General features: G+C 32.7%; 2 protein-coding genes and 2 long non-coding RNA genes across 5 annotated transcripts; 2 read left to right on the forward strand and 2 right to left on the reverse strand.

Annotated features, from left to right (window-relative positions):
* Nucleotides 1–7,909: 7,909 nt before the first annotated feature.
* Nucleotides 7,910–9,654, reverse strand: LOC130629072 (uncharacterized). Its single transcript, XM_057442171.1, has 2 exons — nt 9,541–9,654; nt 7,910–8,755 (listed from the first exon to the last, which is right to left on the reverse strand). Exon 2 carries the CDS (start codon nt 8,735–8,737, stop codon nt 8,366–8,368), a length of 372 nt encoding a protein of 123 aa, XP_057298154.1. The 5' UTR covers nt 8,738–8,755; nt 9,541–9,654; the 3' UTR covers nt 7,910–8,365.
* A 12,165-nt stretch (nt 9,655–21,819) lies between these two features.
* Nucleotides 21,820–44,337, forward strand: LOC130629071 (protein FAM13A-like). The gene is made up of 30 exons (XM_057442169.1): nt 21,820–22,011; nt 22,173–22,329; nt 22,559–22,723; nt 25,716–26,122; nt 26,934–26,968; nt 27,458–27,533; nt 28,259–28,425; nt 31,644–31,712; nt 31,946–32,042; nt 32,181–32,202; nt 32,701–32,810; nt 32,948–32,992; nt 33,081–33,143; nt 33,215–33,499; nt 33,908–33,946; nt 34,304–34,352; nt 35,012–35,141; nt 36,082–36,140; nt 36,272–36,330; nt 37,043–37,115; nt 37,375–37,464; nt 37,894–37,997; nt 38,231–38,314; nt 38,914–38,994; nt 39,207–39,244; nt 39,909–39,970; nt 41,065–41,272; nt 41,647–41,748; nt 42,392–42,446; nt 43,014–44,337. The coding sequence occupies exons 1-30, from the start codon at nt 21,982–21,984 to the stop codon at nt 43,080–43,082; spliced, it is 3,030 nt and encodes a 1,009-aa protein (XP_057298152.1). The 5' UTR covers nt 21,820–21,981; the 3' UTR covers nt 43,083–44,337.
* A 1,379-nt stretch (nt 44,338–45,716) lies between these two features.
* Nucleotides 45,717–57,497, reverse strand: LOC130629073 (uncharacterized). 2 transcript variants are annotated; one of them, XR_008981900.1, is made up of 5 exons: nt 57,360–57,450; nt 52,999–53,070; nt 47,133–47,197; nt 46,758–46,858; nt 45,764–46,683 (listed from the first exon to the last, which is right to left on the reverse strand). It is a non-coding gene; the product is annotated as an uncharacterized LOC130629073 (long non-coding RNA). The 2 variants fall into 2 exon arrangements; XR_008981899.1 differs by having other exon boundaries at nt 45,717–46,683; nt 47,133–53,070; nt 57,360–57,497.
* Nucleotides 54,616–59,656, forward strand: LOC130629074 (uncharacterized). Its single transcript, XR_008981901.1, has 2 exons — nt 54,616–56,009; nt 56,783–59,656. It is a non-coding gene; the product is annotated as an uncharacterized LOC130629074 (long non-coding RNA).
* The last annotated feature ends 12,433 nt before the right edge of the window (nt 59,657–72,089 follow it).

Here is a 72,089-nt window from a genome sequence, read left to right on the forward strand (position 1 = left end):
GCTAAAGGAGAACAAGAGGGAAGAGTTGAGATTGTAAAAAAAACTTCAATCTGTACAATAAACGCTACCTAGAGTCTCCACCTGAGTAGAAGCCTTAATTTTTATATATTTTATAAGCCATGTAGGGCCTATGAAATATATGGTTTTTTAATCCTCATTTAGCAACTATTTTTTTTTGAAGTCCTTATATCGACATTCCATAACATGTACTTGAGGGTAGTAGTTTTCACCTTGCATATACACAGATGAAATAGCTAGGATGCCACTGGCTTGGCAGGGTTCGTCGTAGGGTACTGGCATACTGTGGAATTTAGTCGTGATCGCGTCCTTGTAGTATTTGAGTTTGGCGTTCACATAACGGTCCCTTTTCACAGGCTCCGTCGTCAATTGCTCAGAAATCAACTCTTCGATCTTGGACCAGATTTGTCGATATTTCGCAACCCAGTCGGGGTACTCTTCGAAATCAATACTCATTGCTGGTACAGCACTGGCGTTGTACCGGCTGACCCCATGCGGGGACCAGATTGGTGTTTTTACCCTGAGGGCTACCACAAGATCTCGTGTATGGTAGCCTACAATGTACCGTTGATTCTTACCTCCGTTAGCAGGAATGGCATCTGACACTGTTATATAGTCCACATTGATATCATTGATGTTCGTAAAGGTAGCCGCAGATGAGTAGAATAATTTAGGGTTGACAAGCTCATTCTCAAATTGTAGTCGTCAGAGGATTTCATCTCGTTGTACACACACGCGACTACTTCCGTTATACGTGATATATTCCTGGTAGCAGTACCAACACAACATTTTACCATCTACCACAAACCTCCGCACACAGGTACATCCGTCGTACACATCGAGTACCCTTTCACAGTCCTTACATTGTTCCGAAGGATTAAGGCATCAAGACGATCGTCTAGGTCCTTAATCCTTCGTTCATTCTCCTTCTCCTTCTCTGATTTTTGTACTAATGCCAAGGCCATAAGGGGCAGGGAGAGACCAATACCGGCTATGAAGGTCATGACTACTGCACTTCCAAAAATATCGAATGTTCTTTGACAGCTGATACACATTTATTAGTAGTATTTTTTTATCTGTTCACATCTTTACTGAGCTTGCGTTGATTTTTTGATGATTATTAGCACTATGTAGGGGAATTCCCCTCTAGGTGTGCTAGATTTTTACTCATTTGCAGTATGATAGGGAATTTACCTCGTTATGCATGACTTAACACTGTATACTAGGAACTTACCCTTGAACACCATGGATAGGCACCGCATGATATTGGATGATATCGATTTGTTGTGGTTGACCGTGGCGTGTGCGAGATGTGCGTGCGCGACTGTGCCAGAAGGAACATTTCTCTATTCCTACACTGACTGCGACCTTGTATAATCCATTATTACAAAAGCAGGTGCCAATAGCGATAATGGAGTGTGTTAGTGAAGATACTGAGAACATCCATGCCTTTTAGAAAGATTTCAATTGTGCTGTTAAGGTAGTTAACAATTGCGAAGCGAAATTTAATCCAACTGGCTAGGTGGTAGACATGGCTATAGTAAATTTTGCGGGTCTGGAGAGAATATAATGCGAAGATGCTTTAGAAAAGATTAAAGGTTGTGAATTTCATTTTTTGAGCTCAGTAGATGAACAACTAAGGAAATTAGTAGCATGGGGAGATGAATTCGAAATTCATGCCAAACAGTTACTTTACGCAGCAACAGCGGAAGCATACAACTCCCCATATGTATCCACAGTATCTATTAATCCGGAGTATTAGACCTGTCAACCCTTTTGCACAGAAACCTTATTCGTTGGCGTTTAAATTCAAGCCGGGGCAGATTGATTTTACATTGCTTTTACACACTTAATCTTTTCCCATTTTTTTGATGCACTTAACTACCCCTTAACGTTTCACCCGTTGTATTTTTTAAATCCTTGCAGAAGAATGCAAGGGTCAACACATTCTTATCGTAGCTGCTAGTCACATAGCTCTATAAGATTATGATAAATATATTATCACGTTCTCTACCCATGTATAATATTTAAACAAACCAATTTTAAGATTTTAGCTAGGAACGTAGATTTCAAGGTATATAAGCTATACCTAGCTGTATTTATTTCCATTCTTATAAGGTTGTTATTCAGATTGGTTTAATTTTATGTTGGGGTTGTGGCAATCTAGCTAGCTCTTGAGCTACCTCTGGCTAAAAAGTCAAAGTAGCCAAATGCAGCTAGGTACAACAAATTTCTTATTCAATAATTTTTACGATGCTAAATGTAGTTAGGTAACTACACATTTTATTACTGTCATGAAAAATTATTCCACAAATTATTTTTTTTTCTAGCTGGACAGGGTAACGATTGGCTGTTTCCTGTGTTTTTATTTAAACCGCTGTGGTAAAGTTTTTCTTTAAAAATGGTATTACGCCTATTACTCATGTGTCACAGTTTAGCTGAAGTAAACGTTCAACCTCGTGTTAACAACGCCTTGTTTGTGTGTTTTTTATTAACATTAAAGTTGTGATAACTTTTTTTTAGAAAAGGCTATTACACCTATACGCATGTGTAACACAGTTTACCTGTACTAAGTGTTCAGTCCACTTTCACGATTAATTTATTAACGTTTACTTAAACTTACTTTGCAAAATAAAATAATATTGACTAATTGTTTTTTGCTATGACTGGGTAACACAGGGTTGTCAACTGTGTTGAAGGGTATTAAGCATAAAAGCATGTGTAACACTGTTTACCTGTACTAAGCGCTCAGTCCAGTGTTATTCCTCTTCTCCCGCTGTTGAAGAATGACGTGGAAGATAGAAAGTTGAGGTGCCGGAAAAATATTTGAATTAAAAAAATGGTGGGATAAAGTTGAGCATTATGGTCAATTATTCGGCTATTATCCTAAAGCATCAAAATCATGGTTAATAGTAAAGGATGAACATAAATTAGTAGCTGATGATGTCTTCAGTGACACGGAGATGAGAAAGAAAAGTGCATCATTTGGTTGGTAAATGAATGGATTGTTTAGATAAAGAGGTTAGCTAAAATTGCACTTTTTCTACCACACGCTGCCTATGCTGCTTACATAAGTGGATTTTAACACAAATTTAACTATTTTATCCGGACACTTAGGGATATGAGCAAGTATATCAAAGTACTGGACGATGTTATCGACAATACATTGATCCTAGCATTGACAGAGGGACATAAATGTACCGAAAACAAGAGAATATTACGGAGTTTACCAATTCGCTATGGTGGTATGGGAATTGTGATATTAGTCGAATCATCAGAGAGATGAAAAGTCTGTTGAAATGAAAAACAACTAGCAGAAAGAATTAAACTACAGCAAACGTCTGATAAATTTGACAAACAGTTATACAATAATATCTAAAACAAAATCCTTAAACAGAAACAAATGTTGCATTACGAAAAACTAAAAGAAATTCGCCAACGCATGACGAATGAGCAATTACGAGCAAATGATTTGGCGACAATGAAAGGTGCTTCAAGTTGGTTGTCAGCACTCCCAATAAAATCTGAGAATTATGCACTCAACAAAAGAGAGTTTTATGATGCCATACGAATGAGGTATCGGTGGGATTTGAAGTTCCTACCAAAAGATTGTGTCTGTGGAAAACGCTTCACGATTGACCATGCTATGTCATGTGTCAAGGGTGGCTATATTCATCAACGTCACGACGAATTAAAAGATACTCTGGCAAAGATATCTGAATGATGTAGAAACAGAACCGCATTTACAACAGCTGACTGGAGAAAAATTAAGCAATTCTGCAAACTCCACAGATGAAGCTAGACTCGACATTAGCGTTAGAGGATTCTGGCAACGAGCATTTTTTTGACGTGAGGGTATTTAACCCATTCGCTTTGACATACCTCAATCAGAAACTGCCTAATGCATTTAATTCAAATAAAAACATCAAGAAACGTGCATATGGACAAAGAGTGCTAAAAGTAGAACACGGATCATTTACACCGCTGATTTTCACACCATATGGGGGATCCAGTCGAGAGACAGCACATTTCATCTCCACTCTGTCGCAAGCGGAAAAAAGAAATCTAGAACAAAGTACCGTTACAAACTGGCTTCGGACGAGAATTATCATTTTGTTTACTGCATTCAGCAATACTCTGTATTCGAGGATCAAGAAATACAAAACGAAGGTTGATAAAAGTAGATGTTGATTGTCTCGAGATATCAGATGCAACGAGCCGACTTGTCTACTGAGAGATTTTCTAAAAATGTTATGTTTCAATATATTGAAACTCGATTATACTACGCACAATCGCCTGTACTATATCAGTCTGAGAAACGGAGAACTTTGTTTTGCTGTTTAGCTAGCTAATTTGTTGTCACTTGTAAAGTTTATAATTATTTAATTATTATTATATTATTATATTTTATTTTTTACCGCGAGGGTAACTAGGGACAAACTTGGACCAAATTGAGCAAATATTCCAAACCAAGGTGTTTGAATGCGTTTCGGAATAACGGATTGATGACGTCACCAAAAAATTTAAACCACAATATTTCCGTAACCGTTTGGCAAAAGTATATGATTCTATAAACAAATTTTTTAATAACAGTTTTTCGTAACCGTTAATCTATTTAACCCTTTCTTTAAACCACACGATACATTATTTTGATTAGCATTTTAGATACAATACAGGCAACAAGTAACTTTTTGAATATTGTTTTAATCATTGCTGACGTCATCAAAATTTAAGTAAAGGATCTTTTGCCATTGTTCCTCTGCCTAAGTGGATTTTTCCACGGGCTTAAACGACTAGTTATATAAATAACGTACTGTTTAAATAGCTGATAAACAAATCAGACTTATTTATTCCGATTTGCGCATTTAAGGAGGAAAAAAACATTCCCTTTGGAAAAGCGACTTTTGGCATGGTTCGGTATTTTTAGTCACAGACAAACTTTCTGTATTAATGTAAGAGAAGTCGATAAACCCTCAGACATATCCACTAAGGCAGAGGAGAATAATGGCAAAATATAGATTGTTTTAGGAGTTTTAATGACGTCAGCAGTGCAAGATTATTTTCAACAACAGTCGCTGCGAAGCTTCCTTGTGGACATTTTTATGAAATTAAAAAAATGCTGTGTCTGAATGACTGGCATCATCTTCACCATTAGCTTATCAAGTTGCGTCGGTTGCGAATGAAGGAGGAATGCGACTTCTTGATGAAAGACTTGACGTTATGCAGAATAGACGTTTGGAAAGTCCGTAGTTATGCAGAATAGACGTTTGGAAGGTTCGTAGTTATTGTGAACACAGTTATAATGATTTTAAGCATGTATGAAAAAAATTTTATTCATTTTTCTATGTCAAATTTTTTCACCCATAAAAGTGCAGAAGACACATTACAACATATCTTGTATGGTTTTTCATATAATAGATACTAATGTTTCTAAACATAATCAAGTTACAAAAATTGGCGAAAATGTATAATATCGTCAATCACAATTCTAATTTTTTTGCTGTAAAATTTCAACTACCGTCTTCGTCTTGGTCAAATAAATCTAAAAATTTGCTTTTTATGCGAGTCTTCTTTCACCTCTGTCGTTGTTTGTTGTTTTAACATCGTGTGCAGAATGAATGAAATCTTGCGAGTCAAGATAATCAGTATTCGCAGGTATAAATCATTACCCGTAACTCGTCCGGGGAAACTCCCCTGATAACATTGTGTGTTAATTACAAGAACAGGCTAAAGCTACCTAAAAAATTGTTACGACAACAATTGGACGTACTCTTTGTCGGAAGACGTGTCAAAATCGTATATCTAACTTGTGAAGATTATCTACCTACTTATCCACTTCCATCGCGAAACACATTGCTTGCATTAAAGAAACGCTAAAACATCTTTCAGACCTTTAAGAAAGGCTTTCATTCTTCAGTACAACGACAGTAAAGATACAGGAATCAATATTTCCTTGTTTCCGCTTTGGTTTTTTTAATGCCATTTCAATCTTTTGTGTATTTTCATCGTCATTTTTATCACACGCGTATAAATTGTCAATTAGGAGTTTTACTAGATAGCGATAAAATGACAGGTCACAAATCATCTTGAAAATCATCATGGCGCATCACGCTATATTTCTTTTATCACGTTTAAAGTGTGCATTGGTGCAAAAAGTCATCCTCACTTAGATTCTGTCAGCTGCATGTGAGAACCGGTCAAGATGTCATTATAGGAAGGTGGTTTTTCTTGTGTTTTAAAATTCTCTGTGCTTACTCGAACTTCAGCATACGAAGGGGGTTGGTTACTAATACCCGATAAATTCGTCGCTGCTAAAAATTTCTGGCTCTCCACTGGTTCGTTGTTATCCCGGTTGCTTCTACTTGAAATGGATCTGCTCACCTGACGTAAAACGGCGGATGGTTGATATGAAGGACTTGCCAACTTTTTAAACAAACAAAATAAGAACAACAAAAGAAACGCAACGAGTGAAATAATGACGATTATAACAAGATTCATTTTTTTATTTATTCTAAAACTATAAGAAAAATAAGAAATATAACCAAATGTAAGTATTAGCTACTTTTGCATCTTTAGTCTAAAATTTACCAAAATATTATCCGTAACCGCGACACCATGGTATTACCAGCACAAGAAATTGCTGAAACAGCATTGATAAACCATACTATCAGGACTAAACGTTTTAGCCTAATTTTTTTAAAAAAAATTTAACGATTTCAAAAATAATTTGAGGTTAGATGGATAACAAACACATGCATAGCTACGAGACTTTACAGCAACTTTTTAGGTTCTACGATTTTGCGAAATCATACTGCATATATAGCTTTTTCGCAAATTTAAGTGGCCCACGACAAGTACACGATTTTTTTTGAACAACTCGTCTATAAACAACAGAACTTAAATATGAACAATTATCAAGCAACTTCGTGGTTTTTTAAAAAGTATTTTGAACTTGATTGTAGATATTAGCTGAAAAACAAGCAACTTGAATTGTGACCAAAATTTTAAGTTGCTTATAAAAAAAATCGTGTAGATTACTATCACTTTGATATATTTGTTCATTCAAGAAATATTCATAAAAATACAATATTATCTGAAAGAGACTTTCTAAATTTTTCTCTTAAAAAAAACCAAACATAAAGAATTATCTCGAAATGCATGTTTTAAGTCTAAATACTACAGTATCTTTCATATGTTTGCGTCTACGTTTTTTAATATAATAATAATTTCAATAAATTTTAATATTAGCGCGATTGCATCGGCTGCGAGTAAATAATTAAGAAAACTAAGGAAGTCCAATTGTTGAATGTCCAACTGGTTTTTTTATTGTAAACAAGACTTTTATTGTGTACAGCAATCAGAATTAACTACAATACGCATCTGTCAATTCGAACAACTGTTATATTTAGAACAAATTTCTTGGCTCTTGCTTTGAGAAATATTTTCTGTTTACTGCCTAATTCGAACTTTGTTTATTTGAACATAACAATTCCTTAAGGTGTTCGAATTTGCTGATACTACAATGTGTACCGTGATACGAAATAAAATACTTAGCAAAAATGTACCATATTAGAAAAATAATATTTGTTCGATGAAAAAAATAGCTAATGATTATCATGTAGTTTAGTAAATTATTTTTATTAAATAGAAAGTATAAAAAATATAAGATAATTTTTTTTGCTTTATATTAATAGATCATTCAAAATTTCGAATATACAGTATAAAAATGAAACGTATCAACTAAATAGCTTTTTAGTAGAGCGCAGTGGCAATCGTTTGAAGAAGTTCTAAGAATAGCACAAAAGCCTCTTCATATTGTGGATTTACAATCAAAATTTTGTGAAAAAGTATTATCGTGTGTTGCCGGATTAATGTAAAAAAAGAAAGAATATATTACAAAAGTATGTATAAATATATAAAACAGAGTACATATAAAAAAAATTAAGAAATTTTTGAATAGCCTTTCAAGAAATGAATTAATTAAAAAAGACCTTACATAATTTTTTTCTACAATAAAAAAATTATCATGCTAAATAGATATAGCTAGCTACATATTTGTATATAAAACCTTTTTTTTAAATAATCATTCACTAAAGTAATCTAAATTTTTTGGAATGAGTTAATTTCCTTCGACCCGCACTCCATTTACTCTTTTATCCCACTTTTTTAAGTTACCGTTAGGCAAACTTGACCATAGATTTAGGTCGATACTAAACCTTAGTACTGGGCACTGGGACCTAATCGTTAAAATTTCCTTTACGAGGTAATGTAATTGATTTTTTTAGTTCCATTTAAATGATCAAAAGGTTGGGGTAACATACAAAAATAATTTCAAAACCTTTATTGCTCAACCAACTTGAGGGGCATTAGCTTGAAGGTGTGAATCAGTAATATACTCATCATAAGATGGTGGGTCCTCCAACACTTCTTCAAAATTGCTTGTGCTGTTCCGGACATCCAGATATGATGGTGGTCGATCACTTAATTTAGAAACAGTAGTTGCACCAAGGAACACTTGTCCTTCTCCTTGTGGTTCATAAGTAATTTCAATGGTATCATCAGGGTTATGGCTAGCATTTCGAGAAAGTGATCTACTGAATCTTCTGATTAAGGCCGGAGGTTGGTATTCTTCGTTGCGTTTACAGATGTATATGCAAATCCCAAAGAAAAACAGGAAGATACATATGCCAACAATAACCAATACAATAACACCTATCATACTTCATCTTTTATTCATCTAAAATTATATAATGTTGTACTGAGATACTACCAGAAGAAACTGAGCTGACAAAGAATTACATGTTTCAAAGCAATTTTTTATACCAGATATGTAAATAAGATATGTAGGACCTCTTTGCAGCAACGTTATTCAAAAAAGTAAACGCAGCAAGTGAATTAAAAACGAACTGCTATCGATACACAGGTCGTTTCAACTGCTTGTAATTGAATACCTGTTATCAAGAGATTTACGGTTACGAAATATTCTGAGTTTCATTCCGAATGCTGCATTTAGGATGTGCAAATTTTACTAAATTATACTAAATATAACTTTCTGCCAAATACCAAAATATTAAGCAACGACTTTAAAGATAACAAGGAGCGAATTAAAAAGAAATATATTTGATAATATAAGATTCACTCCACCCTTCACATAACTATACAGAGCATTGTAACTATACACCATAAATAATAGAATGTTTGAACCACTCCAATGTGTAAATACCAGATACACAAATGTTAAACTCATTTTCAGCCTTTCTAAATCTTGTCGGCATTTGTGATGCCAGCCGAGGTGTGAGCAAAGGGAAGCAAATAAAATATCACGTCATATGTTTTTACTGACGCGAACAAATTCGAATTAGAAAGGATGATTTTTAACTTTGTTTTTTACAAAAAAAAGAAACCCAGCATGAAGTATACAAACAAGAATGTATAAACATTTTTACATGTGTGGAGGATTGTGATAAATTCAGAAATTATGCATATTAACCGATTGTTACACAAAATAACAAAAGTACTGACCCTGACCCATGTACACAATACCCAGGGGAAATGCATAACTCCAAATTGACCATAAACTTCTCATAACATACTACTAACAGAAAACGATTGAAGAATTAATACAAACTACCATGTAGATAATTTAACAGCAAAATTACAAGATTATAAATAAATAATAAAGACATAATATAAAATTAAAATTTTTAACACGAGCGCTCTAACAAAGAGTCTCCATTTAGAGTCATTATCGTTTGTTTTTAGTTGTTCGTGACCAATAGCTTGAGATTATTTTGACCCTGTAATTGGGAAATAAAAAATTTAATGCATGCACCAGAAAATTCTATAGTTGGCAAGTTTCCAGATTCTATAATCAAGTCGAATTGACTTTGAGAAGAATACAATGGAGGCAGGATAAAGTGATATACTACATAACAATTTATATTTGCTTCAGTTTATTTTTTATTGCAGGTTGAACTAATGTCTATTTGATGTTTAACAAATAATTTGCACTAAAAATCAAGTCATATATAAAAATAATAAAATTCACTTTTCTATAATTAAAATAAATAATACAGAAAACATATAAAAGATAAACAAGCTTACATCTTAATGGTCAATCGTGAACATCAAATATGCGCATAAACAATGAAACAATGACATTTTTGGACAACCTAAAAACCTTTTTTATGGTTAATTTGGGGTCGTTAAGGGCTGTAGCCTAGCAGCATAATTTTTCTCAAAAACAAAAAATCAACTAAAATTTGTAAATAATCATCTGTTCTCGGATTTAGTTCATCCATAAAAAAAGAAACCAATGAGTTTTAAAAAAAATGTGAAAACCATATTTGTACCCAATATTAAAACCAGATTTTTGCAATTTATGAATAATGATCTGTTCTTGCATATTATTCCAAGTTTAATATTTCAAGAAAACTCGAGAAAACCTATTTTTGGCCAAAATTTAGTACTAAATACCACCATTTTTAAAAATTTAAGTGTCACTTTTTTAGTATTTATTGTTAAGTGACTTTGTCCAAAAATTAAAATCAAACAATGAATTTCTGTTTTCCTAAAAATTTTTTAAAAATACTATTTTTTATTTATATAAAAGTAATAAAAGTAATATAAAATACTTTTAAATTAATACTTATAAAATATATAATATATAAAATGAAATTTCAAATAGTTACATAAATACTAAAACAAGTTAACATTGAAATTGCAGTGGAATCAAAATTGATTTTGAATGTATATAATGCCTGAGAATCATAAGGACGTCTTAAAATGGTATATTGTCTTTTTTCTCGCTGAAAATAATTATAATACTTTAGACTATTTCTTTACACCGTTTATACATGAAAAAAGAAAAATACCGACACAGGCTACCTTAAGGATGCAAAAGAAAAGATTGCAGAACAAAATAATTATATGGAAATAATGTTTGCAAATTCCTATAGTATTCACAAACGTAATTCAGAACAAAAAATGGCAGACATTCACAATTCTTTATTTTACCTTTACATTTTACATCCAGCTCATTTGCACTTTTCCATTAAATTTAATGTTATATTTACTTAGGCGAAACAAGGCTATATGAGGTTAATATTTTGCAATCTTTAATTATGCAATTCCAATAAAAATGTGTGCATTCGTTATTTTGCATTTTGCATTTCCCAAAATTTAAGAGGTCTTTCACCAGATTTTCCTAATCATAGAAATTAAACTCTACCAGTATAATAAAGATCTTTATTTCATATAACACCATTTTTAATTCCAATGCCAAAAATCAAGAAGAGCGTTACATATACTGCCATTTTCTAGTTGCCAGAAGAAAACTTTTACAAGTATTATCATACAAAATCAGTTAAGTTACAGCACTGGTGATGCCTCTATTCATACCAACATCTGTATTTTGAACAATCACAAAAAGGGAATCAGAATGATTGATTGATGAAATGGCTTCCTCGTAAGACGGTGGCGAAGCTTCATTAAAGCTACCTGTATTCTGTGTGACTTCTGTATATGAAGGCAGACGATTAGGTTGATTGACAGGAGATTGATTTGATGGACCAGATGCTTGCGATGAAGATTCAGATGGTTGATTCAGTTCTGCTTTCCTTCGATTTACACGTCTTCTCCAAAAATAACAAAGCCAAATAAGAAATATAATGCTAATTGCAATACCAACCAAAGCTGAAATAAACTTCACCATTGTCTTTTGTGAGATTTATATACATACTTGATTCATTCTTCCTAAACTATACAACAATAAAGTTATATAAGTGAATCATTGTTAATGCCAGCAGAATAAGACATAAAGATTTATAGCTGGTCACTGGTTCTGCTTTCTCTCTTTACACACACAGGCTTTTACACAGACAGCCAGAATTGGAGTTTGCAAAACACCTTTTCTATTATTTGAAACTAGTAGTCGATATGTCTGTGGAAAATATATTTAATTTTAATGACGTCAGCAATGACCAGTTCATGCAATTTTTTTTTTACAAATTTGTTTTTACATTACTTCTATTGTGAACAAAACAAGAATATGGATAGAATCATGTGCTTCTCATGATTGCTTAAAGAGATATTGGGGTTTAACGGTTTTCTAATGACGACATCAACCTGTGGATTGACCAAACTTTAGTCCCAACTTGGTCAAATCCCTAGTAATCCACACAATTAAGGTCTTGATATTAATTTAATAATCTGATGTCATTAAACTGATTTTTACTGATGTGGTTTAATTTATTTATTAAGGTAAAACTTTTAAAAAACGTAATTTTTTTTACATATATAATTAGTTACAAAAGGCTATTTTCAGACTATATGTCAATTTTTTTATGTTATAACACACTTGTCACGATTTTATAGCTAAAATAATATTATCTTTCACCAAAAATATTCAACAATTCCTCTCTAAAATAAATTTCATGAATAATTAATTAGTTCTGCCGAATATAGTTTAAGTCTATGCGCTTTGGAAATTGGACAGAAGAAATTTTTTCTTCATTATGCTACACGTACAAATTAAAAGCTTTAAGTCAAAATCTATACTAACTGATTTGGACACACCTTAAAACAAAATGGCTGACACACAAAAGCAAAAGAAAAGAAACAAAACCTACCAAGTGGTCTGAGTGAAACCACGATGCAGTACACAAAATGTGATGAATGAGCAATAAAAGTTACAAAACTTAAGTTCTGAGCTAAGTTGATGTTTGCTCTTTGACATTCAAATCATGGCTGACTTCAATCAAAAAATGTGTGTCCTAATTATGATTAAAAATATAGTTTGCAGAAAAATAGTCTGCACTGAATAAAAGCTAATGATAATTCTCTAAAGTAATTGAAAGTAATAAATGATGATAAGTGAACAGAAAACTATTAAGTGAATTCCCTAAGGATAAAATAAAAGATAAATTAAACAAAGGAAATGATAACAATTATAATGAACTAAATATTAATGTTTTTTCTTTACAAGCAACAGTGGTTGCATTACAACACTGCACAAACTTTAACTTTCAAATTTTCAGACATGCTTGGTGAACCATGCAGCCAAGATACAGTGTGTGGAGATCTTTTTATGCAAAATCTTTTTCTTTTAACAGTGTTCAATGCAGCGAGGATGATAACAAAGAATCTTTCGAAAAAAACAAAAGGCTGTTGTTAAAAAAATATGAAGGAACAAAAAAATTCCACACACAGTTTTAACAGGGTTAACCCAAGGTTCCTTTAAAAACAGAAGCTGATGAAAAATAACAAGATTGTAAAAGGTTGGAGCTCGTAGAAGCTGAATTTTTTCTTGTTTATAATACATATTCAAATAGAAATTTCTGCTGAGTCAACAATTTTGGTCTCAAATTAAAATCATTTTATTATGTATATATTAAGGCCTATATTTTTAGGAAAAGGGTTACTGCCATCTATTATGAACACATCCATTATGCACACTACTGATGGAAGTATCCTATTATATATATTATAGTCGTTAGCCCACAGAAAAATCCATGGGTTCACCTGTCCTTCTTATACAGCATTGCATACACTTCGCTACTTGCGCAGCTAAGCTACCATTTTGCCTGACGGACAGACGTATACAGGTATTATAATATAGATTACAATAGAATAGTCAATAAAGCCTGAAAAAAAAACTAGGCAGGAGAACAATGGAAAAGAGAACCCTCACTTGAATTTTGATGCTTTAGCAAAGACCTGTCAATACACAAACTCTTTTGGAAGTTTGTTTACCCGTTGACTCTTGCTTAGTTTTGAAACACTGATCAAAATAATAGCATTATATTTGCTTAATTAAGCACCTACGGCAATGTAAGGGTTTACCCTTCATTTTGTTATGATTTTGGTCTCATTTATCATGTTTAAAAAATGTTATTATTTTGTTTAGACAAATTAAAATGCTTTAAATGGCTGTTGATTCTCGCAGACGCATTGTCATGCAATATTGTTCTACGGTCACATTCAAATGGGGTAAAACATAGACTTTTTAGTCAAACCTTCACAGTCATCATGGTGACCACAGAGAATTAAAATGTACACTCTAGGACATTGCAGAACAATATTCTTTAATATTTAAGGACAATTTCGGAACAAATTGTTAACATTAAAAATCTCTAGCCCAAAAAACCTTTGGTGATACAAGCAATTCTTTGCAACACAATTAAGAAGGATTTGTGTGACCACTAGAAGTTAAATATGTTGCAGCATTTTACAACGCTCGTTTTTTATTAACATGTTTACCCTTGTGACCAGCAGAGAGGGTCACAAGGGTAAACGTGAGGGTCCCTGATGTGCAAGCCTTCAAGTTTGCTTAAAAATATTTCAGAAGCAGGTAACTTTTTTTCCCGTTTATAATTGATTTTATGCTAGAATATAGTGATAAAATTAACTTTGGACAGAATCCAAAGTGATCTGGAGTGGTAATACAAAGAAGAAACTTCATTAATCTTCATTAATTACTCCTGTTTTCAGAGGTGGAATGAAAACAGTAGCATTAAAACACTGTCCTATAGCTTTGACCTGTTATGTGATAAAAATATTTGAGAAAGTTCTTCACAATAATCTTGTAACCTTTTTTAGGAGTAACGATCTTTTCTAACCCAAACCAACATGGATTTTGGGCTGGTCATTCTTGTATGAGCCAATTGCTTAACCACTTTAAATCAGTCAATATTGGAATCTGATAAAAATGCAGATGAAATTTATCTGTTCTTTGCCAAAGCTTTTGACAAAGTTGATTTTGACATTGTGCTTTGTAAAATAAAAAGCTTTGGTATCTCTGGTAAACTGTTCCAGTGTTTGAAAAGCTTCTTGATCACTCAATCGGTAGCAGTGGATGGCGAGCAATCAGTACCAGTTGATGTTCTCTTTGGTGTACCACGAAGAAGTGTCTGGGATGACTGATATTTCTGATTCTTATTAGTGATATCAATAAAGATATCAAACACAGTAAAACTTAAAATGATTTTCTGATGACACAGGCCATTTCTTGAATAAAACTATGCTAGAACTTTTGTAAAACGTATTAACCACAAGTGCGATGGTGTTTTGGCAGATTTGCTATATGTTTTTGGCATTAGATATATTTCTAAACATTTTTGATTTCTCCTTCCCATTTTAAAAAGATTTTTTAAACTTTATTTAACATGTTTTTTCTTTGGTATTACACCACGAAAACATTCATGTGAAAGCCGTATTAAGGTACAGGACACCTAACCTCTCCCATGTTCTGGTTATATTTAACTTCAGGCCTTGCCATGAGTCGCAAGCAATTTCTTGCGCCCGCGTAGTGCTCGAGTAAATGCTCGTTACCCGATCATTCCATTGCTTGCGTAAATATTAAAATTTTGAGATAAGTGTAAACGTTTTTCTCAAGAATTGATTGGTCTTTTAAGTGAAATTCCTGCACGAACGCTCAACGTGAAACTGAAAAGATATTTGGTGTGATTATTTTCCATCCATTGTGCAAAAGTTCATTCGGCATTTTGTAAAACGTGTGCAATACAGGCATTAAGGTTAATCTTTGCTGCTCATCCATTTTGCAGTAGAAAAGTGGGGGATGTTTTAAGTCGTGAACCCCAAACACAATGATCGAGCGTCTGGTATAGCGACTCTCAATCTTAACTTCCTTTTCTACATGTCCGAAATAGTATGCATAAATATGCTGTTGTTTTCATAAATTTATTGTTTATTTTTCAGCAAATAGAAAAAAATATGCTTCGTTTTCAAAAAATCTTTATCTGCATGTCAGGTACATAAAATTTATACAGAAAAAAAAAATTATACAACACATGGGTTTCGTTTTCAAAATTGTTTGAATAACAGTTGCGGCATAAAGAAAATAATCCATTAAATTTGGACCTGCTATGGTTTCCAATTGTTTCGTCAAATGAAGAAATTATCTACAATTAAATCCATGATAAATTGTCTGTTCCGCCTGTAAGTGCAGTTTTGCAGACTTGCATCGGCGTTCACCTCCGCATTAGTTAAGAACCGCATGGCTGGATTTCTTGTGTAAGACCTGGTTACCAACGATGAAGGAGCCAGGCAAGAGAGATTTATGTTTACGTAGTTTTTTAACTAAGTCAGGAGTCTGTGAATTAGCTAGGATGGTCAGGTTAGCTATGAATAGGCTTGCTTGTGGATTTCAAGGACCAGGACTATTCAATAATTCTGAGATCTAAAAGTGTCCGACCAAGACGGAAATCTATCGGACGTTTTAACCAACGAAAGTTCTAAACGAGCCACGGACATGTCCGACCAAACTGGAAATGTGGCAGGCATTTTAATCACACGCCTGAAACGATTTAGGTGTGTGCCAAGGCGCACGCCTCTCCTGAAAAAGATGCCCTGAGAAACTAAATGTAAAGTTTTTTTAACGAAAAATATGGCGAGCAAAATTGCTCGCGTGGACACTCTGACGCGAGCAATTAATTGATCGGTAGGTTATTTGCTCATAGCAAGCCCTGTAACTTGCATGGGTGCACACTCTTCTCGCAGTATTCTCTGTGATGATGAAGGTCGGACTGACTTGTAGAATAGTTCCCAATGGTCTTCCGTCTTTCGTTCCAGTCTCAGTGTTATGCCAAGCATCGCACTCATCTCAAGGAATGATGACAGTAACGTCAACCGTGCTGTTGCAGATGTCTGGGATGCCTCGAAACTGCAGAGACCTCAGCAAAATAATAAATGGGCTGAATACTTCAACGTGAAATTTAATGAGAAGAAATTCATAGTTCTCAGGTATGGTAACTTTTTTAGCTCATTTTTTTACGGAAACATTTTTGAGGCTTAAATTATTCTCGAGTGTAGATGTATAACTGCTGATTGAAATAAATTCATATATAAAAGTGGTAATAACATCTTTTGTTTGTTAAAGCTAAAATGGCTTAGATGTGCATATTTTACATGGCTAGCCTCATTAATATTGTTCAGCCCAGATTGCGAAAACGGCCTGTTTACAACCGGGACAGCCAGGTGTATGTACGCATGGTCTGATTATGCTCTTTTTGCACTGGTTATGTCGTGGTGACCGGATTATGAACGCTGACTGGACAGGCAGGCTGTGATAGGCATTTTCTTCGAACTTTTGTAAATTAAACATTCCCTGGAAGATAAAACACCCCTAAAAACTAGGCATGGCGAAAGAAAAAAGTCTCAACGTAATTCTTCTTAGTATAAAGTACTCTTGCAGTAAATACATTTCAACATAATATACTTTGAAGTAACTAAATTTCACGGAACCTAAATTATAAGTTTGTTGAGAAGTTATTAAACTTGTGAATCCCAAAATTTAGTATTTGTCACAAAATTTCGTTTCATTTGTGAACAACAACAACTTTGCCACCAGTGATGACGAATGATATAAAAGCGGTTAGCCCCGATTATGTTCCCTGTATAAGTGCCAAATAATATTTTTTGAGTGCCGGCCTGTCCTGGTTAAGTTGCCCGATTATGTATTTTCTGCCATTTTCTTAACCGGGGCAAGCTGCTGTACTTAATCAGGACAGCGTTTATTATCCGGGCAGAACAATATCGAGGGATATACCCTGTCTATTAATTCCAGGAGGTGCCATGGCTTAGATGGAGAGTCCTAGAGTATTTATTGATCATTTTGAGCTACACAGACCTAACTAGGGCCCGCACTCTACTACACAATTCCTGGCAACATCCAATGGCACACACATGGAGCCATCTCCCCAATTTCCCTCACATGGCTTTGGGTTAACCCGGGGCTATGGTAACATTCACTCGTCCGTGTTGAATCGCTGTCAAGAGGAATCGAACCCTGTTCTAGATAGATGTGCATATTTTACATGGCTAGCCTCACAAATATCGAGGGATATACCCTGTCTATTATTTCCAGGAGGGGCCATGGCTTAGATGGAAAGTCCTAGAGTATTTAATGCTCATTTTGAGCGACGCAGACCCAATTAGGGCCAGCGCTCTACTAGACAACTCCCGGCAACATCCAACACGGCCCACACAGTGTGCCATCTTCCCAATTTCCCTCACATGGCTTGGGTTAACCCGGGGCTATGGTAACATTCACTCGCCCATGTTGAATCGCCGTCAAGAGGAATCGAACCCCGGTCTCCCGCACAGAGTACGAGAGCTATAACCACTAATCTACGGCGCCACATTACCATTACCGCTACCTAACCTACCGCTTTCTAACAAAAGGATCCCATGTGTGAATAGAAAAAATTAATATGAATACTGTGTTTTCCCTAATACTATTTGCAGGGTTGCATTAAGTTATTAAAGTTAATAAAGTATAAGCTATAGCTAGCTAGCTGGTTTTACATGCCTGGGGATGGGGGGGAGGGGTGATGCCAAAAAACTTATAGCATAGGTAGCTAAAGCTAACCATTTGCAACTCAAAAATTCAAAAATATCTAAATTTATCTGTACAGAAGTAGATTTATGGCGAAGACAAAAACTTCCCAAAACAAGTAAGATACCTGGATGTACTAGAAAAAAGTATCAAAAGAGAGTGAAAACAGCCAACAAGTGAAAAAAGTGGTTTCCATTTCGATTTTTAGCGAGTGTTCTCGAGTTTCCAAATACACAAGCGATTTAAACTCGATGTTTAAATCCTCCTTGTTTTCTCACGTGATCAAATCCTATCCCGTTGATTGGTTTTATTAAAAACTTTGATCTAAAAATGGTAGACGAGAAAAAAATAGAAAACAATTTTAAACATTGCAGGGAGTTGCGTAAACAAAAAATTGTTGTAAGGTTTAGAATTTAACGTGCCTTGCAACTTCCGGCGTATAATAAAAATATTTAACAAGATTTTATGGTATCTAGCTATATACTATTGCTGGTTTATGTCATATATGCAAATTCTAAAGATGCCAAGTAGTGCATCTAGTGCTATAAACCTTTTCCAGTCAGAGAGTTTCTGCGTGCCAAATAGCTGCTAAGCTGACCCTAATTTTATCTAGCTATCATGCTCATCGACAATGATCTTCATTTTCCTTATTAATGTAAGGGTATATGGTTTCTACAGAGCAAGAGGAAACCAGATAAAATTTGAAATATGTGTGGTGTATATAAGGTGTGTGTGTGTTGTCAGAGGGTAATCTGGTGGGAGGGGGAGTTGCTCATTTTTTATCAGTCAGTGCAAATATTAGGAAATTTGTTAATGAAGTTTCATGCAGCATAATAAGTTAGCCTTCTTACTTTATATATGCCTTGTTCTTCAAGAGCCTTTAATTTTAGAGTAATGTTTAGTTTTATTCCTAAATTATGAGTTTTCCACTCCCCAACAGAGCGGGAAATATTTAAATTTGATTCATTATCCAAAAAGACCCAAAATGACTCATTTGTCTTCTTAATGAAACAGTTTACTTACCTCCAACATCTTCTCTTCCATTCTAAACACTTTTCTTCCAAAGTGTAAAATACTTCTCTTTCATGAAAGCCCAACTCTTGTCCGTAATATATTTTTGAGCTGAATTTTGGTAACTTGCGTTTTTGAATAAATGACATAACGGCTATGATGAAAGATTTTTGTTCCTTGTAATTAGTAACTCTCCAATAAAAGAAGCACGTAGTTTATATTTAGTAGAGACTATCATGATTTTAAGGGCTCTGGCAGCTAGCTATTTTTTCACTTTTTGTGTCTATTGATAAATGACTAAAATTGGCTACTCAGGTACTGTGCTCAATCTATTTGTAATAATTGTTTTATTCATGCCTCATGCCTATTATGATATGTTACAATGAAAAGGTTTGGTAAAAATGAAAAGTAAAAAAATCAGATGCAAAATTATGGACCAGATTTTTTAATTTAGTTGTGAAGAGAAAGTTTCAGGTGGAGAAGTGTTAAGTGCAGAAGATGCTATCGAGAAGTGTCAAAATACAGAAGAAAGCAGTTTGAGTTATTAAAAAGAATTGTTTTTAAATTGGAAGAAAAGTGAGCCATAGGAGCCATTGTAGCTATTTGCTATTTTTTTTTTTTATATATATATATTTTCTACGCCTTATTTTCATGTGGCAAAGTTACCATTTTGAAATTACGTAATCACATCAACTCTTTAGACTGACATCAATTATACTTTCAAAATTAGCAAAATCATTGCATTGCACTTTTTAATGTAAGGCTAAATAATTTAGAAATGGTGTGCAGACATCAGTTATTTTTTTTACCACATGGGTAACTAGGATCTCCCGGAAACAAAATTTAATCAATATAATTAGGCCGGTACTGGTGACTTAATAACATCATAAAAAATCCTTTGCAGCTGACATCTCCAGCTGTGGTTTAGAAGTAGACCACCTGTCATTGATCCTGTTGAACATTAAATATGGCACCTACAGTAATCGTTAATGATGACAACTATCAGGTCATTCCTTGAGACGAGTGCAATCGCACGCCTACTCGCCCGCACACTCTTAAAAAGATTTACAAGTGCTTTTCATCGCACTCGTGAATTTCTATTTTTCTAAAATATTATTGTTTTAAAAGTATAGAGAACATTAAAGTTGACCCCTTTCCTTCATGCTGACACTCTTATGCTCGGTTGTTGCATTACACTGAGACTCGAACGAAAGACGGAAGACCATTTGGAACCATGTCACAAGTCAGTCCAACCTTCATTGTCACAGAGAATACTGCGAGAAGAGTGCGCACCCATGCAAGTTAAGTATAACCAGAACATGGGAGAGGTTAGGTGTCCTGTACCTTAATACAGCTTTCGGAGGAATGTTTTCGTGATGTAATACCAAAGAAAAAACATGTTGAATAAAGTTTAAAAAATCTTTTTAAAAGGGAAAAGAGAAATCAAAAATGTCTAGAAATATATTTAATGCCAAAAACATATAGCGAATCTGCCAACACATCATCGCGTTCAACGTTGTTTCAACCTTGTACTTGTGGTTAATACGTTTTACAAAATTCATTTCTATGCAGCTTAAATAACATATAACGTTGAGGTAAACAAAAAATAGTTAATTGTGAATCACACTTCGAAATATTCACATCAATTTTTCCCACACCATAGCACTCGTAATTTTTTAACAGGTGCCAAGAAAGGGGTTGGTTACATAAGAAGCGCAGTAGTATTAGTGGAAGGTTAAGAGCTGACATTCAGTTTGTATGCAAGCGTTGCAAAGGTGAGATTATAGAGAATGAAGTATTTCCAGCTTTAATGATGTACAACAGTGACTCGTTAGAGATAGTTGAGAACTTGTGTTACTTAGGTGATATGTTGGGCAATGAAGCAGGTGTTGGAAGTTGTGTTACTTGCAGAATAGGTTCTGCTTGGAAAAAGTTCAAAGAGTTACTTCCTTTGTTGACTACCAGAGTCTTGTCAATTGAGGTAAAAGGTAGGTTGGATGAGTCCTGTGTAGTGAGACATGGGCAGTAAAGCAGGAAGATCTTGACCGTTTAGAAAGGAATGATATGTTAGGTAGATGTTTAACACCAGTTTGAGAGACAGAAAGAGTTCAGATGAGTTAAGAAGCAGGCTAAGTATCCGTAGAATTAAAGATGTTATCCAGATAAGAAGATTGAATTGGCTGGGGCACTTGGAAAGAATGGAGGAGGATAATTGGGTAAGAAAGTGTAGAGACTTGATAGTTCTTCGGTCAAAGCCTAGAGGTACATACAGGTACATTACACATATTTTATTTTTTATAGTGCGTCCCCTGAAACATCAAATTTCCAATTTGAATCCAACAGCCACTGTTTCAATTTCCTAGACTACACCATGTTTGCCTAAAGGCAAGACAATAAAAACGGAGTTGATGTAAAGTATTTTAACTAAAAATTATAACTGTATATTTAGATGAATTATCACAATGAATAAGCCATTATGGTATATATAAATCAGACAAATAATTAGCAACACTTATCATGGAAGTTGGCTAGCAAAAAAAAAAAACTATTTTAACAAAAATTAAATATTATGTTTGACATTTTTACTTTTCAATTGGATGTATTCAGACACTATGCAAGACACATCGGTAAACTTTTCATCTTTTTTTTTAAACCTTTTAAGATTTATATGTCTGGTTTTAGGCTTAAATGTGGCCTCTATTATCCATAATGATGAAAATATAGACGTTTTATCAATGCATGAATTATAGTTTTTTTAATTCTGGAATTTACATAACTTTCTTTTCAGCCTTCAAAGCATCTTCAAGTTGCAATTCCTGATTATGCTGGTATTATAACATCACCTCGATCAGATAGTACATCATTATCATCTAAAATGAAAAAAATATTATCATCACCAAAAGTAAAAAGAGGACAGTCACAGGCTTCACCTAATAAAACATTTGGTATGTAAATTGCACAGGTATTCATTACGTCAAACCACAAGAGAATTTAACTTAATATATAAAAAAGGATACAATTTATTTAATTTTTCTGCATTAACCACGCTGTACAAAGTAGAGTTTTCTGGTTGTCTAATGCATTTTGACTATAATATCTTTCTAACGATTTGATAATATCTCTTTAAGCAATGCTCCGCCTTTTTTTTATTAATATTTCCTTTTTTGTAACTAGGTGTTCCATTGGAATTTTTGCACGATCGAGACAAAACAAATGTACCCATTATTGTAACACGTATTTGTGAATATTTAAAAAACAATGGACTGCAACTGGAAGGACTCTTCCGTGTCAATGGTAATATGAAAGTTGTTGACAGACTGAAAACAGCCTTTGACAAATGTAAGTATTTATTTCTACTACATTGCTGCATAAAACTTCATATAAGTAATTATTATATTACATACAGAATTGTCATTACTATGACAAACCTAAATTTGTTACTTTGAACGTTTGTGAATAAAACAAATGGAAATAAACAATGCTTATATTTAAGCCCTGTAAAATCTTATTTTAAGAGTTTGAAAATAAAAGCTGGCAAATGCATGGCAAGATTGTATATTTTAGTTTTTTTAAAAAACAAAAAAGAGTGGGTCTATTTGTGATGTTTATAATAGAATTTAATTTTACAGCCCTCTAAAATGAAAAAATGCTGGCAAAATTTTGCTACCGTCAAGGTTAGCTTCGACAGCAAAACAAAAATCACAATGGGAAAATTAATCATTGATCATTAAGTATTGATCATACATGGGTTGAAATTCCCAGCTATGAAAATAACTGTGACTTATACTAATATTGTTTCCAACACCAAAACAGCAACCTCTGCCCTGTTTTTCTCGGTGTACAGGGGCCAAAGAATTTTGTTACTTAACTTTCTTGAATTTTTTCTTAATTCTATATTTTCAGGTCACTCATGCTTTTAGAATTGTTGAAACTTAGATCGCACAATTTATTGCACAGGCTCTTTATTTCTTGTTTAATAGACCTGGTGTAGTATGGTTTTTTAATTTAATCTAGTTTTTTAAGAAGTTAGCTAGCAACTAGTCGTATACGGGTATTATTATATAGATACATCAGAAGTTGGTAAACCACTACAGCAAAATCTAGCTATTGTCAGGGTCTGCCTCAAGGGCATTCACAAGCTGAATGCTCTTGTGGATTCAGAGGGTTTTATGCAACCACTTGAATTTTTCAAATGTGGGAAAGAAAATGATAAATAAGTGATCAATTTCACCAGTGTGGGCCTATTTCTCACTGCACCCTCCAGGGTCGGACCCAGGATTTTTATGAAACTAACTTTCTTTTGAGATTACCGCCTAGAATTAAAAAATATACGCCAATTTTAAAGATACTGCCTGCATCACATTTAATTTACTTCTGTCAGGAATTGAACCTGAACCTTTTACGAAATTGTATAAATAAATATCATACCATTTGATCACAGGAGTTAAGACATTTAGTAAAAAAACCAAAAAAAACCAAACAAATGTGCATATTACATGAAAAACTCAACATACCTCTATAGCATGATAAAACACACATAAACAATGACCAAATGAAGGATTTTAAACATGTTTTTCTTCCTCAATTATGGCCAGTTCTCTTGTTTTGTATACACATCACAACCAATATCCGATAAACATTGCAAATATTAGAAAATTGATGGAGCATTGGATGTTCAGCATAATATGTTGCATTTTGTTACATTTTCAAAGAGGTCAAGATTCTCAAAATTGAAGCTAGGGTTTCATCACCAATCAGCAACACAGAAATAGATCCGTAAAGACAGTTACCATCTCCACTGACACTGATGGGCATAACAAGAAAAAGTACATCAGATAGGAAGGTAGTTGTGAAATAAATAATATCAGTAGATTGTACCATTTAACAAAACTTTAATGATAGGCTTATGAAAAAGGCATGTACTATTATAGGTATGCCTGACTGGCCTTAATCTTGAAAATGAAGCAGCACTTTTTCTAACCATATTGTTATATATAACATATGCCAAGTCGTCTTCGTGGATAGCACCATGATGACTTGGTTTGAAAATTGTTGGATACGTTTTCCATCCTTCATACAACTTTCGTTTCCATTCATCATGCTGGCTCAATATTTTCATTTTTGAGTGTAGCTACATGCTGTACCTCAACTTTTCTTTTGATGTATTTATGTGTGTGGTGGGGAGGTTTGAGTATAAAAATAACACAAGACAAAGCAGTAGCCACACAAACTCATTTTTTCAAAAAAATATAGCACCAGAAATTTCTTGCAGATCAGAACCAGTAAAAAATCTTAGTGCACACACATTCTCAACTAGTGAATAATGTAAATAAGTTATTTCATTTACTAGAGAAATTTTTATAGAGAGAAACCTAGCTAGCTACCCTAGAATAATCTTCCCAAGCCAAAAAATAAACTACATACTACTACACCGTACTTGAAATTCATAAGAAATAGTGAAAAGACATCCAGAAACCTCAAAGTATCACAGTAACTCTAACGTCCATCTTTGGTTTGTTGGTTATAAACACAAACACAATGGACTTAGTTTGCATTCATCTTGTTACAGTTGATACATTCTGTCTACTATTCTTTGCTTATTTGCTTATACGCGATAACAAAGTAGTTTTTCATCTCCACATTCTCTCCTTGCAAAAAAGACAACTTTGATTTCAGAGATGTATCTGACTACTTTGTTTAGGAAGCTGAAAATAAGCAAAAAACCAACTTCCTTACCAGACTTCCTAAATAATACTTTTTAATAATGCTTTTTCTCTATGTTTTTGAAAGTAAGCGTGTGCTTATCTTGCTTATACCTACATCCGACCCTGCCCTTGTCTTAATTAAGTCACTGAGTTGAAAGAATCATGAGAAGATTGCATTTGAATTTTTTCTAAAATACAAAGATGGTTAGGTTTGGTTTGTGATGTTTATAATAGAACAATTAATCAATGATAATAACAATATAGAATCTTTTCTTTACAAATTTTGTATATATTATTTGCAGCTTTCTTGCCAATGCATTGCCATATGTTATATCTTTTGGTATTTACTCAATAAAAAAGCTTCTATGTCATAGTTAGTAATAACTGTTAACAAAAAAAGAAGTTGATAATGTATATAATCTTAAGATCATTAATTAAGTACAAATACCAGACCAATACCCTAAGTAACCAATATAATGTCTTGTAGTTATAAACAATCTCCTTAAACCGTTACGTCATTACCTGACTGAAGATAGTGACAATACATTGGCATGATAAGAAAATGGTCAATTTTTTTGCACATTTTTGTGTTTTTAACTTTTACTGTTTTTACTTATATAAACTAGGTGGTGATGCAGATCTTGAAGAAATAGGAGATGTCGCAGCTGCTGCTAGCTTACTTAAAATGTTTTTAAGAGAACTTTCTGAGCCTGTAATCCCTGAAGACTTGCAACCATTGTTCATTAGCGTACAGGACAAATATTGCAAAGATAAACTCAAAGCTGTTCCTCTTTTCAAAGAATTAATCAACCGTATGCCTATGTTGAATTCCTGTCTGCTCAAATACCTATGTGAATTCATGTTATGTATTGCTAGTGTGTCAGATGTAAACAAAATGACACCACTAGCACTGGCAATTGTCTTTGGACCAAATTTGTTTCGTTGTGGTGATGGCTTGAATGGATTAAGAGATCAAGCTTATGTGAATGCAGTACTGTTGCTAATGCTGCAAGAATTTTATGAATTATTCCTGGTATGTATTATGGATTAAAATATTGTATCCACAACTATTTATTTTATTCTTGCCATTACTTATTATGTTTCATGTGTCTTTTTATTGATTTATTGATTTATTTTTTTACACTTGTTGTTACACATGTTTTGTTGTTTTTCTAATAACAGAGGTTGAGTTTTTTTTACCTAATATTTTTTATAATAAAAAGACATCTTGTTTTTCTGATGTGCTCATAGCTTTTTTATATTTTGCTTTATTTATTAGTTTGTTTTTTTATGTCTATTATTGATACTTTATTTTCTTTCCCTAGTTTTGTTGAAAACATTTTGCAGTGTACTTAAGTTAACTTTTTAGTCTGACATGTTTGTAACATAAACATGGATTTGAAGGGTTTCTTGTTCCTTGTACACTCCAAAATTGTAATGGATTTCTTGTTATGTATGTTTTGGTTGTGCAGATTGTCATGTAAATAAGACAATCAAAATATTCTTTTAGAAGATGTCTTTACCAACCATTAAAGTAACAATAGGAAAGCTTTGCTATTTTTGTAAATGGAGAAAGAAACAAATAAATTTTAAATAATGAATTCTAAAGTCAGGCATGCAAATAAATGTGACTTGCTAAGAAATAAAATGATTAAGTGCATATTAAAAACATCAATTATTTTAATATTGTGAAAATTCTGTACTTTAAATAAAGTAATTTTTTATCTTGTAGTGTGTTGCATAAGAAGGATGAGGTCCTCTTTACAACAACTATGAAGGACAGTGGATATATTGTGTTTAGGGTTTGAAGATATTCGTTTATTTTTTCCTTTTAATTTTTTTAGAAAGACAATGAAAATGTTGCAGATACTATGACAAGGTATGTATTTTAAAATGTTATCTGTTTAAAAAAAGTTCAGTTTTAGTGTCTTTTATACTAATTATATTTTCCTAAATAAAAAAAATGAATGGCAAGATGGTAAACCCAAGACAATTTTGAAAACAGCATACTGTATCTTGGAATGTTGTGCTTTTAAACATTTTAAATACTACATATGTCTGATTTGCAATCTATACCTAGTGAATAAGTGTCTCTAAAATTTTTTTTGCTGACTATTACTTGATATGCTAATTTGACTACTGGTTTAAACTTGATGCTAAAGTATAGGTTACAAACGTTTGTGGGCCTGATTTTTCGCAAAGGTAAGATAACATGATTTTCCTGGTGTTCGATGTTCCACAATATTTTTAATAATAAAGGTATTAAGATTAACTTCTTAAAAGTTGTTTTACGCTACCGAAAGTTTACTTCCATTATGATTTGACATTACATTACTAGGTGTTACTAAGTAAGTAATTATGTTAATAGGACACCACCAAGTAAACCTGCACCCTATATCGAACATATGAGAATGAAAAAAGAGAAAGAAAGTTCTGCGGAAAAGGTATGATATTGATAGAAGATTTTGATATAAATAAATCTTACATCTAAATCCATCCATTATGTACCCTTAACATTCTGTTGACATCTATGATGCTGATATGCTTAGTCTGTCACTTTATACCAGGCAATGTAAATATGTTCATTTCCCTTTGATGTTGCCAAAAAGGTTATAAGTCTTTTCTTAAATAATAATCAACAAATTAAACTTCACAGTGTCAAGAACAATTAACGACAATAGCTTAACTTTAAAATTAATGAAGTCGTTTTTAAATGCATTAATAACTTTCAGGCCAAATAACTTAAATAGGTGAAAATAACTGATGTCAAATTAAAATTAGGCCAATTTTCAAAGCTGTGTCTGTGTCCTACCCATTTTGGAACAGATGGGTTAACAACATCATCAAAAAAACCTTTAAAACCCAATATCTCTGTAACTGTTCATTAAAAGTGCACAATCCTGTACATTTTCTTAAACAGCATTTTAAGCTCTACACCATACAGGTAAGGGCTAAAAACATTTTTTGTGCATCAACAGGTTATTGCTGACGTGATAAAAAATCAAATGATGGATCTTGTAATATTAATATAATAAGTTCACATTATATGACATTAGTGTAACTTGTTTTGCTTTGTATTTGTGTAAAATTAGGAATTATTTTCAGTTTATTTTTGTTACTTTATTCATGGCATTGGATTTTTTTGTGGTTGACTTTTACATTTGTTTAGCCTGCACGTCCTCCTCCACCAAAGATCAGCTTGGATGAAGAATTAAGCACAGATGTAAGTCCAAAAAGAAGTCCTAAAAAAAGCAACACAAAGAAAAGTCCAAGACATAAAAGTCCAGGCCATAGTCCAAGACATGAAATCAAGAAAACGCCTACATCAAGAAAAACGTATGTTCATATAATGTCTTGTATTGCTGTGTACAATGAGTTTGTTGTGTTGTTTTTTGTTTGATGAAGGTCACTCCCTCCATCGTGGTACACATTTTTTTTATATAAGTAACTTTAGCTACCAGAACTTATATAAGCTATATGGGGATTCAGCAAATGCAATTTCAGCAACCGTGTGGAATCTGGATACAGCATCTGGACCTCAGAGCCATTTGCCTGGGCAGTGATGCATTTTAAAACGAAATCGTAAGGTTTTGCTTTTGAGTTTTTTTTGCAGTCTTGGGTTTGTTATAGTTCCAAGATCACGGTCACCAAAGATGACCAAAAGTGGTTGATGGTCTGTAGTGACCGTTAAGTTAGTGCATCCCAATAAAACATCTGTGCATGCTCCAGACTTCATGCTACTGCAAGGGCTTCCCTTCTGCAGGTGAGTAGCGACTTTAAGTGCCATCCATCTAGGTAGCAGATAAGGGCTCTAATGGTGTCACAATTGCAGTGCTTCTGTAGTAGAAGGTATCCGATGGCATCTTTACTCCAATCACTCTATAGACAGGTAGGCCTGTCAGGATCAAATGATTTTATTCCATCTTCAACGAGGGATATCAACTGTATTTTGGACAGACGAAACAGTTCTTCCAGGGTATCATCCCAGTAAAATTTTGAATGTTTCCTAACTAATTCTCTAAACGGTAGCATAATTTTAATCGTTGCATAAGCCCAAGATGTTTGGTTAACTAGTCCAAACCAAGAGCGAGCCCCACTGATGTTTGTTGGGGTTGGAAAGTCTCTGATGGCAGATAGAATATGCGAGGATGGTGCAATTCCTGTAGGAGTTATCGTTAAGTTGGCAAAGTTGACTGTATCTCGACAGAATTGGAATTTATCAGCGTTAATTACTGTCCCCTTTTCAGCACAGAGGGTGAGATAGTCCAATGTGTGATAGAAAGATTCTTTAATGTTGTTGTCATATAAAAAGGTCTTGTCAACGCATTTCACCTTTCCTTTATGACTTTGTCGTACCGTCTGGTATAAGCATCCCCAGATGCAACAAAGCCTTGTGGCATGCGGAGGTACATATACCGACCCCATTCGTGATGAATGCGGTTAAGGGTTGACTTTGTGCATCAAGGGAAATGGCATGGTAGCCGTCAACTGCATCAAGGATAGTCTTCTTTGGGTGGCACCTGGCACGCTAGCTGGAAGGGGGAAAGGCAGTGGTGAGTTTCACGAAGGCAGTGGTTGTTCAACTGTTGAAGATCAATAGTTCTGCGAAGTTTTCCGTTTTTCTTTTCGGTAATAACCATTGTGGTGCACCATTCCACAGGAGTCCTGATAGGGAGGGGTGCTATTATCCCACGACAGATGTCCTCGTCAAGAATAGCCTTTACCTCTTTTTTCCAGTGGTAGGGTATACCTGTGTGTGTGTCTGACATAGGGTTTGGCATCTGGCTGTAAGTGAATGTGTGCAGGTGGTGTTTTCATTGTTGAAAACGGATGTATTTTACTGAATGCTGTTGTAGAAAATTGATCTAGTAGGTATTTTTCTAGTTTTGTAACATTCTCTTCGGTAGCTGGATAAGGCAGATTACCTGGTCGTGGAGGCAGAGATGCACGATGATGATAATTATTTTCTTGTTCGATGTTTGCAACATGAGAGAAAGTATTATCCATTGGATAGGGAATGAAGATGGTAAGATGTTTACGTATAGTGGCTGTTTGGTTGAATGGTTACCAACGGTAAAGCGAACAGGAACCCATCCTATGCATGTGAGTGTTGTTCCACCCACTGCACGAACTCGTTTGTGACAGTGTATTAAAGCATTTGCCGTTATTCCAAGTTGTTGTAGATGTTGTGGGCCAGCTAGGAGTATACTGGCACCACTGGTCTGCAAAGATTTTCAGTCCGCTGGGGTGGCCAGTATAGGCTTCACCTGGTAGCAAAGGTGTTAATGATGTGAGAATGTCAGTAGTTGTGCTGCTTTGGGTGTACAATTCGCTATTAGTGTCGTAGGTTACGTGAGCAATCAAGGCTCCAGCAGTATCAGGCATTTCCAACTTTTCTGAAGTTCTGTCAGCTTTGACAGATTTTCCGCCATGCTGGGCATTTTGCAGCCCTCTCTCTGCCGGTATGGTTGTTACTCCTGCATCCTGTACATACAGGTGTGTGTTTGGTGATGGGAGTTCTCTTTTGTTTCTGGCAATCGGTCCAACGTGCGGCCTTTACATCAGATGTGTTTTGGAGTTGGGTGTGGTCTCGTAGAGCAGTCTCGAAGGCTTCAGCATGTTTCAGGATGTCCTCTAGTGTTGTTAGTTGGCAGGCCTTAGCAAGAACATCTACTTGTAGTGTTTCATTTTTCAAGCCTCTGATAAATTGGTCTCGGATATGTATAGGAGATAGATCGAAGTTGCAATGGGGACATGCAAACTCACAGTTTTGCGCAGTAGATTTGAGACAAACTAAATAATCTTTCAATGACTCATTTTCATGTTGTGAAATAGCGGTAAAATGCATACGATGGACAGTTGGGTTGGATCGTGTAGTCACGATTTGCTCAATGGCATCTAACAGTTGTAGTTCAGGCAATGTCAGGAAATCTGGCACGGTATTGATGATGCTATGTTGTGTGGTGTCATCACAGGTGTTGTACAACATTTATGTTAGATTGGTAGGTGCCATGGGTGAAATGTTTTTGTAGACTTCCCAGTCAATCTTAAACTTTCAGAACTGGGGACATGTCATCTCAAAGTTTATTTCTGGTAGCTAACAAGTTTAGCCTGAATGTTTCTTAACTTTAAAGGATTAATAAAAGATCGAGAAATGTCTAAAGCCTGACCCCTGTTTTATATGCATAAAATGCTTTTTAGCAAGGGATTTGTCAGTTTTTCAATTTACTTCTTCAGTTTATACAATACTTCTCAAATTAGCAGTTAGTACATAATAATTTCAACCTTTGTCTTTTATAAGTAAAAGTATGCATTATTGTGTCTGGCAATTCAGTTGTGGCCAGCAGTGCACGTGATGACACATAAATCTTTTGTACTAAAACTGAATATGCAGAATAGAATAAAAAGAACCTCACATGTGGTTTCTTATGATGTAAAAACTAATTTAAAACTGAACCACTAACTTTCGTTACCACATGTTCTGTCTATTGTTGGTTTAATGCTATATTAAATCATACTATATCACTGGAATTGTCAAAATTTCTCCTATATAGTCCATCAAAGAAAGAACCAACACGTAGTACTTCACCAGTGCACATGCCACCGTCACCAATGAGTAAACAGTGAGTAACTTTATTTTTTAATACCTTCTTTTTACCCAATATTAGGAAGTATAGGAAGCGCTTATGAATTTGATAAATATATATCCTTAAAGAATTTGGAAAACTGATTGCGATTGTTTTATTTATATACTTTTACAGGTAATGTGTTATAGTATATGATACCACCGTAGGGTTTAGGATTGCTTATTGTTCATAGTAATGTCCTCCATACTCACAATTAATTTAATATTTAGATTTGTAGACAACACAATCAACACAACAGTTCAAGAACATTTATTTGGTCCCGGACTAGTAACTTCTTCCATTGAATCCGACTGCCAAGATGAGATGGTATAATTTTATTTATACAATTTATTTTATACTTTGTTACGTACAGTTCCTGATCTTACATTTGGGTAGGTAGCTGTTGTGGGTTGCACCACAGAAAACTTATTTTTTTATGTAACAACTTATATTTTTGTCATTTAGGTTGCAGCTAAAGCCGATGTGTGTAAGTACAAATTTTTTTAACGCATGAAGTTAGTGATTTGTGAACAAAAATAACTCTTAAACCGTAAAATAACACTCATTCTTTAACTAAAGATAGATTTCCTGTTAAAGAGTTGCTTAATTGTTGATAATAGAAATAATAATTTATTTAATCCTTTGAGTCAGTTCTTTTGGTGCTTGTTAAAATTTAATAAAAAAGGTTAGACATTATGTGATGGAATCACACATACATGGATGTATTTTATGATAGAAGACATAGTATGTGCAACAACATAATAAGTCATATTTGACCTAAAATTAACCCAAAATGACAAGTTTTTTGGCATCTCCAATTTTGTAGAGAATTATCCTTGTCATTTATACATTTTAAGGTAGCCAGTAGTTACCAGATTTTATTGACCACGAGTTAAGTTGATAGTGTGTGTTTTTATCTGATTCCAAGCTTCTTTTATTGTTATTACTTTTTTCATTTACTTGACAAACACACATTCTTTCATAGCACATGTATATCCATCAGTGAAAGACAGGGTAAAGAAATACAATGTAAATGAAAATGAACATGATTCGCCATCCAAAAGAATGAAACCATTTGATTCTGTCAAGGACAAGGTAATATATGATGTATCAAAATTATTTAACTCTTGAACTTAAAACTTGATAAATTAAAATCTTATTATTTTAAGTTCTATTATGGAAAATAGTTTTTTCTTTTATACTAATGTTTATAAACATTGATTTATTTGTAGGCTAAGCCATACAGTCGCAGTCTCTCCTCTCCTGTTGAAACTAAGGTATGTGTTCATCTGAGTAAATATTTGCAAACTTAGTTTTGTGTGTTCGGTAAACTTTTAACACTAGTTTATTTGTTTTCTGTTTTAGGAAAATATTACTGATGAAGATTTGGATTTTATAGAAGAATCATCCTCCCGTACACTAGATGGGGTATGTATTTTTCAGGATAACATGGAAATCCGTGTTTTTGCTTTTCTTGTAATTTGGAATTAATATTTTAGTTAACTTCTTCACGAATTCGACCAAACAATCGTCGTAAGCCATCTCCTAGAAATTACTCTTTTACATCTGCTGTTGGAACTTTTATGGACAAGGATGAAAACATTCTTACATCAGACCAAACAAGTGGTTATAAAGACAGTACGTTTAACGAACAAGAAAAAACAAAACATCATAGTGAATGGTCAGGTGGTCAAAAACAATTAAAATCACACCGTTCATTAATATCACCATTAATGAAATCAAATTCTGTTCCAGCGCCTGTTTCTTTTGATGAATATCGCCAGGTATAGAATGATTTTTTATTTAACTTGACTATAATTATATTTTGTACACAAAAAAAGAGACTTTAAGTTTTCACTTCAATGAAACTCCATAGCACAGGTTTAATGGCAATCAAAATTTAATTAACATTCATCAAGTGAGAAATCGTGTTGTACAAATAACCTCAATAGTCTCATATTGTTGTTACATGGCAATTTTTTATGCTAATTTTCTACACATTTTGATTGTTGTGTTTGTGGGTACTTGTGGATGCTTGTTTTAATTGTCATATTGGACTATTTTCTGAAACTAAAACCAGTTTTGCACATATAAATGTTTATGAATTTTGCAAAATGTAAAACATGCTAAAACTTGTAAACTTGTGCATAGGTGATTCTTAATTGTGAATTTATTTTTTTATTTGTGCTTAGGAAACTTTGAAGAAATCAAATTCCGCTGAACAGATTGATGTAATTAATTATTTTTTATTCTATTAACACTGCTAGTCAATTGTTTTGATGAATAGAGAATCAAATATTACATTTTGTCCATAAATTTCATGTGAAATAACTTATGCATACAAATTTTGATGGAGATAAATTTGTCGAAATTGAGGATTGAATTGAGAAATTTTTTGTCTAAAATAACCTAATAAGTTCACGCTAATATTTTTTTACTTTTTTACCAACGCCAACGTGAAGGATATTAAATATTTTGTCTTAAAAATTTAATACATTTTTATTTTTATTTTAAATGTTTTGTTCTGTCAAACTGCTAACATTGAATACAAAGTCACTACACAAAATAATTTATTTTTTTCCCTGCAGGTTATGAGTTCTATCCCTCCATTGGACTTCAGTCGTATAAATGATGAAGGTATGGAATCTGAAATTTTTTATACTTTTGAGATGTGTTTATGTAATAGGAAGAACACTAGAATCATGGATTGGAAAGTAATAAAAAATTATCTATTATAAGACTACGAAGATTGTGTCCGTCTATCTGTAACAGGCAAATAGATGTGCTCATTTTCCTATGAAGTTTCCAAACCATGCATGTCTCAAAATGTTGATTGACAATTCATACATCTCGATGTCAATAACATTAATTTCACTTGAACTAATGAAGCCATTACAATGCACATTTGAACCTTAATAGCTTGAAAATGGGGTGGTAAAAACTTGATCAGTGTTTCAAGCTCTGCATAACAGAGGCAATGGGTATAAAAAGCTTGCTAAAAACGTTGTTGTAGATTCACTTCTGACGTCAGTAAAAATTTTCGTGGGATTATCAACTAGTTAGTAGTTGAAATGTATTAGGACATTCTGATGCTATTACTGGCCTTGAATGTCATCCTTTTAATGGCCTTTTATGTCTAAAAATTGTTTCAGAGATATTTATTTATGAAGTTTTAAACCTTCTTTGTACTGGCTTTGCAAAAATACTGGCAGGAAGGTAATTTAAAGAAGCAGAATAATGGCAAAGACATTACATAAATGAATGTTTATAAATTGCTTACACTTATTTCATTTTAGAAGCACATGTTTCTCCAAGAGAGAGATATGACATGGCTTTCAGTGAATATCCAATGAGATCACCACAAAATTCAGCACCGTCTTCTCCAAGACCAATGGAAAAGAGGCACGAGATGTGGATGGAAAAAAGGTACTACACCGCTCAATCCTTTAAAAAAAAAACACATGGCTGGTTGTTTTGATTTTCGCCTGTTAGTAATTTTTGCGTGAAGAATATTTTGCAAATTTGGCTAAAGCTGGAAAATTGACACCCGCTAAAAATTAAAGTAATAATTTTCATTACAGACAACCAACATTTTTTTAACATTTTAAAGGATTTAAATAACTACTCTATCCTCTCTACAGAGCTATCTTGATTACTCTAAAACTAAGAACTTTCACAAGAGCGAAAATTACAAAATTTGAGTTGTAAACTTTTACGAATTGACTAAAATGACATTTTTCGTTATATTTGAGTATGGATGGATGAGATAAATGGATTATTGTTTTTATTTTCAAGAAAATCTAAATTTAATATAAAATGGAGAATGGCAACAATCCTCAACTTATATTATTTTGACTCTTATTAGAAAACTTGAACTATAAGTCAAATGTTTATAAACCTACTCTTACCAGTAGGAACACTCAGAACAAGAAAGGGTAGAATTTTTTACCAGAAGAAATTCCCGAAAATTTTGCCCTAATTCACCAAAATAAATTCCGCGAAATATACCAATAGTCTCGAAATCGCGAAAATAAATTCTCTGAATTAAACTAAAAATTTGAAAACAAAAAGGCTTAAATATATATATAAAAATGCTTAGAAGATTTTCTTATAGCTTTAATTTTCGATAAGTTTTCTGTAAAATATGCCTTTTGGTTTCAATTCGCGAAAATTTCTTCCTCTAAAATCTCTTATCGGAAAATTCTTTTCTTCTTACGGTGATAAAATTAAATTATTTGGAGGTTTGTAAACACAGAAATTTGATATGATGATAAAGCATATACATTGCAAGACGTGTAAAATTTTCCAAGTAATTAATATAATATCTAAACTTGAAATATCAGTTGAACTCCGTTTCTCTTTCTAGACAAGATACAGTACCTATTGTCGAAATGTCCCCTCAAGACCTTCGAAAGCGCATCAGCTGTAAGTGATAAAATTTATTCTTGTAGCGTAAACTAAAAATGCTTTTTCTTAAATGTTTTTTTGCAAAAATTTAAAGTTTCATTTTGTCGAAACAACGTAAAATGTTATATTTTTTTTTCTTTGTTTTGTAGCATTAAAGAAAATTATCTCAAATTTTGAAAGCGATTTTGAAAAGACCAATGGACGTAAAGTAAGTGCGTTTTCTAGGATATCAAATTTAAAAATTAGTACACGAGTAACTTAAAACATTTTGAATTATCTCTATCCTAAATAGCAACCATTAATGATATTGGGATGGCTCTCTTTTTCATAACTGTGAATTTCGACTAATGACAATGACACATTGAAGGCTGGAATGAATGCAAAGATAAAATGAAATAATATTTGAGTACGTGCCTCGTATTCGGAAACTTAAATTCCAAGTTTTTAAAAAAGGCTGACATTTAAAGATTTTTATTTCATATATTACCTTCTTAATAATCCTCCAAATTCAGTAAAAATTCGTTGTAGACATAAGGTTTATAATCAACTCTCGGGTGCTATTGTTTACAACTTCTTCTAAAAATGTGCACATATCCAATTTTTTTCTGCACATAATTTTCATTTCGCCAATAGTAGTATTGGCGAGCTAACACTATGCAAACTTTTTTTCCATTAAGGTATTTCATTGCATCTTCTTTTATTAGCACTGTAACTGAACATTACATTATTCATGCATTGCATTGTCAATCTGTCATTTAATATAGCGCATAAAATATTAAAAATGGTTGTAAATCAAGTGGAATTTTAAGGCTGAGGGTTCTAATTTACTTGCGAATAATTCGAAAGTCTATGCACAAATTATATCTAAAAGCTGATTATCTAAAATTAATATAGTCAAGTGTCTTCTTGTTGTTTTTTAGCCCAAACCATCAGAAAAAAATCATATTCAAAAATATATTGCAGAACTTGGGCGAGCGAAGAAACAACTTAAAGGTTTGTAACATTCTATTTTTGCAGTATTTCTAATTATGATGAAACTTGCGTCTTGTGCTACAATTCATATTATCTTGAAATTCATTGTGAATAATCTAAGTTACCATTTTAGTAATGTAATATTGAAATATTAAACATCTTAATCGTATTGACGAAGGTATAGAGAAAGAATCTTAGTGGAAATCCGACGTTGAAAAACTTGAGATTAAATGTTTTCTGAGTATACACTGATGTGTAATATTTTTTTATTACGTTCTAGAATTGATATCAGATTACAAAGAAAAGCCTGAACTTTTATCAGAAACTGCTCCAATTGGGCCAGACTTAGGCACTGCTCCAAATTTACGAGGTAAACGTTTTTTATTAAACTGACGTGTGAAAAAATATTTTTAGGGAACTCTGAATTTAGTAAAAGAAGGATAAAATAATAGCTATTTTTTTGCTTGTAACATATGTCTAAAGTGAATTCTGAATTTAAGAGAAATTACGAACGAGTCGCATGTGAAATAAAAGATTGATAACGTCTATCATCGTTTAAAATGCGTATTTTAAGTTTATGGATACAACGCCAGTTTGGAAACATTAATTTCGCAGACTTTTTGTCGGTGCCTTAATGAATATTTAAGATGTAAAGATTCTATTAAAATTAACTCATGAATCGTCTTAATATGACATTATGTACGCAACCTGTCCTGTTCTTCATGATGTATCACCGCCACTGTTCCTCCTATCTTGCCTCCGATTTTTGTCTTGCTTAAATAACTTTAATTTGGTTTAGAATGTCTAAGTCAAGACGAACCGAGTAAAGAACAAACGTTGGAAAGTTTGTTGAAGAAGCTTGAAGATAAAAGACATTCATCTGGACGACCACATGAAATGCAGGTACCATTTACATACTATGTGATAAGTAAGATTTAAGCTATAGTCTGTTTGCACTAACGAGACAAAAAATATTATACACTACCCAGCTACGGCTCGGCAGGGTGGCATTGAGTAGGGTTTACACACTTGAGAATGTGAAATTGCTTCTATTGTATTTGGTGGTGCAAGATGTTTTTGTCCAGACAATCACGAATTATACATTTACTTTAAGACAAATTTTCATTTATTGTTAGGCTATGACGTTAGAACAACTGAAGGACGAAAAACTTTCTGTACAGAAAGCTTTGCTACAGTACGAAAATTCGCATGGAAGACCGGTACGTAGTAGACACATTATTTCTCTTTTCACCGCACGTGTTTGAGCATACTAAACCCGTTTGCAATTAATAGCCTTTTAAAATCGTGGTATTACATTTAGCATGACGAGTTGTGGTACGTAATGCGGCCGAAATTTTTCGCTATTTTGATCAGATCGTACATGCTCTTCTAGAGTACGGTGGATAATGAAGCTCGCTATTCACCTATAAAATAAACGAACTAAAGATAAACAACTTTACTGTCAGAAATTTTGCGAATTTGTCGAATTGACATCTCATTCGCAGAATGGGTGTTTTGTGAAGTTAATTTCTTCCCAGTTACAAATGATCATATAAATTTATATGCCTTCATTTATTTAAATTTTTTAACCTTTCCTGTCGGAAAAAGTGTGTGGATAAAAGTAAATTTTTGCGAAATATCTGGATGTGATCGCTTCGCGAAAATAAATGTGAGAAATGACGTGATTTGCGAAAATTTCTGACATAAATTACTCTATTCTCTAAATCAACGTAATATAATGAATTCAATACAGCAGTTTAATTTTGTGGAAGGTTTAGTATGTACTTAAGAATAGAATAGTAAAAGCTTTTATTTTTAGAATTCCAAGGAAGATAAAACGTTAATGCGACCTTTATATGATCGATACCGTAAGATTAAACGTCGAATTGCTACAGGAAAGGTATGCACGCTAGTAGTCACTTCAGTTATAAAATAAAGGAAAAAACAATTTAGATTAAAAAGCATGTTTTCAAATTGATGCTGATACGTCAAACAGTCAATAGTAAAGATCATACAAAGGAATTAGTAAATCTGGTCAAGACAACTTAATTGTACATTATTCAGGGTAGTGCAGTTCGTTGTGTTTAAAACATTATCTACTTCCAATTCTAGATAGAATCTCCATCGAAGCAAAGCGATACAGGAACTATGTGAGTTTATTTGTTAGCATCTGAAATAGTAAGATTTCTACAATTAAGCTACAGCACACATCTGCTAATTTGAATGCTGTTAATTCGAACATCTACTATTTCAAACAAATTTCTTAGTCCATTGCTTTGTGAAACTCTTTTGCTAACCCCAGCTTAATTCAAATTTTTGTTTTTTTAAAGATATTTTTCGATTACCGGATGTACCTTTATATTTTCGCGAGAATTAAATTTTGCGATTTCGCGAGTTTTTGGACGATTTTTTTCACGAAATGCTTTAATGCCACTGTCGTCATTCGCAAAACCATGTTATCATGAATTTTTTTCAACTCTGTCATTCGCTAAATTACTCTTCGCAAAATATAATTTTTCAAAACCTTTTTTTTAGTAAATTTGGGTATGCACCAGGTGTTGACGAAACGCTTTCCAACAATTTGGTGAATAGTCAGTCGTAAACTAATGCTAGAATAAAAACATTAATCATGATAATTTTGTAGCTAATAGTATTTTGCCATTTGAAAAAATAAATTCTCGCGAAATTTATTTAAACTGTTCATTCGCGCGAAATTCTGAAAAATTTAATTTCGATCACTAAATTTAATTTTGCTTGCATGTTGGTTATTTTGTATTTTTAGTGTATTTTAATGCGTTTCAATATTTCTTTTAGATTTCCAGAAGTATCAAGCACACCAAAAAGAATACTTGATACATTTGAAAACAACGATGAAGGTACAGTAGACTCCCGGTTATTCGAACCTGCACTTATTCGAATAATTCGGTTATTCGAAGTGAGATGGCGTTCCCCTTGGATCTGCTTACCCAACTCAGGCAAAAACACTCTCGGTTATTCGAACTTCAGTTATTCGAATAATTCGGTTATTCGAAGTGATTTTTATTCCCCTTGGGGCCAATTATAGGCTAAGTCACCCTCAGTTATTCGAATTTTTCTTATTGAGAGATAGAATTGTTGGAAAGATGGTCTTTGTTTGACGAGAATGGTCTTGAAATCAGAAAGCAGTTAAACATGATAACACGTACATGTCAAAAACACTACATCGATAGTAAAAAACAATGTAGCATTAAAGATTTTTTTAAGAGTTGAACTCCTTGTATTTACTAGATACATTTTCTTTATAACTTTCATATTTTAAAACCTGTTAACAATTTGTTCAAATTTATTCTTTCTTCAAAAAGTAAAAATTCTTTGTGTTTACACGCTCAACTGAACCACAATGCCTCAATTACTTAAGAAAAGTCCATCCCATTAAGGTTAAGTTGAAAATCTGGCGGGAAAACGAATTTTTCAGTTATTCGAACTCCCGGTTATTCGAAGTAAATTCTTATCCCCCTTGAGGCTTCGAATAACCGGGAGTCTACTGTATGCAATGACTAACAGCCAATGACTAACATTAATATGAGCTTGTTCTAGTAGTAATAGACAAGTTCCGGTCACAAAAAGTGTGAAGCCTCGCAAGTGATCTGAGTTTAGCAAGACATCGAGATATCTTTTTTAATCGCGTATTTCTTACAAGCTTACTGAATTTTTAAATTATGTAGACAGTAAATATACTATTGTTCTGTAAAATATAACTTAACTGCTGATTGAGATGCGTTACAACTGTTCGGTAAAATTCATCAGTAGAATACGTTGCAATTGTTCGGTAAAATTCATCTGTAGAACAACTGTTCGTTGAAGTATGTAAGATAAGCGAGTTAAGTTATTTGTTAACAAATTTCCGCATTTTGCATATTTGCTTTTTGTTACCCGTGTACAATAGTCACATCTATACTTTGTACCATTCTCAAGTTTAATCTTTATTTAGACGAAAACCTGGAAAGAAATCTCAGAAATATTCGTATACCGTTAGTAGCTATGTCACCAATTAACGCTAAAGACAGCAATGATAGAGAAGACGAGCTGGGCGATACGTTTTCCGTCACACGTCGATTTCACGACACACCTGAACCACTATCGCCGACAGAAGATTCGCCTCGATCGATTGATGAAGCAGTTCTACACGATGCTACGATGTAAGTTAGCTACTAACAAGGTTTTAAACGCTGTCTAAAAACTTTTTTAAAATGTCGGAATTCGCGCTAATGTGACGTGAATTAGAAAGTCTGTAGCTACAGTACACATCCGCTAATTTGATTGATGTTAATTCGAACATCCACTATTTCGAACAAATTTCTTTTTTTTTTTCAAATTTCTTCAAAACTCTTTTGTTAACTCTTGCTTGATTCGATCATTTGTTTTTTCGAAGATAATTTTCAATCCCTTATGTGTGTTCGAATAAGCGAATGTATCCTGTATAAATAATAACCCCGCAATCAGAATTGTGTTAAATAAATAAATAAAATGGTTCAACATGTTAGCTAATTAAAAAGTTAAAAAAATATTTTAGAGGTGAATTACTTGAACAACAACGAGCTACCAAACGTGTAAAGAAAAGACTTGGTAAACTATTAAAAGACTACGAAGATGATTTTTATAGTAGATGGAACAGGTAGATATATATTTTTGTGGATTTGCCCTTACTAAAGATGTATCGAAAGTCGCCTGTATACATCATTACCTTTTGCTATTAGATTAAGTGTTTTATTCATAATATTTGGAAGGCTTTATATAAAAAAAAAAATTGCAAGATTTTGCCATGACAATGTAATAAAAAGGACCACAATAAACATTGTGTCATGTAAAATTATTTCTCTTTGCTTAAGAATTTTAATTATTTCTATGGAACTTAATTTTTCGATTTACTCTGAAAAATCCAATTCTGTACAACTTAAGTTGCCTCAATATGCCAACTCTTAACTGTCCAAACTCCAATATTCTTTAAAAAAATCAGAATCAAGCCTCGCTTAAATTTGCTTTCTGTTTTGAATTTTTAAAACTTTGCTTTACTCTACTTAATGGTTGTAATTCTTTAAATTACAACCGTTAAGTAGAGTGAACGCTAACCCTAACCGTTACAAAAAAAAGGAGCTACGAAATATATTTCTCTATACTGAATTTTTGACAATGAGTGATCGTTAAAACTCTGACAATCAGTTTAAACATTGAAGCACTCTTTGTTGTGTTTACTTAATATTTATTATTTTACCTTTCAAGTAATTATCGGTAACTTTTTTAAACTTTTTTTGTCTTAGAAAAATGCAGAAAGAAGACCGGTTGCCGAAAGAAGCTGAGTATCGCGAATATAAGGTAAAAGGAGTAATTTTTAACTGTCTTTCTTTGAAATCCCCAGAAAATCACCTAAGACATCCATTTTCACAGGAATGCAGAAAAACATCATAAAACAATATAACCTTTAAAGGACTGGTCCCGCAAATATCAGGCAAACGGCCCCAATGTCGGACCTGAGGATTAGGTTGTCATAGAATTGCTTCACATGTTTTAGAAAGAGGATGATTGGATACATGAACCGTCTTACTCTTGTCCCATGCCACTATTTGCTGCTCAAGTTTCGACAAGCTGATTATTTTTATACCCTTTCTTTTTTTTTATATTAATTCTATACTTTTAAAATGCAGGCCGTGCCTTAAGGGTTAAACTCTACGCGCTTCCTGCTAATTGGCTGAAGGAAAATAATTCCAATAATTTTTCTCGCAGTTTAAAGTAAAGTAAATCTTTTTCCGTTATTACTTGAAACACTTGTCCTTTATCTCAAACAACAAAATTTTGACCCTTTTTCTTCCTATGGTTCTTATGTACCTCTCTACCTCGCCCTCTTTCGAGTTCGAGTGAGTTTATATGACATTTTGTGTTTAGCTCGTGAAAGCAAAGTTACGCCTCGTTGATGCATTGATAGCAAAGAAAAGTGCAAACAACACTGTGTAAATCGCTTCTGTCGCAACTTGTCTACCATTTTAAATAAAGAATGTGGTGTTTAGAACACCGAAATAAACAAATCATAGATGTTTTTAACTGTAAATGAAACGCAAATATATCAATAGACCCGCCAATGACGTTAGACCTACAGAAAGACGAAATGAATGATAGAAAATTTATATTTTTAAGTTGTTTGTTTGCATTGCCGTTTTAAAAAAAAATTTCTGTTGCTAAATTATAAAGGATGACACTTTTTTTCGCTGACTGTAAAATTGGAACGACGCTATTTTTTGGTTGGAACTTATATAATTTTTTTTTCAACCAATAAAATCAAAGAGAATTAATGTAATCCGTTGCGTTGAGGTGGATTAAGTTTCACTTACTTACTCACACGTGTTGCCAGGATAAAATTTCGTTTCTATCAATTTCCAAGTGTAATGGGTGCTCCATCGGATAAAGCTGGGTTATAAAAATAGTGTAAATTGTTTTTTCAACTTCTTTTTTTAGCTTACTTTGTTTAATTTTTTAATTGCAAAAGATTTATGGAAATCAATATTGCTCTCTATTACATAAGAAGATGGCTGGTTTGTGAAATTTTTAAAAATTTTTATCGTTTATTTTAATGTTTTTTTTTAAATTAGTTTTTAAGAAGTATGACCCTATCTTGTAGTTGTCCAACCTTTTTTCTCAAGCCAAATTTAGGCGGCATTGTTTTTGCGTTTACTGATTTGAAGAATTTTGGTCGCATTCACGATAATTATTACCGGCGATATTTTCTTCAAAATGTCATCAGTGAAAAAAACACACGTTGAATGTATTTTAAATTTCTGATCTGCGAAAAAAACTCGAGACAGTACGAAATAAAATTGAGTTAAATTCTCACTCTTAGCTAATAATTGCATCCATACTTTAAAAACATCTTCATTCACCATACTTCACAAGAACTGATACCCGCAAATTCTCGAAAACAAGTGGTCGCAAATTCTTTTCGCCTGTTGCGGCTTTAGACATTCATCAGTCATTGTAACAATCTTTTATTTAACATTTCCTTTAAATTCATTCCTTAAATTCATTAATCATCTGCTAAATTTGTTGTTCCCCTTCCCTGTGTTATAGATAGCCAGACTCTTTTTATATATGCGATATATAGACTGGAAATACGGTTTCTATTTAAGTGTATAAAGTTGAAATTGTACATATATTGTATGATAACCCTAGTTCATATATATATCTGTTTAACTTAAATATATATATGTTCAGTTTACGAGCAACTTTTTCTCTGTTTTTTCTGTGATATATTTTTGGATCCTTGAAGCTACTGTTTTACTGAGTTTGTTGTGTTCTTACAGAGATGCAAAATTTGATTTGACATGAAATTGAACTCAAGGACGAATATCTATAAAATTTATTAGGCAACACGATTTTTGTAAAAGAACATTCCCAGCGCAAGGTTTTATCGCTAAAAGTCAGAAATCATTCCACGTTTAAAAGTCGATATTAATGCCGCCCTGGTTATAATGATATTAAATTATTGCTAAAAAAAAAAAAAAGCTCAAGAAAAATCATCGATTGTTCATATCTCTTTTTTATGTGTATACATTTTTGTTTCGTTTTGGTATGAATATTCTTTATCTAGTAATGATGCACAAGGGACTAAAATATCAAATCTCCTTGAATCTATAATTAAATCTTTAGTTTACACACCAAACCCTATTTAAGACACCGACACATACACAACGTCGTGATAATGTTACCACATGCATTTTTAAACTTTCGCAAAATTGCAAATCTAAAATGGTGAATTTCGAACGCCTTTTCACATTTATTTTTTGAAAAAGTATATTTTTGCAAAATGCAATATAGGGGTAAGTTTTTTTGAAAATACTTTGCATCTAATTTCAAAACAAGAAGCCCTGCGGCTTAAAGATTTCCGCCATTAGCAATAATCTGAAAAAGTACTAAACTTTGAAGAGGACTGAGTAATATGGGGGAATAAAATCATCGAAAAAAAAATTTAAAATTAAATTTTTGATTATTATTGTAACTGCAAAACATAGCTAACTTAACTTACATAAACTTCATTTCTCTATAAGAACAATTTTAAAAGAAAAATAATAAACCTGAAAATTGATGAACAATGAAAATTTATCCATTTTCTCTTTTTCTCTGAAAAACAACTTGGAAAATATCTTTAAAGGTGGCAGCAAATTGTTTTTTACATAAAATCAGTTACGAAATGTTATTTTTAGACTACGGAGGAGATATTTATTCGCTGCACAAAGGATAAACATCGTGAAATTGTACAGAGTCACATTGTTCTATCAGAGGGATAAAAATTAATCTGAAGCATTTTGTTCCACCCAGGCCTTTCACATCAGACTAGCACTGCATGTACACTAAACTGCGCCCCGTTAGTGCTGCATCACAGCCAACTGTCAAAAATTGATCTAGTTGATGTATCTGTGGAGTAAGCTAGCTGACTGTTTTGGGCTAATTACATGTGATTATAATTTTTAGTGGTTTATATAGCTGTACTTTATATAGTTGGTCCTTAATAATACACAGTTTTAGTGTCACTTCCAAGTGAACACAGCAACGTTGTAACAGCGTTATATCAACGTCGCCCAGCGACCTCGCACTAACGTTGCATCCAAATTGAAAATGGGAATCGCGTTGTTTTGTGAAGTTTTTACAACGTTAATTTCGCACCCTGTTTGCAACATCGCGAAGACGTTCGAACAACGTCGTAATACCCTCAAAGTAACTGTTCACAGCATGCAGATGGCGTTGCTACAACGTCATAATACCCTCAAAGTAACCCTTTACAACAACGCGAGACGGGAACATGACGTTGCAACAACGTCAAAAAACCTTGTACGGAATCTATACGGTGTTTATAGGCACTCTCAACGAATAAATGACAAAAAGCCTCGATAAATATCAATCTTCATAAAACTTTACAAAAATATACACATAAATATTACATACATATATACAGTAAATTGTTACATTATTACAGTTAAGACTACATTGAAAAATATTGTGGAATCAATGTAAGGAATTTTAAAACTCACTAAATAAAGAACGATATAAGTAAAAAATCTTTAGAAACTTTTGAAAAAAATGCATAAAAAAAGAGTTGTGGCGTGTGACGTGCAATACTTTCTCGATTTTGTAGTTTCCAAAATGACATCACGTGCTTGCATGATACAAATCAACTTGCAATTATTATAAATATATTGTTATACATTGACTCATGGATTTAAGGTTTTAGCATGCCCTGTCCAATCCATGCTAGCAGGAAAGCGAGAATGATGACAATGACGTCGTGCTTATCTGCTTATGAGATTTTCGATAAAGAAGGTTGAACCTCGATGCATCCCTGATTAAAACACTTTTTAATTTACACAAAATGTTAAAAAACAATAAAAAAATCTACAAAAAATTTCCTAAATGATAATTAAATCAGTTTGATGTGATGAGTTCATGATATCTTCCTGAGCAGTTCTTCCTCTGCTGCCATCCCGGTCTGGGGCATGCTTTAATATGGCTGTCATTTGATTTTCTATTTCGGCGGTGATAACACCGTTCCTGCTGGACATTACACTCGCTGATACGAAAAAAAAATAATAAGTAATAAGACAAACTGTAAATAGGGAAAAAATTGACCAATGTTGTACGTACCAAGTATCAAATCTCCAACACGCGTATTCATTAAGCTTTTCTTCTTTTTCAATCCCTTTCCTCACATGTTCAGTAGAGACATCAGTCCGTAACTCATAAGGCTGTTGCGTAAGAGAAAATAAAAATACAATTTCTTAAAATCAATGATAATACAAAAGATGGGTATTTTTTTCATTTTCATTAAGAATTAATGTGGTTAACGACTTTAAAAAGTTTAGAATTTAGTTTCTCGAATAGACATTTCCGGTAGCTCCCACTGCCATTAATACCGTAAGGTCAATTCAATATAAAGGAGGGAGAAAAATTATTAGTTGAAACTTTCTGGCAAAACCTTTTGAAATTTAAAGTATATGCATTATTTTTTTTCACACTTACTTTTTCATAACATTATTTGTTGTTTCTTTGGTGTTGTCGCCCCCAATTTTTGATAGTCGTGTAACCTAATAAGATACAAAGAATAAATGACAGTCTAAAAATAATGCCAATACTATTTAATTATTTCATGACTACTTTCATGTACTATTAAATTATTTTGAATAAAGACAAAACATACCATAGATTGGTAATGGTCTTCTAATTGCAGTATGCTAACAAAAAAAAAACATTTGTTGCCAACAGAATGCTCTTTAGTTCTGCAGTTGCATCAAACATTTTTCTTTTCTTTTGTCTACTTTGCACTAACTTAACATACTTTTATCTATCTTTTGTCTACTTTGCCCTAAATTTCATTTCCTTTATTAAACTTTTATCTGCTTTAAGTTTGCGGGGAAAAAAATTTGGAATTAAATATATTTGAATTATACTTAATTTACTTGAGAGTGAAAGTAAAATGCAAAATAAAGAAACGCGAATGCCGTCATTGTTTAAAAAATGCAAATTTAAGTTTGCGAATACAAGGCAATTCGTAAAGATTTCTTCCACAGTCTTCTTTCCTACAAACTTTTCTTCCGCGCATTCATTATTATATCCAAATGCTTTCACAGTTAGTTTCAAACAAAATAAAAAAATGCATCTTTATGTTGTCAAAAAAACCTGAATTTTACAAATAATTTTTTTGGAAATAGTGGAGGGAGCTTAACCTTGACTAAAAATTTATTAGCGCGAAATGCGTTTATATTGCTATTGCGCGAAAATTAGTACGCGCGAAATAATGTTTTTTTTTGCTGCGCGAAGTTTAAAATGAAAAATGTAGTTACTTCTGAACGTACAAAGCCATTCCAATGCGCAAGGGTAACGTTTTTATTTGGGTCATTTCGTCATGTGAAAAACTGATTGGCGGAACAGCATACATACAAAGATCGTTAGCAAAACGCTAGAATACCTTAGATAATATGCGGTCCAATTAATATGAAAGCGACCTCTTAATAATGCCTAATGATGTAATTTACATATTTATTAATATCGGTAATTAGATTTGCTACTTTTTAATTACATCTCGGAGACAAACTTAAAATAGCTTCAATTGCACGGGTTTGTCAATCCTTAATTAACAATAAGAACCTAAGCAATTTATTGCGGCAGGTAAAATATTCCATTCTAATTTCGTGAATTTCTAAATTGTTGATTATTGTTTTGTATGCTTGTGTCAGCTGTAAAGTTGCTAAAGCTGAATTTTCTCTCAACGACAAAACGGAACGGTAGAGAACAAGAGAAATACTTCAATTTGATTGGCTATCCGCTAATTTTTCATTTGTTTTTAAAATCTTTTTCATTCCAGTCCAAAAAAAAGCTGAAACGATTTTAACTTTAAATTTGAATTTGAAATGAAAATGTAATCACAATTGTCTGTTTCGATCCGTTCCGATCCTTCCCATTTCGTTTTTGAGTGGAAATTTAACTTAAAAGCAATAATGAAGAACAAAAACGAGCAACTAATCAATTGAAGATGACAAAACAAGAAAGGTGTAAAATATGTGAGAGATAAAATTAAAGGCGTGTATATACGTCAGATCATTTGTTTCTCTTTATGACATCATATTCTTGCAACTTTATATACCTTATCTTACCATCAATCAAACCTACATCATTAAATCATAAATACATTATTTGATGCCCTCCAACTCTCCCATGTGACGTAATCACTGCTAATGACGATAAATTACAGATCTATCTTGATTCTTATCAGGTAGAATAACTATAACAACTTTGTTACCAGGACCTAGATTATGACATTAGTTGTAAAAAATTTCACATTTATGTATTTTAATCCTATGGAATTTCTTTATTTTCTTTCATTTCAACAATTTTTTTTTTTCTTCTAACAATCTAGTATCAGTAATACTCAGGGTCAATCTTCTTTCTTGGAGTCTGTTGTAGATTGTAGAAGCCAACTCATGTCAATCGTCACTACGTCTTTAGGAACGAGATTAGCTAAAAGGGATTTTATTATTCAATAATTGTGATAACCAAATCGGTGCTCCTTAGAATTGCCATTGACTAAAACGTTTGAGCACAAAATGCAGCGAGCAGGTCAACCAGGGAGAATTGGGTACATTTAAGTTGGACATAAAATGGGCAAAGTAATTCTTTTTTAAATTAGTCTTTCTACAGTACAAAATAACACTTTCAGAGTCTGCCATCATGAAAACACTTAAATGTGCTATATTTCTAATTCCCCTCAAGAGAATAGGAACTTGTGAAATATAAAAAAGGTAATATTTTTAACATAAATAACCAATTTAATGTTTTTCTTATTATTTATAAAACGGTGTGCATTTGTGCAACTGGTGTGCTCTGTTTAACCAGATTTTGACGACCACATTTTGTAGGGGAAAATAATTCAAATCTGAGAAACGTCATATATTAATGATAGGATAAAAGTTTATATGAGTTAATAAGTAAATTCTAAGAAGAGCAAATTTTGCCTACTTTCATTTTGAACATATTTATAAAGGATATTCTTATAATGTATTTTCTTATATAAAAATACGTATCAAGCTCTCAAGATAAAAATTACTTTAACGACAATATCAAAGTTATCATTTCCAATAAATTCTGTTTAATTTTGAAAGAGGTATTAGATGGCATAAACCCTTTTTATTTTGAAATATTTTATCTATAATAGAATATATTAAAAACATTCTAAACACCTTAAAAAACAACTAAACCGAACAATCAAATCTTTTTCTTCATGAAAGCATATATTAACATGTTTTTTTCCCTTCAACATTATATACCTCCTGTTTTCCATGCCCATTTCTCCCCCAATCACGTATTAGCTATGTACAGCTGACACCAATAGTTGTACAAATTGTTGTCGTTCATTTATGTGATCAATATATTTTAACTGTCAAAATAAATTCCCAAATAAGATTATTGACAGTGACACTGTATGTTCTTTTAATCGTCATTTTGCGGTCTTGTCATCATTCTGCATGAATGTAATAAATTTGAAAACAAACATCTAGCTAATCCCATTTTCTACCACGTTATCATATTTGGTAATTTTAATAAAACGTACCAGACCACAATTAACAGACCACTACAATGTAATCATATCAAATCACTCTTTTTAATTTAAGTTGTCTTCGCCACAAAAGTTTAAATTACATCTTCAAATCTGGAGTTTTGAACAAGATATTATTCCTTAGACATAGGGTCACGAAAATATATGCGAGCAAAAATTTGTTAACAGTTCACCAAAACTTTACTTGAGGTCGTGACCTTTTTCTAATTTGACGGCTCAATCTCTGTCTAATTAGATTTTCATTGTTTTGTTCTTTATGATTGCTCAATCATATTTTTGATGCATATAACAATGTTTTAGATACAAAAGATATAAATTCTTATCAGAATAATTACTTGAAAAACTTGAACAACAAAAAAAAGCCTTAGAAAACATATTACGCTTAAAAATGCACCTAAAAAAAAATTTTTCTATACTTTTCTTGTTTGGGGGCATCACGTTTTATATATAAATATCATGCAAATTAGGCATTGGTGCATATTTCTAATATTTGTTCACAAGTGTGGTACAGTACCACTTGTGAACGAATCTCATCAAGAGCGTTCTAAAATGCTTGATCTAATAATCAGAATGACGCGTGCCATTCTGTAAGTTGATTGCGAACAATTAAGATTTTGATTATCATACTTAATTGATTTGCAGCCGTACGCTTATAATGATGGTATGCACTTTCTCTAACCGGTAAGAATATTTATTCAGGAAGCATATAAATATAATATTTATTTTATTTTTATTATTTTTTCTATTTTTTTTAATTTTTTTTTTTGATAATAAAATTTACTTAATACATTTGTTCACTGTATCTCTGGATAACTATTTTCAATAGCAGGAATTATTTGCAACTTCTTAGCAGGGTAGCTCAAAGACAAATTTAAAAAAAAATCAGGATCACTTAAGACATAGCCTAATGGCTAAGACGGTGAATTGAGAGAAATGCGTTTGCAGTTTTTCGATTAGAATCTTAGGTCTTCTAAATCGACTGGTAAGGCGTGATGCTAACAATTTGACTATCCTAAAATTTTAAGTATGATTTTAAAAGCGTTAAACACACGTCAATTAGGTGGAAAACTACTTAATAAACGTAAAACTGCTTGCTAAAGGTTCTACTGTGAAGCTTATTTTAAATTCGATCTTGGAAAGTGCCGAAATGCAAAGTTTATTTACACTCTCGGCAAAAGAACTCTCTTCCAAAATTCTGGATTGGAATCGTGTTTGGTATATACATATATAATGCGTTTTACAGAAAATCCAACTTAAAATTTTAGTTGATTAAAATTATTCCACATCGGCGAGTTTACAGACACGCTAAAAGATCAAAACACTCATTTCCAATACTATTTCCCATGAATTATTTTGAGCAATTAAATTCTCTCGATATTTTTTACCTTGGTTTTGACATGTGGATATGACGTAAAAATTCTTCAGGCTGTTTTCTATTGGAAATATTTTTTGCGAAAATTTGCTGCCAACGCATTAAATGCTGACGTCAGACACATTTCATCACAATTGAATTTGTTAACGGATTACGTTATTTGCTTACATTGTTTTGTTTATTTTAAATATTTGTTTGTGTTAGTTGTTTGCGTTGCAATAAATTATTCTGTCAACAATCTTTACATTAAAATACCACAAATAATTCTACAAAAAGATAACTGAATAAATATTGATTCCTTTGTTTGTTTTCATCTATTGTGACGAATTTTCGTGATGAAAATTCGCGTTGTATCTTAACACAACTACAAGTATTTAATCCTCCTTTTATTCCCCAACTATACCTATATAACGAATTTGTCCCAAATTTGATCGCCAGCCTAGACATTTGCAATATTTGCTGCAAAACACCTAAAGTTTCTACATATTAACTATTGCTATAGCTTGTCGCATACAAGCTATAGCTAAACAATTGTAAAGCTATATCTGTGGAAGGAACAAGCTGTTAATCAATGATATTTAAACAGAATGGATTACGTTTTGCATCAAAAATAGCTACTTGATCAACCAGATTAGCCTGTTATGTCAAAAGCCACATCAACATTAATTTTAATTGTGTGAATATTTTTCTGCTGTATTTCACACAACAATAATCCATCCCGCTTCTCCGGCCTTCATTATGTGTGCAAGAAGTCGAAAAAATAAGTTAATAAGACAATGAACAATAAAATAACACAAAAATGCATGTTACCGTGGCTACGAGTCATAATGGCGGTATTTAAAACTAATAGCAGTAGTTATTGACGATAAGTTTAAGCAGGATAATAATTGTTCATAAGTTGAAGAATTTACTTCAGTAAATTCTTTATTTAGATCTTACTAATGAAACATTACTATTTATATTGAAAGTCGGCAAGCATTTTCAACAACTTAAAAATTTGGGCTAGTGTACATTTCATGGTCATGCTCGACTACAGAACTCTTTGAAATAAACTTTTGAGTTTTTAATTTTAAAGAGCTCTGGGGACGGGAATGGCGATGAGTACATTGGCGAATTACGTGTGCATACACCCACCATCTTTTTCTAGACAAAGTGAAACGTATTTCGTGAGAGAGAAAATGGAAAAGATATGATGCAAGTTATGTGTATTATTTTCTCCCAAGATATTGCTATCGATAAAATTTTTTAAGAGCTACTCTCTTGGCCGAATATTTAAATCGTGCCAAAAACTTTACATCGAATCATTAAATAGAAACAACGTATTTTAAAAACAAAAAAAAATCAGATTGAAGACCTAAACTTTTGTAATCATTTTCAACTGGTAAAAATGGAAAAATATTTACCTCATTTTTTACCCCAAATCTGCTCCAATACACAGCAAATGACTTGTCACGAAAGAAAGTTTGCAATAAGACCTGAAAAATAATACAAGTTGCTAGCTTTCTGTTAAAAATGTATCTAAATAAGACTTTGTTGACCACCCTGTCAACGTTTCCTACCTATGTAAAACATCCACATTTAATCTGGAAATCTTGATTGCAAATCTGCAGGAAACAAATTTAATTGGTACTAGACGACGTTATCAATTAAAAGTGAATTTGCATCATCTCATATTTAAAAATGACAAAGGTCATTATGTTGTCCTAAACATTCACCATCACTGTTGTGCTTTATCTCCAAGTAGTAACAGGATTACGAAATTAAAAGGTATCTGTTGTAAGTGTAGAATGTGTATAGAAATACTTCGTATGTTGACAAGATGATAAACATGTTAAGTTTGATGGCAATTGGTGTTTGTAAGGCGGTTCTAATCTCTGATGTTCTTGAATGTCATTAAACTGGTTAGTAGATCTAGCTTCTTTATTTTGTTCACTGTAAGGTCACTAATTCTGGGAAACAAACTTCATAAAAATTCTGTTATCTATAAACGACATAAATAACGTTAATACAAATTGTAAATTGCTCAAAATTATACTGCAGCTAATCTGAAGTCAGGGTAACGTTGACATGTCCAGCATCTTATGTTTTAACAATGCAGGTTACAAAAAGATTTTGTTCGTGAAATAAAAGCCATATTTTGTAATTAACTCTTAGCCCTAGTACAGCTAATGGTTACAGAATTCTTACAAGCAAAGAGCCTAAGAATTCCTTAAAATGGTTTAAAAAATTTAGAGCGATAAAAAGGTGTAACAAGCCGTTACTTTTAAACATTTTATTGATATTTGGATTATTAACTTTTTTTATATTTTTATATTAAATATATCCGTATATTTATTTAATATTCGCATTCGGCACACATCTTTCTATGCCATCCCCCAACTGTGATTGAAATCCTTCATAGCGACAAAAAGTCTGGGTAATACTTACGTTATAATTCAGATAGGAAATAGGATTATTTCATTCATGCATTCTAAGTACTCACATTTTTTGAGAAAAAAAAACATTCACTTTAGACGTTTCTTTCATTTAAATGTATTATACCTTCTTGCACCCTGCTTCTGAAGAAAATTATGTTTTAACACTCTGTATTGCATTATTTATTTATTATAACACTGTCCTTAACAAATCGCGCGGAAAACGTATAATCCGATATGCAGTGATTTATTACCTTCGCTTTTCGTTTATGGAGAAGGTTGTTGATCACGAAATATTTTTAGTTCTTAAGTAGACTTTAGCGAGACAATAACTTGTATTTGTGTCTCACCCATGCTAATTCTAATTCTAAGAGCGAATGTAAAAAGTACCCAAACATGGCATTTTTCGACATTCGAACTTATTGAAATTGAATTATTCAACAGGTTGCAAAGACAACGAGTCACTACAAGGCACTGTATACCAGTAACCAGACGGTAAGGTTTTTTTATATATTTATATTACAAGATTTTTAAGGTTTTGCTCCGTATCATTTTGTATATTTAAAGTTTTAAAAGTCTTTCTGATCGAATTTCAGAGCACGGCAAAAACATTGTACTTTACTTTACTTGCAAACAAATGGAAGTACAATGAGAAGACAATGGTTTTTAAAGAACATTGATACAATTACTTTTCGTACTGTTTTGCTAGAGGGGAGATTACATAGCAACACCCTTTTTAGAAAAAACTTTTCAAAGTTTATTGTTTCCACTTAAAAGCAGTTAAAAGACATCAGTCGTTTAAAAGAAAATTTTTTACGATGGTGCATTTGTCTTTTAGGCTGAGCTAAGATTTTCAGAGAACACGCAGTAAACATCTGCATACACACATTCTATTTCCAGCTAGTTAGTAAACAGATGATTTATAGCTATCGTCTCACAAAATAAATACTTGTCGCAAGAAGGTAAACAAACTCCGCATGAGTTGAAAAGACATACTTCAGATTGCACTCTTGCTAGTTAAACAATAACATACAAAAAAATTTGTGTTCTTGCAACCAAAAGTAAACAACAACAGCTGTGGTAGGTAAAGTCTAAATTTCGCAAGATCGCTAACATCGTATTTAAACAAAGAGAATTGCATGCAAGAGGATTTCCTCTTGTGTTTTACAACCAGACCTTCTTGACGTGTAGCATGGTCAACATATGGAATGCAGGTAAAAGGAAAGTCACTTGTATAAATGTTCATAGTAGTTACAACTAGTATTTTTGTTAGCACTTACGATTTCTACATTGTCAACACGTTAAACATCACCTTCACTACAGACAAAAAACGTGGTGGTAGGAGAGGTTGGGGGCGTCAGATTTCTAGAATTGCTTGTCACTACGGTTATAGATTGACATGTTGGGAAAAGTTTGTACAATATTGTCCAAGATTTTTAGAAGTGACTTAATGAATCAGTACGCATAAGATTTTGAATTAATTGAATAGAAAATTTTTTTATCTGGACACTCTTTTAGCTAGATCACAAAGTAGAACAACTTCTTACTCAGGACTGACAGCATTTTTTGATATTAAGAAACGTTACAGGACCTGGGATCAAAGTTTAGGAGAGCCTATTTAAAAGGTGTCAAACAGCCTTAAGTCTACATATCAAATGAAAAAAAGGGATTGTTAGATGAGTATTGATTTATACCTACTGCGCAGCGGATATGATTCGCATTTAAATACTTTTATTCGTAATAGTAGTAAAAATCATGAAAGGAAAAGAGAAGCTTTGAAAATTAAGACATCCAATAATGAAAATATTTATTCCTATATTAAACATAATCAAACTCACAGCAATATGTATTATTAGCCATGGTGACGTATGGCTTACGTATTATTAGCTATGACATTCTTATACATATATTATATACGTATCGCATTAATTTAATTCTTATGTTGATCAATACATCACTTACATGGCAATTTTATCACAAGACAGTGTACGATCCTGGCGGTCAGTTGTTTGTTTCTTTGTAATTTTGATTGTTTTTTCTTTGTTTGTATTCCACGAGCGAAACGTTAGACGAATAAACGTGAACTTCTTTTTTTTTGGTAGCAAATATTTTTTTGCTTCACTGTTATGTAGGAAGCATTTTTGTTTTGTGAAAATGTTTTCTATCTTTTTTTTTTCTTAACAGGTTTTATTGTGGACAGTTGTTTTATAACTATTCGCTTACATAAGGAAATCCTAAAGAACTGTGCAAACGCATAAAAAGTTAAGACTATCCTAAAGAATAACCAAATCTGAACCTTTTTGTATGAGGTTAAAACTTTGGTTAAATCTTTGCAGCCTCATTTTCAGATATGCCTCGTTTTGCTTACTCATTCTAATTTTTAATTATCCATAATACATTTTAATTTTGACGCTAGATAAAATCAACAAAATTATTTCTATATTTGTCCGTTAAGAGCTTTATCTTTGAGATATCACCGATATGACCTTTAACACGATGACAGAATCAAATAAGCTAATTATTGCAAAGTTTTATAACAAATAAAACCGTTCGTGTACACACGCACCGAACTTTCCGTTTTGTTAATTCTCCAAGAAACCGACAAACTAAAACCGTGTCGCGCGTTTATTATCTTTTTGTTGATTTAAAATATTATTGTTGTTGTTTTAATGAAATATTTGCACAGGTCATATAAACCATGTAGTGTTGGTATATTTTGTCATTTTATCATTTTGTTTTTCCTTTTTTTTATTTACGTATAATTATTTTATAGGATGACATAAAACAGTAGAAATATTCCGTATCACATAACACATTCGTGAAACACGTTCCGATTCACTTGTATCATATCGTATTCATTTATTGCGTGTACGTTCTAATTCGCTACTCATTGTGTAAGAGGTTAAACTAATTTTGCGGCACGTGCGTCTAGTCGAATAAAGATTAATTTAGCAATGGAATTAGCGTATGAATTTCAAAATGTTAGCAATATGACAGCATAGTGAACAACAGTGAATACTGATGTAACTGACATAATTACAATTTAAAATTTTGTCTTTTCTTCCTGTTACATTTTAGGTAAAATTGGAAATATATTGGGAGCTTAAAAATTCATTCGCAATGTTTCTTATGAAAAACAAACTTGTTACCTTATTATTCTATTTCATTTTTTATTTACTTTATCAATAGTATTTTCGGTGTCCCTTTGAAATGTGAAAATGTCACCCTCTTGCGATGTAATGACACTTGAGTAAATGACACAAAAAAGATTAAAATAAACAATGAATGCGAGAATACCACATTGATTGCCTAATAATAATAAATAAATAAGTAAATAATGAATTGCTTACACTTAATCCAGTCTGGTCATTATAAAATAAGTTTTTAATCAAAGTTCATTTACTGATGTAAATATTATTCCGTTCAGTTAACAACGGACTCGAAACTTCTTTTTAGAAGGAATATGAAAACAACAAGTGAGAGAAAGAAAAAATTGTCTTGACAGATGGTTTTGACTGGAAATAAATATTTGTTTTAATATAGGACACGCTATGTTCAGTAAGATTTTAAAAACTCTCTTTTTTACTAGAACAATACTGGAACAGTTAGATAGATTGGATTTTCAAAGATAACTGAGTTAAATTTATCATTGTCTCAGACTAACTATAATTTGTTGAAAAGATTTTGTAACTTAAAAATTGATAATGTAAAATAAGCTTTGTTTGTAATGGAGCAATGTAAAGATACCAATATATATATATATATATTAATTATAAATATTAGAAAAAAGAAATATATTGAGTGTGTTATATGTTACGCAGTAAATTACAACATTTTTGCGGTGCGGTGAGTGCACTTGAATGGATATAATTGTGTTTAAGTGCTCGTTTAATCTCTAATTTGTGAGAGCAATTAAAAATCGGAAACAAACACTTGAGTTTGACCACGGATAATTAGGCAAATTGACATTCTCTTAATAATTTTGCTAGCAAAACCACGTGTGCACGTTTAAATAAGAGATGATTCATTTATATCGATGACTTTATGAGAGACAGGTCGTCGCAATAGCAACAAATGCAAGTTCGCTTGTTGCTATTTCTGTTAATGCTGCGTTTTTGTTGTTGTTGTTGTTGTTGTTGTTGTTATTGTTGTTGTTGTCGGCCTAGTTGTCTGATTCCAGCGTAGTTATTTTTGTTTAAAATATTCTTTTATTTTTAGTGCACTTCAAAACAATAAAATAGTAAAACAAGACCTTCATTAAATCCAGTTTAGAAACATGTTGGTTGGAATATTATCAAAAATTCTCCTATTGCTGTCGCTAAGTACGCTTAAAATAGAGTGTTTTTTGTGGCGCGGGACTACGAATGCTTCCAATGCGGAATTTGATAAAATTGACGACCAGAAAATCATCTTTAAGAAAAAGGAGTTAAATACCAAGAATAAATATTTTGTAAGTAACAAGAAGATTTCCAAAGACCTTTTTAACACAAGCAAAGATTCTAGTTTAAAATCTCTTTCGGACTGGGGCATCTTAAGGCAACGCAGCTTCGATTTCCCACGTTTATTGAAACAACAGCCAATAAGAACAAAGAAATTCAAGAAGTATAGTAAAAAATGGTGGAAGAACAAGATGAAAAGAAAAATGGAGCGCTTAAAAAGACAAAATAAACTCAAGAACTTCACCTATTCACAATTTTTAGTTTGGATGAAAACAAAGCGACGCCACTTATAATAAAATTAGACGCGAACATATTTTCGCACGTACGATCGGGGCATAAGTTGATGTGTAATTCCGTCAAACAAAACAACGTTGAGATATCTAAAAATGGAAATAACAAATCCACAGAGTGGTTAACATTTGCATGAATTTATTTCAGATGAATTAACGACGCAACGTTTTTGCTCTACGGGTAAGAGCAAATAGTTTAATTTTAATGCTGATTAAACCTAAGATACTCTTCATCGCAGGTTATAAAAGAACAAATAAATTACAAAGTATTAGGAGGGCGTCTCATCAACATTCTTTATCAACAAAACTTTTTAAATGCCGGCTTTGCATCGGTCTTTACATGCCGACTGTGACCCGCCATGTTTAGAGATTCATTCACATGTTTACATAGCATAGACGATAAAGAACATACATATCCAGTCACATATTTGTCTTCTTTGCAGTTCTTAAGAGTTAAGTTGTTTGTTTGTTAACCATGATCTGGTTTTAAAAATGGCTTGTGTGAATATACTTTAGGGAAGTTTTTTTTTAAATAAATAATATCTATTCCACGAAGATTGGTTAACAATCTATTTTAGACCTTTTTTAAAAAAAATATAAAGCTTGGTATCCACCTTTTGCGTCCTTCAGTTTTCACTTTTGTACTTTTTTGTTTTAGCGCTGTTTTTTATTAATGTTTGGATATGAAGTTGTACAAGACAGAAAAATATATATGAGAAAATTTATTTATTACTGGTTATGTAAATTATATATTCGCAACCTCTTCTCCAGGGCCGTTTTTAACGTTTCGAACGTTGCTCTTTTTGTTCACCTATTCCAAATGCCAGGAACTCTGGGGATGAGGTTGATCTATTTGTTGTTTAAGAAAACATTATGTAAAGTTGAGACGCTTAAAAAGATAACTTGACTAAAAATCTATTCGTTGTTATTGAATTTACTAGAGGTATACACCTATGCCCACCCATATATTCACGCATGCGCTTAGAACGACCGGCATTTTTCGAAGCATATTTATTTTGGATGGTATAATTTTATGCTTCTCTACTCTTTCTTTAAGTAATGTTTCTGTTCGTCTTCAACAGAAAAATGCACCATATATATGTATTCATTGAGTGGCCAATTTAAAATTTCCTTACACCGACCATGATAAGCACAAAGCTTTAACGTGGTCCCTGTACAACATCATAAAAAGATAATTTATGTTTACATTGTGACGTCATTAAAAATCTACAATGGCGTCAGTAACCTTACATAAAGCTGTAAAAAACATTGTGCGATATATTTTTGCGGGATTGACTAATTACATGTTTCCTCGACCTCCCCAATTCGCGAGCTCTTTAAACAAAGTCACGCTAAACATTGCTTAACAATGCATTTATCATGTTTTAGCAGTAAAAATAAAAACAACAACATTAAATATAAGACGGAATGTGCAGAATTTTTTTGTTGTGGTATTTCTATTCCTTGTTTATCAACATAATTCCACACAATCTTTTTTATCTTCTTTGGACATGTAAAGAAACCGCATATTATGTTATTTAGTGCTGGCAACATTTTTGGTTTGAGTTTCAACATAGTTACCCGACCATCGTCCAAAAAAGAAGCAGTATCACAACCTCGTCCACAGGGCCTCTTGTCAATTAGATAACAATAAATACGCAGGAGCACTTGAGTGAGATTGGTAATGGCAAAATAAACTAAGCTTTTATAAGAAGTCTTAACGGTTAAAAAAATTGATTCAAAACTGTTAACGGGTTAAAACCCTAACCCTAAAGGTTAAAATTTTGGTTGACAAAGAAGGATTTGATACTCGCTATTTGTGACATGTCATTTAGGTGATCTGGTAGCTACAACTTTTAAGTGTGTATGCTCCTATGTCAATATAAATTCAATGGTCTATACAAACAAAATGGCAGACGGTCGCAGAATAAAAACAGAAAAATGAGAATAATGCACGCCACAAATTTTTTTTTTTAATGAAAGCACGTGACATATCTGCCATGTGAAAAACATCTTGAGCATAACGTCATACGCATTGTCATCCCCAAAGTCTTTTCGCCTCTAAGCCGTTATTAAATTAATCGAGTAGACAAAATGCTTGGAAGGAGGTTACAACATATATTTACCATATAACGTTTTCGATATCTTATAACGTTTGAATATATTTAATTATTACAATTAAATATGTTCGAACATTTGAATAAAGAAATTGTTCGAAATATGCAACAGTAAACAGAATATGCTTAAAGCAAGGAAATACAAAATTTGTTCAAAATAGCATGTATTTGAATTAACGGCATTTGAATTAGCGGCTGCTGTGTATTGAGATATAATCTAGATAGCATAACACAATTAAAAGTTAGAAAAAGACTGCAACAACAATGAATTAAGAACTCCTTCACGATTTCACTGTTAAAAAATTTACATGCGCTAAACTAATGTATTTAAGGAAAGCTTTCATAGCTACACGTAATGGCACATTTATGAAAGAACAATCCTGGGAACGAGGTTTATCATCCGCTTTGTAAAATCTCACCCAGCATGAAAGTACACACCAAGTAAACTCGGTACGAGGTTTAACATTTTCTTAGTGATATATGTCACCCATCAAAAAAGTACTTACGAAGTAAACTGGTACGACGTTTAACATTTTTTTAATATCTCACCTAGCAGGGAAGTGTTTCCAATGTGAATCGCATTCTGGGATATGTATTTGTAGGTAACAAAAACTTAAAAAGTTTGAAGCAATATGGACGTAGCAGATCGGTTAAACGCAATATGAAACGGAAAATGTAGTAGTGAAAGAAAGCTGAAAGTCAAAACAAACTTGAGATTTGTGAAAAAATACACACACAAATCGATAAACTAAATAAATGAATTCAAAAAAAAGCTAAACTGAATAAGAAAATACGAGGTTATGTCTAGAAAAATATACTGTTGAAATCGATAAATACTTAACGCGAAAATACATCATTATGAGATTATCTAATCAACTAGACATACGTTTAAATGAAATTCTTACTCAGTTAAACCTGTGGACAGTGAATCTATGAATATGCGCTATAGAATAGATGCGAAAGTTTGATTGTTTGCAAGAACTGGGGCAGATGGACCTTATTAAGTTATCAAATAACATTGCAAGGTATTCTCTTTAACCAAAGAACTTTGCCCAGTAAGAATAACATGTTATTGTATGTTATAAGAGAATGCACATTTATCTGCGGGAAACTAACTTATTCTGTAGCGATTAACAGTGCTAAAGAAAAAGAAACGCGGGTATTAAATCCGTCTAACTAAGCAACGTCAGAATAAGAGTTATAAAACAGCTGTTATCTTTTATTCAAATTGAAGCTGCTAAAACTTGTTTGTTTTTCTGATAGCTATTTTTACCTGAATCTTGTGCCATAGCGCAGTGGAGGTATTTAATGTTGTTTTAACGTCACATTCCTTTCATCTTTGTTTTGAGAACAAATGTGATTTAAACGAATGTTGATCATCGTTCGGAATTTTGAGTACAGTTTATTTAAGTGAAAAAGTTAAAAGTATGGTTTCACGAATTTAAATGTTTGAAAATTCAATAATTATCAAAAATAGCCAACCTAAACCCAGATAATTCTTTGGGCAGTTTTATTTCTTAAGTTTATATTTAATAAAAATTTTCAACAATTGATTAATAATTTTAATATTACTTTTTAGATATTTTTACTAAAGTATTGTGTATACAATCATTACTGCTGGCGTAATGTCGCACAGAGCCACTTGATAGAAATTTAAAAAATTACACTGTCAGTATATCCGGTAAATAAGTGCCAACATAAGATCGCTTACACTACCAATACAAAAAAACCTAAACAAGCTCTGGGATAAAATGTTTCTAACTCTTTATTCAAATGACGTAAATAATTTCTTTTTTAGATTGGCAGTGTGACGTGCTAGTAAAATTTACAAAAAAAAACTCCAAAGCTGAATAATTTGTTCAGTTATCAGTTACGTTCTATTATTCAATCAACAGCCTCTAGATAAAAACCAACTACTCTTTTTTAAAAAGTGGCATCGGAATTACCAACTAAAAAAGTCGCCCTCATACCAAGAGTTTTTAATCTTAAAACGGTCGTCTCTCGTAAGAAATGTTGAGGAATTTATGTTGACCTGCTCTTTTCTCAACCTCCCTATAAAAAAGTATTTTGACCAAATGAAGTTTCAAATTTCTAAGTACCCTTCTGCTAGAGACGTTTCCGTGTTTATTTTGGCTGAATTATCCCTAAATATCAAAAGTATTAACCCTTACTGTTACGAAAGATAAAAGTTGTTGTCATCTCTGTAGTTGTTGCCGCCGTCGTTGCCCGTTCTACCTTCGTCGTCGTTGCCGTCGTTAGTAACCGATGTTGTACTCGTTACTGTTGCCAAATCTTACGATGCCTTATCGGTAAAAAAATTCAATACAAAACTAAATTTTAGTTCAGTGTACGACTTTTTTTACCGACTAACCAGTTTTACCAGCCTTATTTTTGGCTGACCGAATTGTGTCGCCGAATTTTGCTTTTCTTTTTCTCCCAAAATTAAGAGAGATATTTTCAATTTTGGGATATTATATTTCGAGTTGAAATTGTAGGGGGAATTTGATAAATTTCTTAAATGTGATTCTCTTTTTTTTTCATCCGTTTTCTATTATTTGGATAGTGTTTGTTTTGAAATTAATTGTTCCCTATTACCTTTTTCCAAAAGTTAGAATAAAGCGATTAAATATTAGGCAAGTGATTTATACTTTTGTCGGGTTAGCTTAAAATTGTTAAAGGACGAATTGTGGCGCTTCACGAATCTTAAAAACAACTCGGAGAGTTATATCCATGGAATTCTATTTTAATATCAAGAAAATTGTTTTCTCTCATTATGTCAGTAAAGACGTGTTAACAGAGTAAACATAGTACGAAAACATTCCGTGGTCAATGAATTGACAAATTTATTATCGTTATCTAGATATATCACTATATCATTTTCATAACGTCATTTCCGATGTTTAAAGTAAGGACAACCCATACCTAAGCCTTAAATTCCTCTTAAATATTTAAAAAATTTATGTAATCTGTAAAATGTGCAATAAAAATGTAGTTTCAAACTTGTGGGTGGGTTTAAAATATTAATTATTACATTTAGGTGTAATTCATTTTAAAAGTCCGTCCACAGTACAAGGTGAAAGTGTACTTTGGACCAGATTTTTATTTGATATAATATATAACCGAGACGAACTTTTTAAAAATAGTTTACAATAACACTTTTTTAAGTTGTAGACGGCACACAAAGGAATCATTTACTCGAGCAGTCTCTGATATCGAAATAGCCATGGAATCGAGATTCGATTTATTATTCATTTAAACGGAGGTATCCTATTACAAAATATTGAGACATTTGAAAAAGTAAATTGATAGATTGATAGGGACCTTGCTAGAAAATGATTTTAATTAAGAGTATTATAGCACAGGTGTCTGACTGTATAAATTTTCAGAAAATCTCTTCAAATTTTAAAAACATCCAATAGCCGAAAAGACAAGACAGTCGTTTTTTTGTGGCGATAATGATGGATAAATCTTTTAGCAGAGTGAATGAAATACAAACAAAAGCTACACTTTTCGAACGCAATTTTAAAACAATTCAATTGGTGTAATTCTTTTTGTAGGAGGAGTCTATGTTAAACAAAACAAACGTGTTTACTTTGTAAGAAGAATGTGGTATTGCAAAAGAAATTTTCGCGGCTTTAAAATATTATTGTGGCACCGATATTTACATTTTGAAGGTAAATGCTATATGATAAACATGTGTTTACATAAGTGATTTGGTGAGTTTTCTCTTACATAATTTCTCACATGTAAACAAGACGCGATTAAGAACTTCTGCAACGCAAAAATGCAATTTCCAAAGTCTGAATCCAGATGCCTGTCTGTTAATTTTAATTCGCTAGTCCAGTTTTTGGTGCAAAAATAATACTGGATCTGTAAATATGAATTATTTACTGGTTAGGCTTTGTGTTTATAGGGAGAACCACTGAATCAAATTTACTTTGTTTATACTAATCTTCGCGTGTATTAATTTTAGCGCAGCGTTTTCTCGCGTATTGATTTTCGCACTAAATGTTTTGCGCGTAATTTCTGTTCAAGTTTTTTACATTGACGTTTTAGCGCGATTACGCGAAAGCAAGTACGAACAAGGTATGATACCATCATTTCCAACCTCGTCCCCAGGGCATCTTGTATCTTTTCTGACCCCGGGACGGCGATACGAACATGGCCCTGGAGGAGGCTGGTCCGATATGAAACCTGATTGGCGCGGATATGTCAAATAATTATTGCGTCATACAAAAACATTTTAGCGAGGCGGCGAGTCTGTGACCAACAGGAGGAAGCTGTTCGTATTAAAATGGCGGAGGTGTATCAGCAGTATCAAGTTTTTTTCAAAGTGAAAAATTTAATAAAAAGACATCATAAAGTAATACTGCTTACATGACAATATTTCAATAGCTGGGAATGTTTAATAATGCTAGAAAAGTAGCTAGCTAGCGCTATACTATGCCTATCAAACTATCAAGATAAGAACAAAAGAAAGAAACTCAACTTGTTTCCAAGTGGCCAGGTTTAATTTGCAGCTTTTTGCAAAGAATGACGTTGCATGTCCGCCCATGTCCTTTTTTAGACAAAATAATTTTGCACAAAATATTGAAAATGTTTTTTTTTATAAAATATATAGCTATACATTACGTTTTAAATTATATCAGGTTGTTTATTAGTGGGCATGTTTTATTACCTTATATGCTTTGGTTACTATAAAAGATATAAAAAGCCAGTAGGTTAACCGTCGGAGCCATTTTATCATTGAATACACATTTACCCGGCCTAATTCAAGAAAATTCAAAGTGCAATAGCTTCAGTAAAAAAATGATGTTATTGACTTGAAACTTGTTAAGGAGTACTTTTAAACCGATCTGATTAAATATAATTTTACACGAGGCATAAAAAATTTACAAAGCCATTTTGAGGAAGAGAAAAAGGTAGGAAGATTTTCTTAAGATTTTCTTATCTCAAGAGTTTTAATACAAATTACAAAGCAGTGAACATAAAAAATAACAAAAAAAGTCTAAACCAAGTATATAGTTTATATAGCGTCCCATAACTTCAGTAAAAATTAAAATATTGACTTGAGATTTGGTATGATATGGTTTTAGATTGGTTTGATGAAATTGAGCCAAAAAATAGTTCTATTATCATCATACTTTCTGAGTTTCAGAATTTAGCGCTTTTCAGAGACGCCGATAAGCCATTTTGACAGCATATCAATTTTGACCAAGATACAGATTCAGAAAATTTTAAAAGCTATTATAACCTCAGAAATAGGTCAGATAATATTCAACCTAAAATTAAACAAAAAATTTAGTTGCAAGGAATATCTCTTTGCTGATATCTTTTTGTGATAGGATGCTCTTATGAGAATACTGAATTAATCTTCACGGTCAGCTAGTTTGGCATCTATATAATAATACGCCAGTTCTGTCTGTGACTTTTGCAAAGTGGATAAAATTTCTTTGATAAAGTCTATAAAACATCGCCTATAAATTTGTTCTGTAAATTAGCATACTTTGACGTTAAAGCAATATTGACGTCAAAGGAAAGTATATTAAGATTAGTGAAGCCATTGCATTGCACTTTTAAATTTAAGGCTTGGAAGCGGTTGGAAATAACTGACGTCATCTCCTGCGTGGGTAACTAGGGACTACCTGGGACCAATTTGGGTAAGTTTTCCAAACCTGGTCACCGAATCTGTTTCGGAATGGACGGGTTAATGACGTCATGAAAAACCTTTAAACCCTAATATCTCTGCATCCGTTTGTGACAAGTACACGATCCTATACATTTTCTTGATCAGCGTTTCAAGATTTATACGATGAAGGCAACAGGCATACACATTTCTGAAAAAAAAAATTGTGTTCTGACATGTCTCTGTTGACGTTATCAAAATTTAAATGACGGTTGTTTTTCTCTGTTATCCTGGCTAAGTGGATTTTTCCACGGGCCTTATCGACTAGTTTTAAATATTTTCCAAGCAGAATGATAACAATAAATAGATGTATATATCAATAAAAAATCGATTTTTGAACAGCAGCAGAATTTTGATGAGCTCTAAAAAGTGCGAATTTATGAAAATAATTTTGGTCCAGAATCACCAAAATAATTTCCTCAAAAAATTATTCCTGAAACATTTTTTTCTCAAGGTAGCAATACTTTGCTGTTGGTAAAGTCTTTCTAAACTATTAAGGCAGTGATACATTAAATCGAGAAAACAGATCACACATAGACTTGTCGATTTCAATTTTCAAACCAGCATAATGCTTTTGATAAAATTTTTGGATTATTTATGTTTTAAACAGAAAAAACCTTGTTTTTGTATATCTGTGTGTGCAAATTAAATGTGAGCTTGTTGAGTAAAAAATAAAAAAGCTGCAAGGCATTTTAAAAACATGTCATTAAGAAAAAAAAAGCAGAATTTATCGGTAAGGGGTGGCTTTTTGGAAATGCTAAGGCCGCAAATGTAAAAGAAAAAAATACTTCTGAAGTAAATACTTTTCTAAAGCCTTTTTCACCCAATATAACTGCAAGCAGTGAGTCCACCATATATGGATTCAGTTTCAGTTAAGTATTGTTTAAATACAGCAAAATCTTTGTCATCATATAATAGCAGTAATGCAGACACAGATATGAACTCACGGTAAATGAGAATTCTAAAGTTCAGCCAAAATGAATAAAAAATGTAAATGTTAATATGAGGTTAAATTTCTGCCTAGCTACTTTCAGTCAGGCACCTAGAATGATACAAACATTTGAAAATTATGTAGCTATATTTGCACCTTAGAGAACCAACGAAGTGCTATGTTCAGATGGGCAAATCATTTACTAATTTCCAAGTTTCCCCTAGTTACAAGTTTTGCAACCCAGTGCTTGCTAGCCAACCAATTCTGTGATATACACATAACTAAATTGCTTGAATTTCTTCAAGTGAACAGCAGCCTAAATAACATTATTGTATATTTATACATTTACACAAAACAATCAAGGGCAATATGCGAGAAGTTTGTGTGTTGCGATAAGAGGAATCAAAACAAACTCGCCGCACGTATCTGTGACGTAAAACGCCGATCTTGCTTAGCTCTGCAAGGTTATATATAAAACTTTGGTACATTGAGACAAATCTCATTATATATTACACACAGAAATTCTGTGTATTGGAGGGTCACGTGACGAGGCCTCCTCCAGGGCCATGTTCGTATCACCGTCCCGGGGTCAGAAAAGATACAAGATGCCCTGGGGACGAGGTTGCATCATTTCAACATTTTTCTGTTTACCTACTATGTCAAATTTTGATAAAACAGAGCAGTTGTTATATTTGGTGTTATTTTCGCCTACAACCCTGAACATAATAAATCTTGAAATGCTTTTTTAACTACTTTTTACTGTGCCTAAATAAAGTATTTTTTAATTTTTGGACCAATTGTGTCTTAAAAGGTGTTAAAATGGCAAAAAATAAAAAAAACATTTTATCTTTAAAAACCTTTTTGGCCTATTGAGGTATTGAGGTATTTAAAATTTTTTTGACCTATTATCAAAAAACGGGTGAAAGCATCATATTCGACGTTTTTCAGGCTGCAATGTCGTTCAGTAGTAGACCAGCTTACCAGCGATTAAATTCTCTAACACGCCTGAATTACAAAACAATTCACGTCAGGATTTAGAAATGCTTAAAAATTTGGGAAAAAGGGATATGAGTAAATCCGCAAAATTAGCAGCTCTAGAGATTAATCCTTGTTGGTAACCTCATATCCTGATTCCACAGTGGTAGGTGAACTAGGACAAATTCGCGAATCTGCAAAAAATGTGGTCTTGTCTTAATATCTTTTGACCAGGATGTTCAAGTTTTTTATTACTTTTCACTTTTTCATTCTAGAACTTGATGCCATTAACTGTGATCAAACATCAAAATGTTAGCCCCAAAAAGCAACTTCGTCATAGGTTATTGCAGGGGCGGATACAGGTTTAAAAAGTCCTTAGTCAAAATTTTTCGTAAAGCTAAATATTTTTTGTCGCAAATGCCCCATTTATTATTTTTTAATGTATAATTACCAGACACCTATTTCATAAGAATAAATTGAAAGAAAAAACAACAGAAATCTAGCTACTTTTTCATAGCAGCTGGTATTTCAAAATAAGGTTTTTTGAAAACTTGAAGGGTTACATATTAATAACCCATAAAAGTCTTTTTTCTTCTTTCTTCTTTCTTGCACATCACGTAATGTAGAAAACCATGGACAAATTGAATCTAACATGAAATGGGTCAAATTGAGCAAATTGTCAAAACCGGCCAATGAAATAATGAATGATCTATCAAATCTGACATTTAAACATCAGTATACCGGGTTGACATGATAACAATGAATTATATAAAAACAAATTTAAAAAATGAATGTGCAAGAACTATTTCAGTAAAATATATATAAAAAAAACAAAGCATATAAAAAACAAGGCTCAAAAAGTAAATTTATAAACTGAAAGGACTCTTGCTGAAAAGCAGCATTAAGATATAAATCAGGGGTTGTGCTCAAAGCATTTTAATAAATGTATGTTATAAAATAGGAGTTAGGACTTCAGAAAATCCAAAGTTAAGAAACTTTTAAGGTGAACCTAAGATGTTAAGTGTATAATTACCAACTTAAAAGTAAGACTTAGCAAAAGATGAGTAAGTAAAGGTAAGTATGGGTAAGTAAGGATAAAGTAAATTGTTTAAATATGTATTAAGTTTTAAGTGAATTTAAATTAACTGTAATCTTCTAGGATCTCGGTCAAAAATATTAAGTAAATCATCTACCTTTGGAATAATTTCTTGATGAATGTACATTAAAGAAAGGCCATTAAGACGATCTTCTGTCATGGTACTACGGCAATAATCTTTTAATCGTCTCAATGATGAAAAACTTCTTTCACATTCATATGAAGTGATAGTAGCAAGAATGCGAATAGCAACATTTATATTAGTAAATAGAGACAGGTTTATTGACTTTAAAGTTCGAGCAATGGTTTCAGGTCTTGTACCCTGATAATCCAAAACAAACTTTTCCCACAGCTCTAACTTAGACTCTAGAGCAAGAGGATTTGGCATGTCAGATTTGTAAAAATCTACAAATCTTTTGAAGTTACTCTTCCAATCTTTGTTGGAGTAAACCATTGAAACTACTTTGGCTGGTACAATGCACAATCCATTATACACTACAAAGTTTTCAAAATCAAACCTCGAGTTAAGTTCACTGTATAAATGGTCCAAGATTGGTATGGTTAAGGCTTTTTTATAATACTCCTTTGGATTGATAGCAGGCTAGTTGTCCCTTAATGTTTGCCTTCTGATAACCCGTTTCATTTTCTCCTCAACTCCCACACTTTCCGCAACATCTAATGCCACCTTATACCATGAGTTGTGAAAAAAATCTACATTGTTCCTGCAACTCATAGTTATTATTTAGCTGTCCTTGTTTAAAAATAGAGTATAGAAGGGGATGCGTAGAATAAAACTCAGCATGAATAAACAACTCTAAAGAAGTAAGTAACCTTAAATCATGGCACAACATGAATTGTCACCTGACAACATTAATGATACCGAGCTGTATAAGCAGTTTCCACTTGTTTCAGAGCTAATATAAGAAAAAGAAAGCCAATCTGAGTCTTGTGCCTAGCCGGGGTATGCACAAGAGTAATCGTATCCAGCGTACTGCTAAGTCACTAGAATGGTAATTCGAGTTATATCGTTAAGGGCGGCTACCTTTTTTTTCACTCAAATATCGTGCCGCACAGACTATATATGTCACTAGTCTATGTTACAGGTTTGCTCCACTCTGTAGATTTGTATGACTTTTACCGCCGTAAGAAACACTGCCGCTTAATGGACCACAGACCATATTCGTCAAAATAATCGCGCACCATGCAAATTAAAACAGATACAACGCACAGACGTGGCCCTGCGGCACCCTGAGCCGTTGGTCCCCTATTTTATATCAACTCCCGCTCGTCGGCGCACGTTGTTTACATAAAAAGAACTTTATGCACTACTATGCCTCTCTCGATTGACATCGTCCGTTATACAGGTAGATAATTTACCTTCGTCACTTGACGTCTTTGACGTGGTATGTATCCGCCCCTCCTTTGGTACAAGGTTGTTTTTAAAACAACTGCATCCAATTTGAACCCTTCTTTTAATCCTTAGCTGTTCAGTAATTTTAAAAGAAAATTCACGAGCATAATTTGCGATTAATAAACTGAATTTTGCAGCACGCCAGCTTTATTTCTCGCAAACTAATGCTTGTTTAAACTTTTTGCCAACATGAATTTTAATTATTTTATGAACACAAATGTTTAGTAAATTGTGCAAAATTTTCGAAATTCACGAAGTTTGAATTATCGTGATACTATATCCCCTTCCAGAAAAAAAGTAGGAATAGGAAATATTCTGAGCAAATTATTAACTATGACGTTAGATAAACACTATTAGAATTGCAATGAATAACTGCTTTTCTCAGGTTTTTACATGGGAACGAGAGGTCAGCTACTAGCATAAACTGAACGACGTACGACAATGAAAAAAAAAATGTCGTTTAATTGATGTTGAACTTATAATCTAAATCTGAGAATCTTGTAAAAATATTTATTTTTCTGTCAATAACGAACGTATGTATGAAAAGCACAGTACAAGTTGTTTTTCTTGGTTCAACATAGTCAAAGTGACATATTTTGTTTTGATTATGGTTTCTGGATGTCAACGCTTGACAGGGCAACATCACGTTCGTTTATTTGGAAAAATATATACTTTCACATTTACGTCACTGTCAAAATCACTGTCTAGATAGTCTGGTGCACGTACAGTGAAAACTCATTATAACAGATATCCATTATAGGGGACATCTTTCTACAACGGACATTTTTCTCTGGAACAGATGAAATGACGGTCAAACTTTTAGAACAACTTTATGTAGCGGACAACTATCCAAAGCAGACGTTATTTTAAAAATCCAGAAGTTCTGCGTGTAGTACTAAAAAGCGTTTTCTACTGAAGCGCCCTTGTTAAATAATCAATTCGATACATAGGGGCTTTAAAATCTACAAAAATAGGGAGGGAGTGCATATTCAACAAACATAAATAGAAAACTAACAAGATTTGATCCTAGTACGTACGATATTACAGTTTCTCCAATATAGTAATTTGTGATAACATTTATCTCCAACGTTAAAGTACGGCTTACACATATGCAATAAATTTAAGCTACAATAAT

The sequence above is a fragment of the Hydractinia symbiolongicarpus genome, chromosome 15 (genome assembly GCF_029227915.1).
Source record: "Hydractinia symbiolongicarpus strain clone_291-10 chromosome 15, HSymV2.1, whole genome shotgun sequence".
NCBI classification, from domain to species: domain Eukaryota; kingdom Metazoa; phylum Cnidaria; class Hydrozoa; order Anthoathecata; family Hydractiniidae; genus Hydractinia; species Hydractinia symbiolongicarpus.

Excerpts from the sequence above, each read along its gene's own strand:
- LOC130629072 (XM_057442171.1), bottom strand. The coding sequence starts at position 8,737 with ATGATAGGTGTTATTGTATTGGTTATTGTTGGCATATGTATCTTCCTG.
- LOC130629071 (XM_057442169.1), top strand. The coding sequence starts at position 21,982 with ATGTATTCAGACACTATGCAAGACACATCG. Across the intron at positions 32,993-33,080 it reads CCTCTCCTGTTGAAACTAAG|GAAAATATTACTGATGAAGA; the intron begins GTATGTGTTCAT and ends TTTCTGTTTTAG. Across the intron at positions 34,353-35,011 it reads CAGTCGTATAAATGATGAAG|AAGCACATGTTTCTCCAAGA; the intron begins GTATGGAATCTG and ends ATTTCATTTTAG.